The sequence below is a fragment of the Azolla caroliniana genome, unplaced genomic scaffold, assembly GCF_043228905.1.
Source record: "Azolla caroliniana isolate FFs.n. ecotype wild unplaced genomic scaffold, voAzoCaro1.0.p SCAF_8, whole genome shotgun sequence".
NCBI lineage: Eukaryota > Viridiplantae > Streptophyta > Polypodiopsida > Salviniales > Salviniaceae > Azolla > Azolla caroliniana.
The window spans coordinates 19,925,458-19,997,546 of NW_028230443.1; the positions used below are offsets into that span (position 1 = coordinate 19,925,458).

General features: G+C 45.0%; 1 protein-coding gene across 1 annotated transcript; it reads right to left on the reverse strand.

The window, feature by feature from the left end:
• Window positions 1-31,548: 31,548 nt before the first annotated feature.
• LOC147861280 (pathogenesis-related protein PR-1-like) lies at window positions 31,549-41,895 on the reverse strand. The gene is made up of 3 exons (XM_087323360.1): window positions 41,867-41,895; window positions 36,255-36,264; window positions 31,549-31,734 (listed from the first exon to the last, which is right to left on the reverse strand). The coding sequence occupies exons 1-3, from the start codon at window positions 41,893-41,895 to the stop codon at window positions 31,549-31,551; spliced, it is 225 nt and encodes a 74-aa protein (XP_087179486.1).
• Window positions 41,896-72,089: the final 30,194 nt, after the last annotated feature.

Genomic DNA, 72,089 nt, shown 5'->3' on the forward strand with positions numbered 1-72,089 from the left:
GTTGGTAAGCAAAAGCGGAAACCCGCCAGTAAGCAAATCGGAACCGGTAGCAGAGCTGGCGAGGCGGCGGCAATCGGCGACAGAACGGAACCGGCGACCGAACGAGGTTGTACGCAAACCGAACGGATAAAAGGATCATGTGGCTAATTAAAGTGAAGTGAAGGGAACTAAAGTAAAGGTCATGTGGATCGTCGCATGCAACTAAAAGAAAAAGCTATGCAACTAAAAGTAGAGGCCATGCAACAAAAAGTGGACATGCAATGATCAACGGAGAACTCCATATATATATATATATATATATTTCCTACACGGATTCTCTCTCCATTATTATTCTTTTCCTTCTCAGTTCCCTTATCTTATCGAAGCCATAACACTCATAAACCCTAAATTTCCTTACGGAAATCATAAACCCTAATTTTCCTTACGGAAGCCATAAACCCTTAATTTCTCTACGGAAGCCATAAACCCTAAATTTCCTTACGGAAGTCACAAACCCTAATTTTCCCTACGGAAGCCATAAACCCTAAATTTCCTTACGGAAGTCACAAACCCTAATTTTCCCTACGAAAGCCATATCTCTCAAAACCCCTAATTTTCCTTTTCTATTAATCTTAGTTTACCTAAAACTTCTAAATCCCAATCTTGGGACATATTGTAATTTCTTTCCCTTTATTAATGAAATTTGTGAATCTTTCTCATTTTCCATTAATTGTTTAATATAAGCATACGAATTTGATATCTTCCGGTCGGAGGCCCCGGGGTCTTGCCTCAAAGTTCACGTGTTCTCGTCGTATTTTCGCGACATCGGTCTCCTTCTCTCGTGAGTTCCTCTTAGTACTAATCCTCCGATTACATTCCTCCTCTATCTCTAGTACTAATTCCCTCTCTATCTTTAGTACTATTCCTGGTAGGTAACATTCTTTGCAGGGGGGGATGACACTTTGGTTGTCACAATAGAGTTAGAATTCATTTTGCCAAATTCCTAGCTCACCGATAAAATCCTTCATCCAGATTATCTCCTTGTCGGCTTCTACAACTGTCATATACTCAGCTTCCATGGTCGACAATGCCACAACCTTCTGCAGCCTCGACTGCCACGAGACAACTCTCCCTCCACAAGGCATACCATACCCAGACATAGACCGACTGGTATCTACATTAGCCGACATGTCTGAGTTGTTAAAACCTTCTAACATGGGGTTACTTGAGCCGAATCGGAGACACATGCTCGAGGTGCCTCTTACATACCGAAGTATCCACTTAATTGCTGCCCATTGTTGTCTTCCTAGATTGCTCATGAAGCGGTTGATGACTCCGACTACGTATCCAATGTCCGGCCTGGTACATACCATCACGTACATTAGGCTTCCGACTGTTGAGGCATAAGGCACCTTCATCATCTTAGCTTTCTCTATCTTCATCTTTGGACATTGTGTTGCAGATAGTTTGTTGTTCGTCGGGAGTGTCGAACTGACTAGCTTCGTGCTTTCCATGCCGAATCTTTGGAGCACCTTTGTCACATACTTTTCCTGTGCCAACCACAAGAAATTCTTTGACTGATCCCGGACAATGTGCATCCTCAGGATTTGCCTTGTCGGGCCCATATCCTTCATTGAGAATGCCATGCTCAAAGGGCTTCTTAGGAATTTGAATCTTGAAACCCGGGCCAGTCTTCAGGGAATTTCTCCGATAAATGACAAACCATAAAGAATGGTTCTCCTCTCTCGAAAAGCCGAAGAAGCCGAGGGTGGTCGAAACTGGATACAACACCCCACATCCCATCAAGCACATCGGGGATGTCCTATTGAGACATGTTGGTCAGAAGGGAAACATGAGGACCATCTTGCATGCACCGACAATAACCAAGAACTTGGTGTCAGTCGGCCAAATCGTAGATCAAGGAATGCAGGTCCAATTCACTCACCACTGATGCTTCATCGAGGAGGAAGGTCAAATCATCACGCCAGGGCGCTCGGATGGAAGAATGTTCATCCTTGAAACCAATGATGTTGGCATCGCTATGTTCACCAAAGGTAAAAAGGTCGAGTTGGACATCGACCTGTGGCATAAGCGGATAAGCCAGATTAACTTCCGGAAGTTTCAAAACATGTTTCCCGACTGCCGAAGTTCAGTGGCCAGAAAGGCCAAAAATGGGAAGCTTGCGAGCTCGATAAGCAACATCAGCTTCCATTCCGCAACATGAAGAATCGGAGCCGGAATCAACTCGATCTTATCCATTCAAATGTGTGGACCGACACAAAATGTGAACATCGGCGGGGGTCGATATTTCGTCTCCTTCATCGACGATTTCAGCGGTCATACTTGGATCTACCTAATCAGAGAAGAAGAGCGAAGTCTTCTCGTGCTTCCGGGACATAAAGAATAATGTAGAACAAGAAACTGGAAGGAAGATAAGGTGTTTGAGATCGGATGGCAGAAAAGAGTACTTTTCCGGCTAGTTCATTAGTTATCTACAAACCAAGGGAATTTTCCGGGAGTTCTCTTGTAGGTACATGCCAGAGCTGAACGTTGTGGCCGAACATTGGAATCGAACGTTAGTAGAAGCGGCAAGGGAGATGCTGCAGGAGAAGAGCATACCCCGGATTTATTGGGCCCAAGAAATTTGGACATCCGTCTACATTCAAAATTGGATATTTGCCTTAGCGAGAAAGGTGTCGCTGCACGAATTGTACTTCGAGTGGAAGCCGAATTTGGTGCACCTATGGGTATTCGACAACATTGCATATGTGCAGTTGTTGTATGAGAAACGAAAGAAACTCGATGCAAAATCCGAGAAGTGCATCTTGGTTGGCTAGTCCGACAAGCAGAAGGGGTATAAGTGCTACAACCCCCGTTTGAGCAAAGTCCAAGTTAGCCCTAATGTTGTTTTCGACGAATCTACATCATGGTACTTCTCATCATCTGAACCCGAGCCGACTATTGTAGACGAAGCAACGAATTCTGGAACAGGGGGAAGCATAGCAGAATCAGAACAACCGGATATTCTAACTTCTCTTCGGATCAATGGTCCAAATCCGAACTGGTTGAGCTGAAGCGGCCAACCGGATGATGAGCCAGTGAGTAGTGAAGACTGGTTGAGCTGAAGCATAAGGAACCGAGGAGATGGTTCACATGCAAAGAGCAAGGGAAGAAGAAGATGTCAGAATACGGTACCGGCATAGATAAGTCGGATCGGAGCGGATCTGACTACGGAAGGAACAAAGATGGACCTTCGGAAATGAAGTCTACATCTACCTAGAGGGCCAACAATTCGGTGAACTAGGGATTGCGTTGATCCACTTGCCAAAAGCACCCCGTATTTTGATACGGATACAACGAGTATATGGCACATCATTATGCATACATGGTGAAGGTGGCAGTTGTGCGTGAGCTCGACAGCTATGGAGAAGCGACCAAGGATCCGAACTGGCAAAAGGCCATGGGGAAGACATGCACGCGCTCACGAAATATGAGACGTGGGACTTGGTGGACATACCAAAAGGAGTGAAGTTGATCGATTTCCGGTGGGTGTATAAAGTCAAATACAATGTTGACGGCTCCATCAATTGGTACAAGGCCCGGTTAGTGGCGACGGGCTATGCGTAGCAGCACGGAATTGATTATGACAAGACTTTCACGCCAGTCACGAAGATGATGATTGTCTGTGTCCTTCTTGTGGTGGCAATGGCGAAGGGGTGGCATCTACATCAAATGGATGTGAAAAATGCGTTCCTACAAGGTGATCTTGAGGAATAGGTGTATATGGTCTAGCCTCCCTGAACGGACGGAGTAAATGAACACATTGGTTGTTTGCCTACTAACGAATGCCCTTTACGGACTAAAGCAAGCCCAATGTGCCTGGAATGTGAAGATCATGCAACAATTGCGTCAGATTGGGTTTGCCGCGTCGAAATTGGACTTTTCACTCTTCCTCCAGTAGGGTCAGAATGGGCAATGAGCCTTTTCCTTTGTGTGGATGATCTTGTCATCGCCGGTGCCGGCCTAGAAGAAATCAACCGCGTCAAGTCTGAAATTGCGGCATCATTCAAAATCAAGGACCTCAAGGACCTTCATTATTTCCTCAGGATCCAAATGATCCGCACCCCAAAAGGCATACTAGTTAGCCAACGCCATTATGTATTGAGTGTGCTCTTCAAAATCAGTATGACGGAATGCAAGTCCGTCTCCAGTTCTCTAGAAAGGAATGTGAAGCTTCGCCCCTACTCCGGAATGACATGCGACCCGAAAAGTTTCCGACAGATACTAGGAAGCCTCATATATCTAACCATCACCCTGACGGACCTGAGCTATCCAGTCAGACTAATCAATCAATTCATGGCGCATCAGTCTTTGGAGCACCTTCAGTGCACTCACGGAATACTCTGGTATGTTAGCATCAACGCTTGTTGGCTATATCGATGCCGATTGGGCCGGAAACGTCGGTGATCCAAGGTCCACATCCGGATTCGCGTTTTCATTTGGAAGTGTCGCGATTTCCTGGAGCAATAAGAAGTAGCCGATAGTTGCATTGTCGGGTACCTAGGTCAAGTACCATGGGGCGGTTATCACTACGTGCGAAGCCATATGGCTCAAGAGACTCCTAAAGGATCTGAAGATGGAGGTGCGTGATCCGACAACGATTCATTGTGACAACCTCAGCACCATCTAGTTGGTGAAGAACCTCGTTTTCTATGCCCGGACCAAGAACATTGAGGCACCTTACCATTTTGTCTGTGAGCGTGTTCTCTCTGGGGAAGTTGAACTGGTAAAAGTTCCAATGGATCGGCAGGTGATTGATATATTCAACAAACCATTAGACTTAGACAAGTTGCGATAATTTTTGGGCATGCTTGGTATGTAGCGCCTCGATGTGCCGAAATTGAGGGGGAGGAATGAAAGGACAATTGAAAAAGAAGATGTCCGGAAAGCTGAATCAGATACCGATTTCAATTTCGGTCTAACTAAAGGAGTCAGAGTGTTCAGGTCGGCTGAAGAAGCTGAGCACGGATGGACATGTGGAAATAAAACAAACAACCAGAGATTTGTCAAATGCAGGGGGGGGCGACCACAAAGGGAAGCCAGAGCCAAAGCTAGTAAAAAAAAGGGGAGGTAAAGCCAAGAAGGCCGAGAAGACTAAGACACAGACGTGGTCCGAAGTCGTGACGGGTCTAAAGATCGAGGATGAGTTGGAGACAACCAACTCAGACAAGAGCAAGAACGAATCGGAGGCTCCTGATCTAGAAGAAGTGTTTGATTCAAAGGAGCCAAATCAAGTTAAGGCCAAACAGACTAGAAGGCAACGGAAGTCAACATCGACACCAAGGAGCCCACGAATCAAGAAGCACTAGAGCCGCAATAGCGAGGGATCTCACAATGGCCAAGGGAGCAGACAAACTGGTTGAGAAGGTCGAGGTGCACGGAACTGGATGGGTCGTGGGAAGAGGAACTAGACCAGACGAGGAGCGCGAGCTAGGAGGCAAGATGGCTAGAGGGGCTAGAAGGAAGGGCCGGTGGACACACATAGCGATCTGACCTCATGTTGAGCTTGAGGGTGAGTGTTGAGGAGACAAGCCGAACTGGATCCAGATCGGCTGAATAAGCCAGAGTCCGGAATGAACAACTGGTATTTGGAACCAGGAGCCGGATCAGGGAGCCGGTTTGTAATCCGGATTAGTATGAACTGGTACGTCATTAGAGGTCTACAAATCTAGCCTAGTACATGGGATTATGGGAGTCTGTGCCAGTCGCATGAATGAGCATTGAAGTACATGTCGGTACTTTTGTCAGTCCTTTTAAAGAATTGTATAAGAGTGCTCAATGAGCACATTGTATGTATAGAGTGTTATTTTTTTAATTGCAACTATTGTTTTGCTCTCTCTGTCTCTCCCATGTACTCTCTCTTGTGTCTAAGTTTTCCATTAAAACTGTGCATATTCTCTGTTGCTATCCAGGTGAACCGGTTTGTCAAAGCTTCCGCATATTAACTTTGACACTCCAAATACACAACATATACATGTCATCATAACAATACTAAACAGGCACAATAGCCCAATTGGAAGAAGTTGAGTCTCAAATGAACACTGCAAAAAACAAGAACAATAACAACAACAAACAGATAGAAGAACAATAAACATATTGAACAAGAACATGCTCAAACAAAACAATAACAACAACAACAGATAGAAGAACAATAAACATACTGAACAAGAACATGCTCAAACAAAACAATAACAACAACAACAGATAGAAGAACAATAAACATACTGAACAAGAACATGCTTAAACAAAACAACAACAAGAGCATCAAATTATCATAGGACCCCCTTTCCATATGTGAACCTGTACAAGATTCAAGCATATGCATGTACCAGACTCTCAAATATATAGAGGAGAAAAACATGAAATACAACAATACCAAAAAGGACAAGAACAGACAGACAAGAACAAGAACAAGAACAAGAACATTTAAGTTCATCCACAAGAACAGAGAGAGCATCATATCATGAGAGCACCCTCTTTCCATATGTGAACATGTACAATATTGAAGAAAATGCAGAACATGCAACAAAGCCTAAAGCAAGAGGATACCCAGATGTCATAGTGGTTGCAGAGGGGACACAACGAGCATAGGTTGCAACCAAGGAAACACAACAAGTGGAGGTGGTTGTAGAGGGAACATAGGGAGCACACGGAACACAACCAACAAAGGTTGCTGCCGGGAGGACACGGTGAGCAGAGAATGCTTGGAGGTTGTAGAGGGGTCATGGCAAGGAGAGTGAACAGAGCAAGGTTGTTAGGTACGTTAGATACGGTACAAATACCATATGTATATAACGTATTAATACGCGTATAGTACCTCCCAATTTAAAAATAGTTTAAATACGTTTTTTAATATGTTAAATACTTATAAAATACGTATAGTACGTTAAATACTTCTAGAATTTGAAAATTATTTACCTTTCTAAAACATATTTGTAATATTGTAAAAAGTATCAACGTTTACACAATTTTGTGATGTACATTATAGTTCACATCCTAAGATACTTATAATATGGATGTCGACATTCACTTCACAAGACACACGAACACACAAGAGAAAGATCTACACACAAGGCACATAGGTGAAAGGAATCTTTACTTCTTTACAAAATCAGAGCTTCTTTTATAAAATAAGAATCAAGTTATAATGGGTTCTATTGTAAGCAAGTTTGTTTATCAAGGAAAGGAGGGGAAGAGAGATGGAGAGAAGAAATTAGTGAAGCATAAAAGAGAGAAATCCTTGATTGTTGATGAGGTTCCCCAATGTCCAACGACTTCATTGCCTCCTCTTGATGTTGAAGCCTCACACTCTTCTTGGTTGAGATCCCTCTTCTTTCGCCTTTCAATTCCGTAGAGCTTCCACATCTTCTTCTCCTCCCTCCCTGCTTTGTGCTAGTAATCCATTCTTATTTATAGGTTTGCCTTTGTCTTATTCTTGCTTTCTTTTTCGAATAAAAGCTTGACTGTATGTGAGGTGTGTTTTATTTTTATCATGTTTTTTTTCTGTAATCTCAAATTTCACATGCAAGATATTTTTAGAATTCTCTCCTTGTCCGAGAGAAGAAGAATGATCGGTTGTGCAAATGTGGAGATGCAAGGAAGGAGACAAGGGGAAGGCGGGCCCTAGGAGATTGGAGGAATTGGTGTAGAGGTTGGAATCTGGCAACATGGGTGACCGTCGCGACAATTGTTAGTCATTCAAGCCTCTCAAGCCTTGAATGTACTAAGATGAGAGGAATTTGGTAGTACTCACAACGTGGATCAGGGAAACCAAATTGTTTCTTGTTAGAAACCATGTAGAACCCGTTTTGTGGGTAATGGTCTTGACAAGTTTCTTGGATGGGCCAACACAACACTAGTACATGTTCAAAGAAACCACAAGCTCAAATGGAAGAGGAGTCGCTCGTGGGGAGCCATCTCGAATGAGCTAGACATGCAATATAGGACATGTACCACAAGAACATCAACATGTAACCAATGGTGAGAAGAGGTTGTTTCGAGTGTGGAGGACCACACCTAGGGTTCAAATGCCCTAAGAGGAAACAATTTCCAATGAGAGTGGCCACTTCCTAACTCAACCTTCGAAAATTAGAGGAGAGGGTGGTGCCTGAAATGGTTGTCGTAGTAGCACATTATGAGGATGAAGGAGAAGAAACCATCATGCGTGTAGGTGCTATCACAACATGACACTTGTCTCACAATCAAACTCAATAATACAACCAAGTACCAATTTGTCCGTCATCTTTGTGTAGGGGTTCACAAATGTGCGCATTAGTAGTCGACGTCTTGATAGAAGCACGGAATGGACGGGCCGAACACCCTTTTTAGCAGTCGACATGGATGGTTTCGAGGCAAGTTTGGGCCTGAATGGATCGACAAATCTATTATTAACTAGTTTGGCAAAAAAAATGGACAAACTTTTGCTGGATAATGAGGACGAAAGAAAATATGATTGTGAGCATGCATAAGAAGCACAAGGGGGTTACGAATCACAACACAAAGACAAACACAACATCCATGGTAGCAAGGCTATGCATTGCAAAAGTGGCAAGTAGAGCTTTGAGGAAGGGTAGTCAATGTTTTCATTGTAAGGCCCTCCTCACAAAGCTACGAACGATAGCAACTAAGGTACAATTGGGTGAAGATGGCTTCGAGAAAAAAATCAAACAGTTCAATGACGTGTTAACAGGGGAATTACCAAAAGCGTTGTCACCACAAAGAGCAATCGACCATAAAATTCAGATTGTGTCAGGGAGCAGACCACCTGTCAAAGGACCATATCACATGAGTGTTGCTAAATTAGAAGAACTCAAATGTCAACTCCAAGAGTTGGAAGCATGTGGGTTTATCCAAGCATGTAGCCAAGAAAGACGAAACACTATGTATGTTTATGGATTACAAATCACTCAATAAGATTACAATAAAAAGTAAGTATATGTTACCCTTGAAGTCTGACTTACTAGATTAGTGACAAGGAACCCAATATTTCTCTCACATTGATTTACGATCTAGATATCATCACATCCGAATAGCCACAGAAGACATTGAGAAAATTGTGTTGAGAACTAGATACGGAAGTTTTGAGTGGCTCGTGATGAGTGTTGGCTTAACCTAAGCACTAGGAACCTTTTGTAGACTTGGGAATGCAATATCAAGATTATTTGGATAAATTTGTTATCATTTATATTGATGATCTACTGATGTTTACTATGTCTTTGGAAGAGCACAAGCAACATGTTGTCCAAGTTATAAAGAAATTACAGTAACACCATTTGTATGCCAAGCTCCAAAAATGCGAATTTGTTGTGGGAGGTCTAGAATTTCTAGGATTTCAAGAAAGAAGGGACAGGTCGAAGATGGATCCCGCGAAGGTGGAAACAGTTCAGCAATAGCCAAGACCCACCAAAGTCATCCAGGTACCACAATTCAATGGTTTTGTACAATACGTCACGAAATTAATTAAAAAATTTAGTGCATTAAAGTTTGTTTGATAGTACATTAAATTTTATCATAGGATTTTAAATTTCTAACCCACAAAATTCTCACATGGACTCTTTAATGCCATTTTGTCTCTTAACACTTAGCGGTCCAAAAGAATTAGTTATCTTGTGAAGTATAATATCTACGGTTTCCAACTAATTAGGTGTCTTTTATAAATTAGGTACATTTCAATGATGTTTCGTAAGTCTTTGGAAGAGCACAAGTAGCATGTCACCCAGGTTCTACAAAGATTACGGGAGAAGTGGTTGTACGCCAAGCCTGAGAAATGCGAATTTGTTGTGGGCGAGTTAGAGTTTCTCGGATTCTAAGTAGGAAGGGAGGGGTTGAGGATTGATCTCACTAAGGTGGAAACAATTCAAAAATAGCGACAACCCATCAAAGTCATCATCGTACAACAATTCATTTGTTTTGTACAATACGTTAGGAAGTCTATTAAAAAATTTAGTGCAATTGCAACTTCACTCACAAATCTTCTGAGAGGCTCACAAATTGCGTTTAACTGATCGGAAATAGAATGTTCAACACACTTTTGACCACTTGAAGGAAGCAATGTGTTCTAAGCTAGTGCTAAAATCACCGGATTTAACCAGGCCTTTCGAAATTCATACTAATGCATTGAATTATGCTTATGGGGCAGTCCTTATGCAGGATGGTCACCCAATTGTGTGAGAGTCAAAAACGTTTTCAGAAATAGAAAGCAGGTGACCTAGCGATGTGAAAGAAATGCTCATGATAGTGTATGCACGACGGAAGTGGAGACATTATGTGCAAGATAAATTCACAGAGGTAGTAACAGATAAAATATCCCTACAATACTCTCAATCATGACCAAGACTATTAGCAAAATAGATGCGGTCGCAAGACATGTTGGCTGAGTTTGATATCGAAATTGTGCATAAGAAGGGGAAGTTGCAGACCCTACTAGATGCATTGAGTAGGTTGTAACAAATTCATCACATTTTCATCATCACGGTTCAAAGATGGCTCGAAGAGATTCAACAAGCTCAAGAAAGTGATGCAGTAGTAAGACAACTAATAGATGAAGTGGGAAGTGGATAGATGGCTCATAGATTATACATGTTGCATGACAGGCAATTATGGAGTGAAGATAAGGTGGTGATCCCTAATAATATACAATTGAAGGCCAAAATATTGTTTGACGTGCATGATTGCCACATGGATGGGCATCGAGGACAAAAATGAACATTAAGGGTCGTTAAAATGTACTCTGTGTGGACTAAAATTTGAGATGGAAATGATTGAGTATGTACGCTCATGCAAAGTTTGTCAAGCAGTGAAGGCAAGATTATGCAAATCATTCGGTCTACTGCAACAAATGTGGATTCCGTTTTGCCCATGCTATGTAATTAGTATGGACTTTATTATTGATTAGCCTCCCTCCAAATGATACAATACTTTGATGGTGGTTGTGGATTTCTTCTCAAAGCAAGCTTATTTCACACCTTCAAAGCTACCTCTGACAATCAATCACGTAGTTCAATTGTTTTTCAAGTTGTAAAGAATCGATGGTGATTCTTGTGTAGCGGAAGAGATGTGTGTTATGTGTATGTGTGAGAGGAAAGAGGAGAGCAGAGAAACACAAGATGGATAAGAGACAAAATGAAGTACTCAAGAAGAATGAGATTTATATTAACAAGGAGAATATGATAAATGAAAATGTAGCATTACAAGGAGTCACAACCGACTTAGTATGAAGCATGAGGAGGGTGCTTTATATAGAGTCACCTTCTCTCTTCATTAACTTTACAACAACCACTCTCTCTCTTGGGGAATGTGAAGACTCATAGTCATGGAGAATATGTAACTCATTAGTTATGTGTCATAGAGTATGATTCTATGACACATAGTTAATGTGTAAAGAGTAGTGGTGTGACTCTTGACCTTTGAGTAATCATAGATTCTCAAAAGGTGTGTTCACATGTTGTGCTATGTTGAGCTTGATTCTCCACACGCCCCCTCAAGCTCAACTTGGGTTGGTTCCTTTCTATTGATGTCCGCTTTGGTTGGTATCCGGTTCGGACGATCTCCGGTGTCCGGTTCGGATGATCTCCGGTGTCCGGTTTGGCTCGTACCCGGTTCAGACGGTATCTGATTCTCGCTTGTACTCCCCCTCAAGGTTGGCAAGTCAAGGATCGTCAATCCAAGGTCTGACATGAATCGCCGAAGCTTGTCGGCTCCTAACGCTTTGGTGAAGATGTCGGCCGTCTAAAAATTTGTGTTGATGTGTTGAAGGTCGACATTTCCGGCCTGTACGCGCTCTCGAATGAAGTGATAGTGCACTTCAATGCTTTGTGCACGCGTGGAACGCCGGGTTCCAAGCCAAATATATACTGCTCATATTGTCGCAGTAAATGGGAGTTGGATCCTTGATGGGGATGCCCAGATCCTTCAAAATCCTCTTGAGTCATACAGCTTCACATGCAGCTACGACTGCGCTCTTGTATTCGGCCTCTGTACTCAAAAGTGCCTGTTACCCATAGGAGTTGTACGGGGCGGTATAAGGGTAAAACACATTAAAGGGGTTGTTCGGTATGTGTAATGTATATGAGTGTGAAGATGAGTATGTGTGATCACATGCACAATTATGTGCACGTGACAAGAGTGTAACGGTCTCTTTTGTAACAGTCATTATTTACCGTTACATTTTGTATTATATAAACCCGAACGGTTGGCCCTCGTTTGAGAGGAAGTCTCACTCTCCCTCACGCTCCCCTTCCATCACTAATCTCTCTGTGTCACAGCCAATCTGAGATGAAAATGTTGATTTACAGCTTCAACTCTCTACACGTTTGTGTGTTTGCTTGTGCTTGTGCTGTGTGTGTGTTGTGTCTCTCTCGTTCCCCTCAAGCTCATCGGTTGGTTTCTATCTATGCTATGAAAACCCTAAGTCCTCATAGAAGTGGAAGAAGAAGAAAAACGTGGGCATGGAGACCATTAGGTATGCGGCTTCTTCAAGAATGGCAATACGAAGTTGTGGAAATGGGAGACCAAGATGGCTTCCATGGTAGCTCCTATGCGTCAAGAGCTCTGCAGCTCAGCTCAACTTCTAGATCATGAAATTCATGTCTCTACAAATATTTAAAAGAACATAAACGAGCATCAACGGGCTCAGCTTCCGACAATCAATCCCTTGAGTCAAGGGTGTCAGGAACTAAACGCTCCCCTATATGCAACGCTCGGCCACAACCGAGCTTAGATTGATGCACAGAAAACGGGAAATGAAAGCACAATACAAAGAAGAGAACAGTGCACAGGAGGTTTACGTGGAAAACCCCAAACTAGGGAAAAAACCACGGCAGCCCACAGGCTGCAAACTATCACTATGTAAGAATGTACAACAGTGAGTTCACGGAGTCAACGACCTCGTGCTCACAATCTTCGCCACAGGCGGCGGTTACAACTGAGGCAGCGACCTCTTTCTCTCTCTCTCTCTCTGTACACTGTTACGCGCTCTAATCTCATGCAAAACAAGAATGACTACAACAACATTACAAAAGTTTGCCCTAAGTCATATTTATACTAATATGACTTTTCGGCTATTTACAAATATAGCCTCGATGGACTCTCAGAAACATATTTACGAATATGTCTCTTCATCCGGTGAGCACTCCTCACCGGGTCTTCACCATCCGGCTCTCCGTAGCCGGGTACTCCTCATCCGGTTCTCACCGGGTCTGCACCATCCGGCTCTCCGTAGCCGGGTACTCCCCATCTGGTTCTCACCGGGTCTGTACCATCCGGCTCTCCGTAGCCGGGTACTCCTCATCCGGTTCTCACTGGGTCTGCACCATTCGGCTCTCCGTAGCCGGGTACTTCTCATCCGGTTCTCACCGGGTCTGCACCATCCGGCTCTTCGTAGCCGGGTACTTCTCATCCAGTTTAGGCCTCGGCCGAGTTTGCTCATCAGCACTAATCTTCTCCCTTCCCATCCGGAGGGACCTGTCTCCCAACAAACTCCCCCTTCACTCCGGCATGGGGAGTCTTACTAGTCCGATCCGCTTCCTACATGCATCCAGCTTGTCGGGTATCAGCACTTTGGTCATCATATCTGACCTGTTCTCGGTTGTGTGGATCTTTGTCAGCGCGAACTCCTGGTCATCTACTCTTTCCCGGATCCAGTGATACCTTCGCTGGATATGCTTCGTCCGGGAATGGTAGGCCGCATTCTTAGCAAGGTGGATGGCACTTTGACTGTCGCAATAGAGCCGGTATTCATCTTGCCAGATTCCGAGCTCTCCGATGAAGTCCTTCATCCATAATATTTCCTTGCCGGCTTCCACAGCCACCATGTACTCCGCCTCCGTGGTTGACAATGCAACCGTCTTTTGCAGCCTCGACTACCACGATACAGCTCCCCCCGCATATGTCATTACATACCCGAATGTAGAACGGCTGGTATCCACATCAGCCGACATGTCCGAATCGGTGAAACCGTCAAGTTGAGGTTTTCCGGAGCCGAATCAAAGACACATATTTGAAGTGCCCTTCAAGTACCGGAGTATCCATTTGACCGCGTTCCAGTGCTCCTTGCCGGGATTGCTCATAAACCGGCTTACCACTCCGACTGCGTATCCTATATCCGGTCGGGTACAGACCATTGCGTACATTAAGCTCCCGACAGCAGAGGCATATGGAATCTTCATCATATCCGCCTTCTCTGCTTTCGTCTTCGGGCTCTGCTTAACGGATAACCTGCAATTTGCCGGAAAGGTCGATCCGACGGGTTTCGCATCTGACATGTTGAACCGGTGAATCACCTTTGTCACGTACTTCTCCTGTGACAACCATAATTGCATTCCCAACATCTGTCTTGCCGGACCCAAGTCTTTCATTGAGAAGGTTCGGTTGAGAGCCTTCTTCAACATCCGTATTTTGACTTGGTCCCGTCCGACGATCAACATGTCATCCACGTACAAGAGGAGTATCAGGAAGTCGCCTCCTTCGAACTTCTTCACAAACACGCAGTGATCGGCCTGCGTCTTGTGGTACCCTTGATCGGCCATGAAGGAGTCGAACTTCCGGTACCATTGCCGGGGGGCCTGCTTCAAGCCGTAGAAGCTGTTCTTCAACCAGCAAACTAGGTGCTCCTTCCCTTTCTCCACGAATCCTTCCAGTTGCTGCATGTAGATCTCCTCTTCGAGGTCGCCGTGAAGGAATGTTGTCTTCACGTCCAGCTGCTCTACCTCGAGGTTCATGCTTGCTGCTATACTCAGCACCGTCCGGATGGAGGTCATCTTTACTACCGGGGCAAATATCTCGTCAAAGTCCACGCCCTTTTTCTGTTGGAACCCCTTCACCACGATCCTAGCTTTGTATCCCGGGGGGTTGCCGGCATCTCCTGGTTTCAACTTGTACACCCACTTGTTTCGGAGTGCCCGCTTTCCTTTCGGCAACTCCACCAATTCGTACGTATGGTTCTCATGTAGGGAGTCCATCTCATCCTGCATGGCACTTAACCATTTGCGGTTGTGGGTGTCATCCTTTGCTTCTTCGAAGCTTTCTAGCTCCCCCTCATCGGTCAGTAGAACATGCTCTGCATTCGGAAATCTCCGGGGCGCCCTTCTCTCTCTGAGAGGATATCTCCGTCTTCGGGCTTCGGTAACCGGCTCCTCCATTTGCTCTTCATCCGAATCCGATTCGGGGTCTTGGCTGGTTCCGGTTTCAGCTTCCTCCACTTCTTCTTCAGCCTGTTCAGTATCCTCACCGTAACCGGCCGGTCCCTCGAGTGCTAACCGGTCTCTTGCCGGTTGGGTCTGCTCATTGTAGAGTCGATCCTTACCGGTCGACTCGGAGTTCGTTATGTTCTTCTCTGACTCCCAATCGGCGAGGGTCTTGTCCTCCATGAAGATAATATCTCGACTCCGGAATACCTTCTTGTCGACCAGGTCCCACACTCGGTAGCCGAACTCATTGTCACCGTAACCGAGGAATATGCATGGCCGGGTCTTTGGATCTAACTTTCCTCTCCGGTCCTTAGCTACATGCACGTACGCGAGACACCCGAACACCTTCAGATGCTGGTAGGATACTTCCTTACCGGTCCATACTCTCTGTGGCTTGTCTCCGTCCAAGGGTACTGAGGGTGATCTATTTATCACATATGTCGCCGTCGACAATGCCTCAGCCCAAAATTTCTTGGGTAGTTTTGCATGCGCTAGCATACTCTGGACCCTCTCCATTATGGTCCGATTCATCCTCTCAGCCAGTCCGTTTAGTTCCGGCGTCTTCGGCACGGTAAATTCGAGCCAGATTCCCTTCGAGCGGCAGTACTCCTCGAACTGCCCCCGGTATTCTCCTCCATTATCTGCTTGAACCGCCTTCAGCTTCCGGCCGGTTTCGCTTTCCACTCTCGCGTGGAGCTTTTTGAAGATAGATAGCACCTGATCCTTCGTCTTCAACGGTGTGGCCCATAGCTTCCGGCTGTGGTCATCTATGAACGTCACGAAGTACTGCGCTCCAGCATGTGACTTCGTGTCTACTTGACACACATCTGTATGCACCAACTGCAGTGGTGCATTACGTCTCATCGGTGGCCTTGGTCGGAAGGAGGTTCGGTTTTGATTACCGGCCAGACAATCAGTGCACTTCTCCAAGTGCACGTTCTTCACTGGAATGAGGTTGTCGTTTGCAAGCCTCTTCATCCCCTTCTTGCTCATATGACACAGCCTCTTGTGTCACACCTCACCGGCAGTGTCGGATGCCACGTTCACTTCCTCCGGACATAACCGGGCATTCATCAGGTACAGAGTGTTGACCTTTCGGGCCCGAGCCACAATCAAGCTCCCCTTGCTGAACTTCATAACACCGTTCCGGATGCTACTCATGTAGCCTTCATCATCTAGCCGACCGGCTGATATCAGGTTCAGACGAACCTCTGGAACGTGTTGGACATCCTTCAGCAGCAACTTGCATTCGGTTGGTGTTGTCAGCCACACGTCTCCTATGCCGACAATTCGGCATGTACCTTCATTCCCCATCCGGACACAGCCATGATCATCGGCTGAGTAGGATGAGAAACATTTCCAGTCAGGGGTAAGGTGGAACGACGCTCCGGAGTCTACCACCCAGGTCATCTCGTCGCCGACAAGGTTTATCTTACTCTCCTCGGTGATGAGCATCAACTCCTCTTCACTTGCCGCGATTGCCATCGTTCCCTTCCGGTCCGGTCCCCTACAGTCTTTACCGTTCCGGTCCGGTGTTCGCTTTGAATCGGTTCTGTCGGTTTCCTTGTCTTTATGGAAATGCCGACAGTTCTTCTGGAAGTTTCCCCGCTTGCTGCAATAGAAGCAAGTAGGCCTCCCCCTTGACTTTGACCGTGTCCCCGACTTTTCCTGGTTCTGGGGGCTACGGTTCCTTTGTCTTCCGCGTTCCGATTCGGTAAGGAGCGCTTTGGAGTCGGAGCTCGTATCCTTATCTTTCCGACGCGCCTCCTCATCTAGCAGGCTCGACTTCACTCTTGCTAGGGATAACCGTTTCCCTTCCGGCCCGGCGTTGCCCAAAGTGACAACCAACATCTCCCAGCTATCCGGGAGGGAACCGAGCAGGAGTAGCGCTAGTAACTCATCGGCGAGAGGTACTTCCAGTGATGTTGCCTGGTGGAGCAGCCCTTGGAAGGCATTCATGTGCTCCGCCATGCTGGAGCCATCTTGGTATCGGAGCCTTACTAGCATCCGGAATACTGAAACCTGATTAACAACATTTTTGTTCTAGAACATAATGCCAATCTTCTCCCAGAGCTCATGAGTCTTGCTCTCTTCATTGAAGTTGTTGTATAGGCTCATGTCGATGAAGCACCGTATGTATGCCGTTGTATTCATGTGCATCACCTCCCATATTGCGGCGTCGATTTTGTCCGGTCTCTTGTCCCCGAACTTAACCACGAGCATGTCCCTCATCTTCGACTTCCACACTGAATAGTTGGAGCCGGTGAGCTTGAACATGGCGCCAAACGATTCGTCCATTTTCTGTGTCGTTTTGCTCTGATACCACTTGTCAGGAACTAAACGCTCCCCTATACGCAACGCTCGGCCACAACCGAGCTTAGATTCATGCACAGAAAACGGGAAATGAAAGCACGACACAAAGAAGAGAAGAGTACACAGGAGGTTTACGTGGAAAACCCCAAACTAGGGAAAAAACCACGGCAGCCCACAGGTTGCAAACTATCACTATGTAAGAATGTACAACAGTGAGTTCACGGAGGCAACGACCTCGTGCTCACAATCTTCGCCAAAGGCGGCGGTTACAACTGAGGCAACGACCTCTTTCTCTCTCTCTCTCTCTGTACACTGTTACGCGCTCTAATCTCGTGCAAAACAAGAATGACTACAACAACATTACAAAAGTTTGCCCTAAGTCATATTTATACTAATATGACTTTTTGGCTATTTACAAATATAGCCTCGATGGACTCTCAGAAGCATATTTACGAATATGTCTCTTCATCCGGTGAGCACTCCTCACCGGGTCTTCACCATCCGGCTCTCCGTAGCCGGGTACTCCTCATCCGGTTCTCACCGGGTCTGCACCATTCGACTCTCCATAGCCGGGTATTCCTCATCCGGTTCTCACCGGGTCTGTACCATCCAGCTCTCCGTAGCCGGGTACTTCTCATCCGGCTCTCACCGGGTCTGCACTATCCGGCTCTCCGTAGCCGGGTACTTCTCATCCGGTTCTCACCGGGTCGGCACCATCCAGCTCTCCGTAGCCGGGTACTTCTCATCCGGTTTCGGCCTCGGCTGAGTTTGCTCATCAGCACTAATCTTCTCCCTTCCCATCCGGAGGGACCTGTCTCCCAACAAAGGGTTGAGTGAAGAAGATGGAGAAAAGGAAGATATGGAAGACGACAAACAATCATTAGCAGCCAACTTCTGACGATGACTACCAGACACAAAGGCGGGCTCGGACAGAGACAACCAACGTCGGACAGCCGGCCAAACAACCGGCGGACAGCGTCTGGTCGGCAAATAGGCAACGGCCAGACAGAAGGTCCGATAGCCAGCCGAACAAAGAGACGGCGGCCAGACAGACGGCAATGACCCAAAGACACGCCTAGAGACATTCAGCCGCCGAATAGACAAACGAACATGGCCAGAACGCAAAGACTGCCGGACACAGTCGACCGACGGACAACTTTGGCAGACAGTACAAGTAGAGCCGGCCAGTCAAGCAGACAACACCGGCCGACGTCCGACAGAGTCGACCGGAGAAAATGGTGACAAACGTCAAACATAGGGTCCCACAGGTGGCTGCCGAACAGAGCCGGCGGACGACGACAATGACAGCCCATGGAGAGACGGCTATGGACAGCCTATGAACCAGGATGGCCACAGACAGACAACATGCAGGAGACGAAGATGATCATTACCACAACCACCACAGAAGATAGAGGAGAGGGTATGACAGAAGCAGAGAAGAAAAGAGGAGGAAGAAGAAGAAGACAAAGATGCACATAGAAAGCAAGAAGAAAGAAGAAAAGCCAAAAGAGGAAAAGCAAAAGAGCCAAAGAGATGGTCGGGTACACGAGAGACTCGGCTGAGCACAAAGGCGCGGAGATGGCCGATGCTGCTAGACACGCGCGACCAAGAGCATGGTAGAGACGCGTGGCCGAAATCATGACCAACAAACGTGGCCAAAATGCACAGCCGAGACGTGTGGTCGAAGCGAAGCACGGTCAAGATGCGTGGCCGAAACGCACGGACCAGAATATGGCTGAGATGCACGGCCGAGAAGTACAACCAAGACGCGTGGCCGAGAGCACCGCCGAGATGCATGGCCGAGAAGCATGATCGAGACTCGCACTTGAGAGTACGGCCCAGATACATGCCCAAGAGTACGGCCGAGTGACAACCGTGAAGACAGCCAAGCAAAAGACGAAGAGCAAAGAAGAAAGAGAAGAGGCGTATGAAGAGAACATTTCAAAAATTGGAGGGCAAAATGCAAAATTTCAAAATTTCAAGGGCCGAAAATAAAATTTGAAAAAGAAAGAAAGAAAAAAAGCTTGAGGGTAAAAATTTTAGAGACCAAGGGTACAAAATACAAAACTCAATTCACATGAAGAAATTGAAAAATACACATACATGTAACAAAATCATGAAAGACCCGTGCCGCAATGGATGAGCCAATTGGTGTGTGATCCAATTGAGCGACATGTTGACCGAACGAGAAGGTTCAAGTCAAGCAATGCTCCAATCGAAGTTATCGATTGTAGAGGTATGATCCGGTCGATGGATTTCCGACTGTTGAGACGACCGATTGAGTTCCGGTCGAGAAGAGTTTCCATGGCGAGTGGGTTCACCGTGCAATGCACTGTCCCACATGCGTGCCATGTGTTACCCGTAGGAGTTGTACGGGGTGGTATAAGGGTAAAACACGTTAGAGGGGTTGTTCGGTATGTGTAATGTATATGAGTGTGAAGATGAGTATGTGTGAGCACATGCACAATTATGTGCATGTGACAAGAGTGTAACGGTCTCTTTTGTAACGGTCATTATTTACCGTTACATTTTGTATTATATAAACCCCTTATGGGGCATGTAATGAATAGGCATTTTTCCCTCTTATTTTGGTGTCTTTGTGTATTTGTGTTTCTCTCTAGCTCTCTCATTATCGTAACCCCCTTGGGAGGGGGATGAAGCTATTCTAGGTTTCACCCCCCACCCCGACAACAGTGCGATGGTAGGTTGCTTCTTACTACTCCAAGATATTGCTCCGCTACCGAGTGAGAAGACAAACTTTGTAGCTTGCCTAGTCTACGTCTGTGTACCCTTCAAGTCATATTGGTGTGGCCAATGCGTAGAGAACGTTGTAATCCATTGTGTCGCTCACGTATCGTAATACTCGTTTAGTGCAATCCAAGTGAATGTCGCATGGTTTTTGCATGAATTGGCTAAGGAGTCCGACTGTATACCTAAGGTCGGGTCGAGTGATCGTGAGATAGATGAGGCTCCCGATCAATTAACGATATTGGGTCGGCTCACACTCTTCTGTACCGGAGTCGACATCCAATTTAAGGTTTCGATCGAGAGGGGTTGCCACAGATTTACACTGATTCATCCCAAACTTGTATAACAAGTTGAGGATGTAGTACCATTGGGAGAACATAATGCCGGCCGGAGTCTGAATTACCTCGATGCCTAGGAAGTAATGAAGCTCCTTCATGTCCGTCATCTCGAATTTGTTGGATAGGAGAGACTTCACCTTGTTGATGTCGACTAGACTTTCACCTCCAATGACTAGATCATCCACGTATAGGATCATGATAATTAGGCTTCTAGAGTCGTATCTTACGTAGAGGGAGTTGTCGGATTTTGACATTCGAAAGCCAATTTGATGAAGATATTGTGTAATCTTCGAATGCCAAGCACGCGGTGCTTGCTTGAGGCCGTAGAGAGGCTTCTTGAGTTGGCATACGGCTTTTGGATGAATGCGCGATTCAAAACTGGGTGGTTGTACCATGTACATCCCCTCGTCTAATTCTACTTGAAGAAAGGCATTCGTGACGTCCATTTGGTGGAGGTGCCACCCTTTTGCCGCTGCGAGTGCAATTATGGTCCGCACCGTCGTCATCTTTGCCACCGGGGCAAAGGTTTCTTCATATTCTACTCCATGTGTTTGTGTGTATCCTTTCGCTACAAGTCGAGCTTTGTAATGGTTTACGGAGCTGTCGGCATTATACTTCACCTTGTAGATCCATCTACATCCGATCGCCTTCCTATGCGGTGAGTGGGAGAGAAGATCCAATGTGTCGTTCTTGCATAGTGCACACATCTCCTCGTTCATTGCTTCGATCCATCGCGGGTCCTTTGTGGCTTCGGAAAAGGTTTCTGGCTCCTATACTGTTGCGACCTTCATCATAAAGGTGTAATGGCACGCCATATACTCATCGTAGCCAAAGTGGATTACGGTGTTCTTTTCACGGCTGGATCAACGTAGCTTCTCGTTTGCGGATTCTAAGGCTTTCTTCACTCCATTTGTCCGGATGTCAAGGCCTTTGAACTCACTATCGAGGGAGTGAGTCGATTCATTGCCATTGAAATGAGTGTCTTCATAGTCCGGCATTTTCGCCTTCCCTTTGTCCATCTTCGGACTCGATCGAGATGTGCTTTGATCGCTCAGGGGCTCTTGTGGCCCACTAAGCCTTGTCGTAATTGGGCTTTCTTCAAACATGCGCGTGAGTCGATCTTCGGCTTCTATCTCTATTTCGGTGGAATCCGGCTTGAGCGAAATCGAAGTCGAAGTTGTCTCTGGTGCGTATCAAGATGCGGACTCGTCGAAAACGATGTCTCAACTTATTCGAGATTTTTGAGTTGAGGGGTTGGAGCACTTGTACCCCTTTTGCTCCAGTGAGTATCCTACGAGGATACATTTTTCCGACTTTGGGTCAAGCTTTTGACGCTTCTTGTCGAGGATGTGCACGTACGCAATGGAGCCGAATATCCGAAACATGCGATAGGTCAGGCTTCTTTCAGAAAAACTTCTCGTGCGGAGTAAGTTCGTGCACACCCGATGTCGTACACCGATTCATGAGATAGACGGTCGTGTTAGCTGCTTCTGCCCAATACAATTTCGGCATGTGCTTTTCGTTAAGCATAGCCCGTGCCACTTCGAGGATGTGCCAATTCTTGCGTTCGGCCACTCCGTTTTGTTGCGGCGTATGTCGACACGAAATGCCAAAAATTCGTCTGAGAAGTACTCCTTGCCTCCATCCGACCAAAGACATCGTACATGTTGGCCTGTGGCTTTCTCGACTTCATTTTCTTAAATTTTTGGAAGTGTCCGAACACTTCGCTCTTTTGTCGCATGGGGTAGATCCAGGTGTGCCTGGGGAAGTCGTCGATGAAGGCCTCGTAGTATCAGCATCCGCCGAATGTAGCCGTTTGAGTTGGACCCCATACATCGGAATAAATTATGTCAAGTACGCTTTTGCTCACGTTCCACTCCTTCAGAAACGGGAGCCGATGTTTTTTGCCGAATTGGAAAGTGGCCCACACGCCTTCAATCTCTTTCTCCGTGATGTTGGGAGCCCGATGACGACTCCTTTCGATTGCATTGTCTTAAGCTTTTGGAGGTTTATATGGCCAATCCGCTTGTGTCATAACTCTATGTTGGATTCAATTTTCATGCCCTTTGCGAACATGGCCGATTTCATCTCGTGTGAGTCGAGAATAAACATTCGGCCCTCTTTTTCGATGAAGCAACTGCCTTGATTAAATCATACTTGCATTCCTTGCTCTACAATTTGGCCGATGGAGACCAAATTCTTCGTGATAGTTGGTACATGCAAGAAATTTTTAATATAAGTTTGCTTACCTTCTTCTCCGAACGAAACATTGCCGATGTGTCGAATCGGGTGCGTAGCGTCGTCTCCGGTTTCGACATAGCCAGGTCGGTCCGGCTCTCAAAGTTCTCGGAACCATTCTTGATGCGACGTCATATGGTTCGAGGCACCAGAATCGACGAGCTATACGTCTTCCAGACCGGAGGCACTAGTAGAAGTAGAGGCCGACATAGAATTTTCTCTCTGTCTCATCACGAACATTCAGCCACGATCCTCATAGTCGGAGTTGATGACGTAGTTGGTGAGTTGTCGGCTAGGGGACGCCGACTCGCGTATCTTCTTACGACATTCTTCTTCGTGGTGACCGATTTTTCTACAATATCCACATTAGACTAACCTTTGTCGGTTCGGACTGGAATGGAAGCTCCCCCTTCTTCTGAAGGTTCCTTGATGGATTCCATCTTGATGCTGAAATTGCGAGTTGTTTTCATAAGTCGGGCCTTGTCCGCCTCGTCCTTGGCTGAATCAGCCTCTTCTTGCACGGCCGCGTCCTCTTCCTCCGTCCGAATGCGTGTAGAGCATGTGGCCTTCCGAGGCGTTGCTCCTTGTTTGATTTCTTCGACCAACAACATAGATTGAAGATTGAAGGAGGGTGGATTCTCCCGTGCTGGTACGGCCGTCCGCATTGCGCCGAATCGTGGTGCAAGGCTATCGAGACATATTTGCACCATCTCGTCATCCTCCACATTTACGGTTATCGAGCCAAGCAAATCACAGGGCTCCTTGATCTTCAAGATGTAGCTCCTGACGGACATATCCCTTTGTTGGATATTATTCAACTCTTGGCGGAGTTGAAGCTTTCTCACGGTATTGTTGGCGGTGAAAATCTTTCGTAGATTCTCCTACGCTTCCTTCGGGGTCTTGGCTTCTCGAATGTACCTAAGCATGTGGTCGTGAACACATGTCACCAAGCAATACATCACTCGGCTTGCCGCTTGCTCCCACGTTGCATAGTCGGCGTCTTCCGGGTTGGGCCAAATTTCTTGTGCTCCTTTGATGTAGCTCCAATAGACTTGGTCGATAAGGTATTGGTGCACCTTGTACTCCCAAGATGCAAAGTTGTTGCGATCCAACTTCTCGCAAGGGAGAGCGCTCCCCATTTGAGTATTCATTGTCGATGTAGATTTCTTCCTTCTTTTCTTTTCCTTCTCTCTCGAACACGAGCTATGTAATCACACTACGATAGCGATGGGCCGGTTCTTCTTGAATGTCGATGTAGAACACAACACATGATCACGATGAGACGACTAGGCTAGATCGAGCTACCAAATCGCTCCGATACCATGTAAAGAATCGATGGTGAGTCTTGTTTAGCGAAAGAGATGTGTGTTATGTGTATGTGTGAGAGGAAAGAGGAGAGCAGAGAAACACAAGATGGATAAGAAACAAAATGAAGTACTCAAGAAGAAGGAGATTTATATTAACAAGGAGAATATGATAAATGAAAATGTAGCATTACAAGGAGTCACAACCGACTTAGTATGAAGTATGAGGAGGGTGCTTTATATAGAGTCACCCTCGCTCTTCATTAACTTTACAACAACCACTCTCTCTCTTGGGGAATGTGAAGACTCATAGTCATGGGGAATATGTAACTCATTAGTTATGTGTCATAGAATATGATTCTATGACACATAGTTAATGTGTAGAGAGTAGTGGTGTGACTCTTGACCTTTGAGTAATCATAGATTCTCAAAAGGTGTGTTCACATGTTGTGCTCTCTTGAGCTTGATTCTCAACACAAGTAAATTTTTAAGTATCATGGATTACTGGAAATCACCGTGTCTAACAAGGATCCTAGGTTCACGAGGGGATTTTGGCAAGAGTTGTTCCTAATTTTGGGGATGCAACTCCGTATATAAATATCAACACATCTTCAAACCAATGGATAGACTGAGAGGTTTAATCCCGGTATCAAATATTATATGCGTTGTTACGTCAAAGTGGATCAATCAGATTGGGTGGAGCATGTCGACATGCTTGATTTCTGCTACAACGCAACTATCCAGTCAACAATGGACTTCCTTCCATTCAAGCTATCAATGGTTAAAGTTCTGACGTCAATTGCCTTGTTACATAGTACTAACAAAACACAAGCAGAAGAGCTCGATATAGCTAAGTTTTTAGAAGAATGGAAGGAGAGAATGCTAGCAGCATAAGTGCAAATTTTGACTAAGACAAAGTCTTAGATGATTAATCGGGTCAAAAAGAAATGTGAAAATGTGGAGTTTTTCTTAGGAGATTTAGTATTAGTCAATGCAGTTAAATGGCCATTATTGTTAAATATAATCAATGATCAGCCCCAAGTTGTAAATCTGTCCCCATATGTGCTTTTACAGTGCACATTTTGTGATAGCACCCCAAATGAGAAGCGGCTAGTTTGCAACTCGACCATATGGATCGATAAGGTGTTAATCTAGGAAACCGTAGATGCGTAGGACACAATGGATTTAGGAAAGAGCAAAATAGGTAATAGGATTGGCTAATGAAGTCAACTAGAATATTTTGTGGGCAAGTTACGATGTGTCATTGACTTCAAGATAAGTACTATCTAGGACTAGCCTGTATCTCGGGAGTTGGGTCATATTAAATGACAAGTCAGTTGACAGAAAATGAATATCTCCACTACTATCAACTGACTTGCACATTTAACGTTATACTCAGACCAAACCTAGAATATATTCCACTTTCTTACACAGTGGTTGGATTGATCATTAGTCCCCACTAATTTTGTAGTGAGCTGGTCCAGATCCCATGTAAGCTCTAAGGTGTGAGCACATGGGTGAACTAACATTGTGAGCTACTCTCATATGTGATAGAAGTTTTGTTTTCATATATCCATCTATGTGGTTGTAACTCTCTATACCTATCTAATCGATTCTCAATATTTCTAATAGTTATCTCAAGGTCTCACACCTAACTTCAACCATAGGTAATACGGTCCATACAAGATAACAAAACATATTGTTACGATCTCGGTCCCTCCAGATGGGATGATGAAGACCCGGTGAGAACCAGATGATGCAGACCCGGTGAGAACCGGATAATGAGTACCCGGCAAGGAAGACCCGATGAGAACCGGATGTTGCAGGCCCGGTGAGAACCTCTCACCAGATAAAGGGACATATATGTAAATATGTTCCAGAGAGTCCACTGGGGCTATATTTGTCAATAGGCCGAAAGTCATATTAGTATAAATATGACCTAGGGCAAACTCTTGGTGGTAGTCGTTATTTTGTTGTATAGAGTTATTGGTGTAACTGTTGTACAGAGCATAATAGAGGGAAAGAGAGAGAGAGAGAGAGAGAGAGTGGGACAGAGTGTGTCTCTATTGTAATTGGCGCCAAGCGAAGATTGTGAGTACGAGGTCATTGCCTTTGTGTTCCCATGTTGTATTCTCCTTACATAGTGATAGTTCGGAGTCTGTGGGCTCCCGTGGTTTTTCCAGTTTAGGGTTTTCCACGTTAACATCCTATGCATTCTCTTCTGTTTGTGTACTTACTTCCATTTCTCCATTTTTTACTGGGTTTGATTATCATTAAGTGATCTAAGTCTCGGTTGTGCCCGAAGATTATTCCACATATTCTCTACAATCTGGTATCAGAGCGAAATGACACAGGAAATGGAAGATTCATTTGGCGGCATGTTCAAGCTCACCGGCTCCAACTACTCAATGTGGAAGTTGAAGATGAGGGACATGCTCGTGGTCAAAGACCTCTGCTTGCCGGTTCAGTTCGGGGACAAGAGACTGGACAAGATCGACACCATGGTGTGGGAGGTGATGCACATGAAGACAACGGCGTACATCCGGTGCTTCATCGACATGAGCCTATACAACAACTTCAATGAAGAGAGTAAGGCTCATGAGCTCTAGGAGAAGATCGACATTATGTTTTAGAACAAAAATGTTGTTAATCGGGTCTCAGTATTTCGGAAGCTAGTGAGGCTCCGATACCAAGACGGCTCCAATATGGCAGAGCACATGAATGCCTTCCAAGGGCTCATACACCAGGAAACCTCGTTGGAAGTACCTCTCTCTGATGAGGCACTAGCACTACTCCTGCTCGGTTCCCTCCCGGATAGCTGGGCAACGCTGGGCCGGAAGGGAAACAGTTATCCCTAGAAAGAGTCAAGTCGAGCTTGCCAGATGAGGAGGCGCGTCGGAAAGACAAGGATACGGGCTCCGACTTCAAAGCGCTCCTTTCCGAATCAGAACACGGAAGACAAAGGAACCGGAGTCCCCAAAACCAAGAAAAGTCGGGGACACGATCAAAGTCAAGGGGAAGGCCCACTTGCTTCTACTTTGGGAAGCCGGGGCATTTCCAGAAGAATTGTTGGCATTTCCGGAAAGACAAGGAAACCGACAATACCGATTCGAAGTGGTCACCGGATAGGAATGACAAAGACCAGAGAGGACCGAACCGGAAGGGAACGACGACAATAGCGGAAACTGAAGAGGAGTTGATGCTCCTCACCGAGGAGAGTGAGTTGAACCTTGCCAACGATGAGACAATGTGGGTTGTCGATTCCGGAGCATCGTTCCACCTTACCCCGGACCGGAAATGCTTTTCATCCTACACATCCGGTGAGCACGGTTGTGTCCAGATGGGGAATGAAGGTACATGCAGATTTGTTGGCATAGGAGATGTGGCGTTGATAGCACCAACCGGATGCAAGTTGTTGTTGAAGAATGTCTGACACGTTTCAGAGGTTCGATTGAACCTAATATTAGGCGGTTGGCTGGATGACAAAGGCTACACGGGTAACATCTGGAACGGAGTCATGAAATTCAGCAAAGGGAGCCTGATAGTGGCTCGGGCCCGGAAAGTCAACAGGATGTATGCTAGCACATGCAAAATTACCCAAGACGTTTTGGGCTAAGGCATTATCGACAACGATGTATGTGATAAACATATCACCCTCGATGCCCTTGGACAGAGACACGCCGCACGGAGTGTGGACCGGTAAGGAAGTGTCTTACCGGCATCTGAAGGTGTTCGGGTGTCTCGCTTATGTGCATCTTGCAAAGGACCGGAGAGCAAAGTTGGATCCAAAGTCCCGGCCTTGCATATTCCTCGAATACGGCGATGATGAGTTCGGCCACCGAGTGTGGGATCTGGTCGACAAGAAGGTTTTCCGGAGTCGAGATATTATCTTCATGGAGGACAAGACCCTTGCCAACTGGGAGTCAAAGAAGAAGGTAATGAACTCTGAGTCGACCGGTAAGAATCGATTTGATGATGTGTAGACCCAACCGGCAAAGAGCCAGTTAACACTCGAAGAACCGGCCGGTTACGGGGAGTACACCGAACCGGCAGAAGAAGGAGAGGAAGCAGGAACCGGAACCGACCAAGATCCCGAATCGGATTCGGATGAAGAACAAACAGAGGAGCCGGTTGCCGAAAGCCAAGGACGCAAATATCCTCTCAGAGAGAGAAGGCCCCCCCGGAGATTTCCGGATGTAGAGCGCGTGTTGCTAACCGATGAGGGGGAGCTGGAAAGCTTCGAAGAAGCAAAGGACACCCACCGCCGCAAGTGGTTGAGTGCCATGCAGGACGAGATGGATTCCCTGCATGAGAACCACACATACGAATTGGTAGAGTTGCCGAAAGGAAAGAGGGCACTCCGGAACAAGTGGTGTACAAGTTGAAACCGGGAGATGCCGGCAACCCCCCAAGGTACAAAGCCAGGATCGTGGTGAAGGGGTTCCAACAGAAGAAGGGAGTGGACTTCGACAAGATATTTGCCCCGGTAGTAAACATAACTTCCATCCAAATAGTGATGAGCATAGCGCCAAGCATGGATCTCGAGGTAGAGCAATTAGACGTGAAGATGACGTTTCTTCACGGTGACCTTGAAGAGGAGATCTACATGCAGCAACCGGAGGGATTTGTGAAGAAAGGGGAGAAGCTGGATCCCCGACAATGGTACCGGAAGTTTGACTCCTTCATGACTGATCAAGGGTACCACAAGACGCAAGCCGACCACTATGTTTGTGATACTCCTCCTGTATGTGGACGTGAATGGTACCGGAATTTTGAAGGTGGAGACTTCCTGATACTCCTCCTGTACGTGGACGACATGTTGATCATCGGATGAGACCAAGTCAAGATACAGACACTGAAGAAGGCTCTGAACTGGACATTCTCAATGAAAGACTTGGGTCCGGCAAGACAGATACTAGATATGCATATCATCAGGGACAGGTCAAAGAAGCAATTGTGGTTGTCACAGGAGAAATACATGACAAAGGTGTTTTAGCAGTTCAACATGTCAGATGCTAAACCAGTCGGATCGACACTCCCGGCAAACTGCAGGTTATCCGGTAAGAAAAGCATGAAGACGAAGGCAAAGAAGGTAGATATGATGAAGATACCATATGCCTCTGCCGTCGGGAGCTTAATGTATGCAATGGTGTGTACCTGACCTGATATCGGATACGTAGTCGAAGTGGTTAGCCAGTTCATGAGCAATCCCGGCAAGGACCACTGGAATGCGGTAAAATGGATACTCCGATACTTGAAAGGCACCTCAAGTATGTGTCTCTGATTCGGCTCCGGTAAACCCCAACTTCATAGTTTCACCGATTCGGATATGTCGGCTGATGCGAATACCAACCGATCAACATCCGGATACGTCATGACATATGCAAGGGGAGCTGTTTCATGGCAATCGAGGCTATAGAAGACGGTTGCGTTGTCAACCACGGAAGTGGAGTACAAGGCAGTTGTGGAAGCTGGCAAGGAAATACTATGGATGAAGGACTTCATTGGAGAGTTAGGGAACTGGCAAGAGGAATACCGGCTCTACTGCGACATCCAGCGGAGGTACCACTGGATTCAGGAGCGAGTGGAAGATCAAGAGTTCGTGCTTACGAAGATCCACGCGGAGGAGAATGGGTCAGATATGCTGACCAAGGTGCTAACGCCCGACAAGCTGGACGCATGCCGGAAGCAGATCGGACTGACGAGGCATCCCATGTCGAAATGAAGGGGGAGTTTGTTAGGATATCGGTCCCTCGGGATGGGATGATGAAGGCTCGGTGAGAACCGGATAATGAGTACCTGGCAAGGAAGACCCGGTGAGAACCAAATGTTGCAGACCCAGTGAGAACCTCTCACCGGATGAAGGGACATATATGTAAATATGTTCCAGAGAGCCCACTGGGGCTATATTTGTAAATAGCCTGAAAGTCATATTAGTATAAATATGACCTAGGGCAAACTCTTGGTGATAGTCATTATTTTGTTGTATAGAGCTATTGTTGTAACTATTGTACAGAGCATAGCAGAGGGAAAGAGAGAGAGAGAGAGAGAGAGAGAGAGAGAGAGAGAGATTGAGTCTCTGTTGTAACTGCCGCCAAGTGAAGATTGTGAGTACGAGGTCGTTGCCTCTATGTTCCCCTGTTGTATTCTCCTTACATAGTGATAGTTTAGAGTCTCTGGGCTCCTGTGGTTTTTCCCGTTTAGGGTTTTCCACGTTAACATCCTGTGCATTCTCTTCTGTTTGTGTACTTACTTCCATTTCTCCATCTCCTACAAATTGTTGCCTCTTGTAACCTCCAAAATCCATAACGTTTTTCATGTTAGCCTACTAAAGCATTTTCATACAGATGAAATTCGGGGTTGTGAGGCAAGCAATAACATGCCATGTGAACCAGAGGCCATATTAAATACACAAGTTTTTCAAGGGAGAAGATGCTACTTGATCAAGTGGTAGGGGCGATCATTGGTGGAAGCTTTGTGGATTACTGAGGAGGCACTACAGCAAGCACGTTTCGAGTGGTTAATGGAGCCACGAAACCGTCCAAGTTCTTAAGGAAAACCATAGTTAGCACGAGGACTAAATGTTGCCACCATGCATAAGTTTCGTGGTCGAAACTCTCACTCCTTATGGGGGAGTGTTACATTTGTTAGGTCTACCTAGAATAAAGTAATTGTTATGATTGTTACGACTACTTAAAATAAAGAACCTTGGAAGTACAAACGATTCAATTGTGAATGTTTGGCATTCCCATGATTCCTATTTAATAGGATGCTACTTTTCCTCGAACGGCAAGCTCCAGTTATTGGAGTTAGTAATACTTATTGAACTACTATAATTATTAGTTTTATTATGCAATGTTTTTCTATGAATTTGTGTTGGCGGTGGTAACAGGAGGTTTTGGCACTCACAAGTTCTTGCATCCATTTAAGTTTCTGTGAGAGAACATTACATTTTATAATAGGATTTTATTAAGAATACTGTAGAAAATAAATAATCAGTTTATCCAGGTTTTAATCAAATTTCTAGCCCACAAAATTCTCACATGGACTCTTAAAGGCCATATATTTTCTTTTAACGCTTAACAGTCTCAAAAGAATTAGTTATCTCATGAAGTATAATATCTACAGTTTCCAACTAATTATGAGTCTTTTATAAACCGGTGACACTTCAAAGACGAGATGAATAACTAGGTAAGCATTAGCATTAGCAAAGTACTTCCAAAATAACATGGGAAAGTGAAAAAAGCTAGTTTGTCTTATTAATGATAGGTATGATTTGGGAGCAATTAGAAAGAACATGGAGGAGGGTAAACTATAACTTAGCTTAGATGAATTAGGAACACATGTAGTCGTAGGTGGAAATGTATGAAAAGAAATGAAAATTTAGTATGGACGTTGACCGATATAGTTTCTAGGGGGGTCGTAGTTGCATATGATGTATGTTGCAAAGGGGTTGGAGGTGCATTTAGGAGCGACACGTCCAACACACCTTGTCTTGGCCCACACCACTTGTGTATAGTGGCCACATTGTTGGCCACATGCACAAGTGTTGGTCTTGTAGCTGTAGTATCAATTCTCAAATATCCAATCCGTCAAGGTGCTAGGGCATGGGTGGTAGTCCAATACCAATACACGTTCTCTCCATAAGGACCTTTGGAATAAAGTAATGCACCAGCACAACCAACTTGTGGTTTATCTTGGCTTATGGCATATTTGTTGGCATAGTCTTCCAATGTTTCACTCCAAACTAGAAGTGGAATGCCCAATTTTTGCCTCTCCACATTATGAGCATTTAGAAATTGATTTTGTTGTGTTTGCGCTATGCAACCAGGAAAACAACTGATCAACACTAGTACAAGAGTAAAAGTGCATAATTAATATGTTGATTTGTCATTATACATGGTGGTTGCTGAATATTGGACAAAAGGTAATATTTGTATTATCGAATATTAACTTCCCCTTGTTGTGTGTGTTTGTGGTTGTACTAGCACACACGCACGCACGCACTGACTGATAGATAATAATGTCAATGATAGATATATGCCTCTCAAAGTCAAGGCTATCGTCCATCCTCCATGTGATACTAATTCAATATTGTAGCCTAAATTATACGTCATTGTCAAATATAATAAAATGCATGTCCAATGTATTAAAATATAGGTTGGAAAAGATTCACATCTAAGCATATTCGATAATATTATAAGCAGAGGGACCATGTCTTCCAATTGGTGATTAATATTAAACTTGAGTCGGTGGTGTCTTATGTTTATAATATTCAATGATATTGGACCGTAATGATCACAATTGTAGTCTCTTCCAAACAAAACTAGGCTCTACATATCTAGAAAATAATTAGACAATAAATATGTATAGGTTCAATGAGGGTAATGTGAATCCTATTGGACCTTACTTCTTTCAAGTTAGACCAACCCTCTAAGCTTAGAAAATGGACCCCTCAATCCTAGGGTGTAAATCGTTTCTGTTTGTTTACTTGCATGGCAATCATGGTTTCAGGGGGTGCCCTCCCAATCAATGGCGCATCACTCTTTTGGAAGAGAACGTTCTCAACACGTTGTTGTTCTCGATCATTTTTAATTGCATGAAAATCTCTTTTGCCAACAAAATGTTCATAGAATTGAAATTGTCAATTAGGGATTATTATTAATTCTCCTAGGAATAGGAAACCAATAGAACATAGTCAATACATCCTATTTCTCCACCATTTATCAAGTGCTTGAAAATCTCTTTTGGTGAAAACAATTCAATTAGGGATTGTTATTAATTTAGAGATAGTATGATGATAACGTGGTAACATGGTTCAACAAGCAATAATGCACATTTTGTACCTCGAATCTCTTTCAAAGAGAGAGAAACTTTACACATTATTAATTATGCAAAAGAGTTTTGCATGAGTTTAAGAAGAGTGACAAGAATTTTATTTTTCCGACGGTTTTTAACTTAACCTATGCTCGAGATGTAGAGCATGGGTTCTCCATGTTTAGGGTGTGTTTGTTTACTCATAGGGTAGTCATGGTTTGAGGGATACCTTCCCTCAATGTCAACCACAAATGCTTCGTTATTCTCAGAATTACTCTCTTAATGACAAGAGCCTTTAATATGTATGATAAATCTCTATCATTTCTAAATTACTTCTAGATATATTTTGGTAACAAAGATACAATAGACTTGAAAGTAGAGCCTAAGTATTGAAACTACCCGCATGTTAATAATCATTGATATATAATAAGCTTATGATGTCGAAACACGCTCTTCACGCCATTGTCAACTTCGTGGGAAATTTGGAAATAATTTTGAAAAGATAATTGCATCTAATTGGCTTAGTGCCTTTGTCCTTGGCATTGGCGTTGGGGCTCTGCCTTAGGGTGTGAGTCCATTTTTAATTTCTTATATATAGGCTTCTAAGTTAGTCCAAGATTGAAATGTTCTATACACGAAATGTTTTATTATGTCGAGTAGGATGATTCTTAGAGCAATTTTGGATATGTCCTGCAAATTGAACGGTGCCTTTGTAGATTTGTGAAGTTGGAGATCTATAGATTTTAGTAAACCGGTAATCCCACTTTCACATGGTTAAAAACACATTCATTCCATTTATGATTAACTAGAACTCGAAGCTTAATGTATTTAAATCTTTCTATTAATGGCCCAAGGTGGAACTACCAACCCCGACAATGGTTGTTTCCTACTCACCTCCCACCCTCTCTCCATTGGAGGACACAGGATCGGGCTCGTGATTCCCCGATTGTGTGCATGCACTGGTTTATATATAAGCCACCTTGATAGTCTTTTTGTAAAAATTTGTCCTTACTAACCGAAAAGTAGCTCCTTTATTGGAAACAAAAGAACTTTCTATTATTTCAAGGGGTTAATAATTGAACTACATACATGGAATATCCTTAATTGATAGTCCCCACATGCATGGTTAGAGGTACAATAAAAAAACGTGCGAAAGCTTGTACAACACCGACATAGCCGACTGCACTGGACAACAGTACACAATTAGGTATTCGCAGAGGATGGAGAATACAAAGAAAGAGAGATTGAGTTAGTAGACAACAAAACTTCTATTACAAAACTCTCAATACATACAATGTGATCATAGAGCACTCTTTATATACAAGTACTGACACAATACCTAATGCTCACTTATGAACACTAACACAAAACAACTAATATATTCTTATTACAAAAATTGGGATATAGCTCTATTGAACCTTACGAACCTATCGGCTTGTCCACTTCCAGCCTATTTGGCTTACCAACTTTTTCCCGATCCTTCGGACTAATCCAGCTTTCGGCCTGTTCAACCAATCCTTTAGTCGATCTGCCTTCATGTTGAGCTCAACACTCTCTCAAGCTCAACTTGGGGTCCCTCCCATTCTTCACTCTAGCTCCTCCTAACAGCATGCCTCCTAGCCTACACTCATCTACCCATCGATTGTCTTGTTTGATCTAGGCCTTCGTTGGCCTTCTTCCCGCCATTATGGCTTCGGTGCCCCTCGACCCGTTGGCTTTGACTACCCTCTGTCATGATGACATTCACTCTAGCTCCTCCTAACAACATGCATCCTAGCCTACACTCCTCTACCCATCGATTGTCTTGTTTGATCTAGGCCTTCGTTGGCCTTCTTCCCTCCCATTCTTCACTCTAGCTCCTCCTAACTGTCGAATACAAGTGTATAATGGACGTATTCACACTATCCCTTTGGGCCATTTGTGTAATTAGCATAAATGGTAGTTGCCCTAAGTCGGTCACTATATATATTGACCTTGTAACCTTTTTGTAAGGTTGGGTATTGTATTATTGCTTTGTGGAATAAGAAGTCTTTTGTGTCTCTCTCTCTCTCTCTGTGCAACGACTAGAAACTGTCATACGCAGGTATTCAGCACTAATCGAATGCTTCTTGATCTTCTGCATAGACGACCTCGTCTGCAACATCTAGTATCAGAGCCTGCACAGTAGTCGGTCCTTCAATCCGCTGTCGGCCGTCGTCTCAGCCTGCACAGCATTCGGTTTCCTGTGTCATTCGAAGAAGAGAGAAGAAGAAGAGAAACGAGGCTTGCATCTCATCGCGTTAGATCATCTTCGCTTGGAGTAAGCCAGCAGGTTGTACTCTGTCCCTTGTGATCGTAACCGCTCGAGGTGAAATCCCCTTGTGCAACATTGACACGATCGTGCTCCATTCGGTTAAACGGCATCCGAAGAGGTCATCAAACGCCGCTCGCCGCTCATTGTAACCACTCGGTGCAGATCGGTCTCAAGACAACAACCCAAATTCGTGCTTCATCTGGCTGATCGACATTCGGGAGGATCAGTTGGATCCGTCTCTCTCGTTGCTGCAGTCAACTGAAGCAGAATCGGTCCAGATAATCGGTTTTAATAATCGGTATTCGGCATATATATCTGAAGCGAACCGGGCTCACTCCGACTCGGCAACATTCGGGAAGACCAATCGGTTCTGTCCCTCAAGCTACCGGAGTCAATTCGAGCAAGTTCCGAAGCCGAACCGACTCGGGTTCAAATCCGACTAGAACGATATCGGGTGAGCCAACCGGCTGCACTCCAACAAGGTTCGTAGTCAACTTTGAACCGAGCTTCGTCAACCGAAACCGAATTTGATGGCATCAACATCCGGCTCGTCAGAAATGAGTCTACGAAAGTTCGATGGATCGAACTTCAACTTCTGGAAGGAGCAAATGCAGGACTATCTCATAGTCAAGGGGCAAATCGATCCCATCGAAAATGAAGAACCTCCAGAAGGATACAAACCAATTGAGTGGCAGAAGCTGGACAGAATCGTCCGCGCCACGATTCGGATGCACCTATCGGAATCGGTATACTTTACGGTGCAATCGTGTACGACAACATTCGAACTGTGGAAAACACTGTCGGACACCTACGAAAAGAAGGTCGCTGCAACGAAGATGTTTCTGATCCGGCGCCTCTACAACTTGCGGATGAAAGAATCCGATTCGGTTCAAGCACATCTCAACGAGTACGAAAGCATAAGCTCCCAAATCTCATCACAGGGGACGGCAATCGAGGATGAACTCAGAGCAATGATACTCATGAGCAGCCTTCCCTCATCATGGGAAACTTTCGTCACAACCGTGTGCAACGCGTCAACCACGGCTGTTAAATACTCCGAAGTCACGAGCGCAATCCTGACCGAAGCAGCTCGGAGAAAGTCTTTCGCCAAAGACTCAACAGACGACGCTTATGTAGTACAAGGTTCGACAGACCGATCGAACATACGAGGAAGAGATTCCTCACGACCGCCGAACAATCAGCGAAGACGGAGCCAGTCACGGGATAACCGAATCTGCAATTACTGCAAGAAACCCGGACACATCAAAGCCGACTGCCGCGCACTCAAGAACAAGAACGACAAGTCTCAGAGATCAGACAAGAAGAGTGGCCGGCATGAGGAGATCAATTACGTCAGCTTCTCAGCTGATGTGCTACCAGACGACCCGAATATACTATCAATCGAAAATCCAGTCGGATCAGAAGTTCTACTCACGACTGAAGAATCGAGCACATGGCTCTTAGATTCGGGCGCGTCATTTCACGTGACTCCTCATCGATCCCAATTTCGGCAATATACGATCCGTCACTCCGACTCAGTTCGAGTCGGCAACTCACAACACTGTGACATCATCGGAATCGGCACAGTAGAGCTCAACCTTGCAGGCGGCTCTACACTTGTACTCCACAATGTCCGACATGTACCCGAGCTCTCAAGGCCATTGATCTCAGTCGGACAACTAGATGAAGACGGCATTCGTGCCGGTTTTTCTTCGGGAGGGTGGACACTCCACAGGGGGAACCTCCTGCTTGCTAGAGGACCCAAGATACACTCCCTGTATCCGTTACATGTTACGCTCAGAGAGGGTAACCTGTTTTTGGTGGATATTCCTGTGTCATCACTATGGCACAGAAGATTAGGACACCTCAGCAAGGCCGGCATCACGCACCTATCTAGAGCCGGATACATCCCCAAACTCTCCTTCTCCGACCATCAATTCTGCGAGCATTGCCAGTATGGCAAACAAGTAGCCGCATCACACCCGACATCAGCACCAAGAGAAACGAGACCTCTCGATTTAGTCCACTCGGACGTCTGTGGCCCAATGCCGCATCAGTCTCTTGGCGGTGCCTCTTACTTCGTCACTTTTATTGACGATTCGACTCGAAAGGTGTGGGCTTATCCAATTCGCACCAAAGATCGGGTCTTCTCGATCTTCTCAGATTGGCTCGCTATGGTAGAAAATCAAACCGACCGAAAGCTGAAATGCTTTCGGACAGACAATGGGGGAGAGTTCAAATCCGAAGAATTCGTCAAATTCTGCCGACAACGCGGCATCCGACGTGAATTTACGGCACCACACAGTCCGGAGCAAAACGGGATTGCCGAACGCATGAATCGGACAATCCAAGAACGGATAGTTTCCATGCTCCAACACTCCGGACTGTCGGATGGCTTCTGGGCAGAGGCTCTACTCACGGCAGTACACATAATCAATATGTCACCCAGTAGACCTCTAGGACTTCAAATTCCTCAGGAACTATGGATCGGCAGTAAGCCGAATTACGACAAGCTGAGGATCTTCGGATGCGAGGCGTACGCCCTTATTCCGAAAGATGATCGCCGAAAACTTGCACCTCGGTCCAGGAAATGCATTTTCCTTGGATATGGATCCGACGGCGAAATGGGATACCGACTCTGGGATCCCGAACGCAGACAAATCGTCCGAAGTTCGGACGTTGTGTTCAACGAGTCGGCTATGAATCCATCAGTCAAAACACCGATCGAAGTCCGAAGGGTCACATTTTCAGATGTACCGACCCTTCAAGAAGGCCCCGCTCTTAACACACGGTCAGCTTCACGGGTAGCTGAACCTTACACTACCGACTCGGACAACTCTGACTCGGCACAGCCGAATGATTCGGTTTCGGACCATCCGACCTCGATACCCGATGCGACCAGTCCAATCATACCTCGACGATCCGAGAGACTGTCGCAACCTCCGGAGAGGTATTCTCTTGGAATTTTCTTCACCGACGCCGGCGAACCGACGTCTTACGAAGAAGCATCGACATCTGTCGATTCCGCCACCTGGCATCTGGCGATGGAGTCGGAAATGCACTCCATTCGGGCAAACAAGACTTGGGATCTGGTCGAATTACCTAGGAACCGACGTGCTCTTCCTTGCAAGTGGGTTTATCGACTAAAAGAGACGTCTGATTCGACCACCCCAAAGTACAAGGCCAGATTAGTTGCGAAGGGCTTCCGACAAGAATATGGCGTCGACTTCGACGAGATTTTTTCACCAGTGGTGAAAATGACAACCCTTCGTTTTCTGCTCGGCGTAGTGGCAGCCGACAACTTGGAGCTGATTCAGCTAGATGTCAAAACAGCCTTCCTCCATGGTGATCTTGACGAGGAAATTTATATGGAGCAGCCAAAAGGCTTCGTGGCAACTGGCCAAGAACATCTAGTCTGCCGACTCAGGAAGAGTCTATACGGCCTCAAACAGGCACCGCGACAATGGTACAAGAAGTTCGACGACTTCATCCAATCGATCGGCTTCTCAAAAAGCGATGAGGACCATTGTCTTTTTACCAACACAGCTCAAGATGGATCACCCATCTTCCTCATCATCTACGTGAACGACATGCTAATTTCTGGACGCCACGCGGGCGAACTTGCCGATCTCATTCGGCAACTGCGGTTGAAGTTTGCCATGAAGGACCTCGGTCCGGCACGACACATCCTTGGCATGAAGATTAGTCGGCATCGCGATAAACGACATCTTTTTTTGTCTCAGACCGACTATATCGGACGTGTCTTGGAACGCTTCAACATGCAATCAGCCAAATCTGCTTCAACCCCGCTCCCCATGAATCTTCGGCTCTCTCAGCGAGACTGCCCGACATCCGGTCCGGAGGGGGAAGATATGAAGTCGGTACCGTATGCACCGGCAGTCGGCTCCCTTATGTACCTGATGGTCGCGACATGGCCTGATATCTCTCATGCCGTAGGAGTCGTTAGCAGATTTATGCACAATCCTGGCCGATCGCATTGGAACGCAGTCAAGCATGTGTTCAGATATCTGGCTGGCACAAAAGACCACGGCATTCTTTTCGGTCCGAACCGAACCTCAGGCGTAGTCGGTTACACCAACTCGGATTTCGCCGGCTGTATAGACAGTCGGAAATCAACAACCGGATACTGCTTCAAATTCGGCAATGGAGCAATCTCGTGGAAGTCGAAACTTCAGGAGTGCACAGCGACCTCAACGACCGAAGCAGAATATGTAGCTGCGTCCGACGCAGCAAAAGAAGCTTTGTGGCTCGGTCGGCTGGCGCACACGCTTCGACAAGTCGACCATGACTCGGCTCCAGTTGTCTACAGCGACAGTCAAGGTGTTGTTGCCTTGTCGAAAAATCCGGTTCACCACAACGCCTCCAAACATATCGACGTTCGATATCACTTCGTTCGGGACTGCGTCATTTCAGGGAAAATCGGTCTAGAGAAAATATCCACAACCGACAATGTCGCAGATGGAATGACCAAGTGTCTTTCGGCAGACCGCTTTCGGTTTCTTCGGCATCAGATGGGCGTAACGACAAACCAGTCCGGTTAGAGCCGGACACAGAGCAGGATGGTTCCCGACAACCGACATCATTTCCTTAATGATCGGCTTCAACTGTTCCGACCCGACCAGTTCGGTCTTCTGCCTTCGGACCTTGCCGACTCGAACAAAGCTGATATGTCCGAGAACCTAAGTCTATACCTGTAATCTTAGATAACCCATGTATACGCCCATTACGGGGGAGTGTCGAATACAAGTGTATAATGGACGTATTCACACTATCCCTTTGGGCCATTTGTGTAATTAGCATAAATGGTAGTTGCCCTAAGTCGGTCACTATATATATTGACCTTGTAACCTTTTTGTAAGGTTGGGTGTTGTATTATTGCTTTGTGGAATAAGAAGTCTTTTGTGTCTCTCTCTCTCTCTCTGTGCAACGACTAGAAACTGTCATACGCAGGTATTCAGCACTAATCGAATGCTTCTTGATCTTCCGCATAGACGACCTCGTCTGCAACAGTAACAACATGCCTCCTAGCCTACACTCCTCTACCCACCGATTGTCTTGTTTGATCTAGGCCTTCGTTGGCCTTCTTCCCGCCGTTATGGCTTCTGTGCCCCTCGACCCGTTGGCTTTGACTACCCTCTGTCATGATGACATTCACATTATGCTTTGAAAGCATTTGAACCCACGTCCTTGCTATACATATGTCAAATCCTTAACCATTGTAATAATATGTTTATATGTATAGTTTTTAAAATATATCATCTAATATCATAACAATATTCCATATTACTCTAGAATAACCTAGAATATTCTAGAGTGTTCTATATACTAGAAGCTTCTAGAATACTCTAGAAACCTTCTAGATTATTCTATATTCTAGAACGTTCTAGAATATTCTAGAGTGTTCTATATTATTGTATAAGGACTTATCAATAGTGTAAAAACAAATAGCATGCGGAAGCAATACAGAACAGAAAACAGAGAACAGAGAACAGGTTGAATGGAGAACTTAACAGTACGCGGGAGAGACAGAGAGATAGAGAGAGAGAACAAGAATCTCTATTCAAAAATTATATCAACGATCTGTACATCGTAAGTGTTCAGCGAACACTTTTATACAAGTCCATACGAACTGACAGAAATACAGTGTACTTCAATGCTCACTTGAGCGTCTGACACTAACTACGAGAGTATTAACTCCCTAGTAGTCTAGTTGCTACTAGGCTTCCGGTTACTGATGGATCCGGCTAACTGGCTCCCCATCTCACCGGCTCTTTTGCTCACCGGGTGCTCATCGGCTCACCAATCCGTCTCGCTCACCGGCTCAGGCTTATTCAGCTGATCCGGCTCCAATTGAGCCTGCCGCTCAACACTCCCCCTCAAGCTCAACTTGAGGTCCAGTCGTAGTGTCAACATCTGTGGCAACCGGTCCTTCTGCCCGGCTCCTTCTGGCGTCACTCCGTCTTGCTCGCACTCCTCGTCCGGTCCGGTTCTGTTTGTCGGGACCCTTCTTGTTCTGCGCACCCCGACCTCCTTGGTCGGCTTGTCTGCTCAACAGGCCCAATTCAGCTCCCTTGCTGATGTGACTTTAGCGCATGCACTATGTACAGAATCACACACATTTAAAACAAGTATATCTACTTTGTTGTACATTATGATTTATAGTGCTTATAACTTTATGGGTCGAAGCATGCTACGGTGTACCAACTTTTGGCCAAAAATTTAGTACTAAATCGAAGAAGAAAATAAACATTAAAAATTGTAAATAAATTTCAAAAAACAAAAAACAAATTCATTACGTCACACTCAAATGCACAAAGATATTATACGTCACACTCGAAATGTCCCTAGCCATATTTAATACATTAATTGTTGCCCCAGTCTCCTAGGTAGAGTTGTACGAAAGCACACCTGGAGAAGGTATCCATTGTGATAGTTGGTCAGTCTCAATATCTCTCTCTCTCTCTCTCTCTGGTATGGGTAGTCGAACGTGTCAATTGGTATGTCTCTCTCTCTCACTCACTCACTCACTCACTCTCTCTCTCTCTCCTGTCTCGAAGTTGTCAGACAGACAGTGGCAGAAAGTTAAAGAAAGACGACATATCTATCACAAGTCTATCTCTCTCTTTCTCTCTCTCACTCCACCTTCGAAGCTCTGTTTCTTTCTTTCTTTCTGTTTCTCTCTCTCACTCCACCTTCGATTCTCTGTTTCCCCGCGTAGTTGTTCTTGTGTTCCCCTCTGTGCCAGGTTCGATCTCTGAACTCTGTATACACAGAGATTTTTGTTTCCCCTGCTCGTTGTATGTGTTGTTGATTTTCCTTCCTTGTGTATGCTCGTTTGTCTCCTCTGCAGCAGCCTCGTCAACAACCTCTTGCATATAGGTGATTTTGAAGGCTTGGTGTGCTCCCAAGGTGTCGAAATCAACACGGTGTGGTACCTCTGCAAGTTGTACGACCTCTAGGTATTCTCTTTGTTGCATGCCCAACTGGTATGTTTTCTTTTTCTAAATGTTTCCTGTCTGTCTGTTTTTTATTTGCATGTGTATGGCCATTTTTAGGGTTTGATTATTCATAGTCTATGTGTTGCATGCCCAACTGGTATGTTTTTGTTTTCTCTGTGTTTCTGTGTTTCTTTTAAAAATGTATGACAATATTTTGATCGAGGTGGTTGTGTGTTAGACATGTTTGTACATGCAACATAAATGGAGTTGGCTATGATGAGTTGCTATGTTTTCGTTTTGTTCTTGTTTCCTGTCCATCTGTTTTATTTTGTGTGAGTTTGACATGGATGAGTGTTTTTCCGACTATTTTGGGTTTTTGTGTGTTTGACATGGCTTGTACATGCGATGTGATGGAGTTGGCTATGATGATTTACAATGTTTTCGTTTTCTTTGACTTTTGTATCCGTCTGTTTTTATTGTCTGTGTATTTGACATGGATGAGTTTTTTTCCGACTATTTAGGGTTATTGTGTGTTTGACATGGTTTGTACATGCAATGTGATGATTTGCTATGTGTTGATCGTAATTGCTTGAGTTTTCTTCTAGTACATGCATATTCATTCCCTGATAATTGTGTTGACTAGGACAATGACGAGAAGGACACCCATAAAGAAGACATTGATGAAAGAGAAAGTGAAGACACCAGTGAAGGAAGGAAGAAGGACACCCATGAAAGAAAGCAAGAAGACACCCACAAGAGAAAGGGTGATGAATTCATCAACACAGAGAAAGAAGATGTACCACTCCATCAGTCGAGACACACCTCTTGGATGGAATTATTTCCTTCGAGCACGACCTGACGTTTATCCAGAGCTGAGAGAGTGGTTGTTAAAAACCTGGGGGTCAGCACATCCCGACACAAGGCGAGGATTCCACATAAGTGGTTTGAAGAGGGAATACATGAATTTATTGAAGACGAGATACGAACATGTTTATGATACAAATCAAATCACTAACAATGAGGTGGGTACTGTTTTTGCACGTGCTTTTGCATGTGAAGTTCAAGGTGGCATTGACGTAAATTGGGAAGATTTTAATCGGCACCGGTCAGAACATTACAAAGGGTCCTCCAGTACCAACACTGGCTTGAAGTCATCTGGAACCTCTCATGTGGATATTCTAGCTATAACACCTATCCACCAAGTTCTAGAGGCAAAGGTACGGGCCACAATGACTGAAAAGCATGAACAAATGATGGCCGGTTGCATAGCTTCTATGAGCTCAAGAATACAAACACTACTTGCTGATTTGGAAGCAGTTAAATCAGCTGAGATACAGGCAGAAAAGAAATTTTCTTCAATAAAAACTACATATGAATGGATTGCATCGACAATCCAAAATTCGGAAAGTGAGGTGTTGAAAGAGGAGTTGAAGAAAGAGCTGAACAATATGGGCACTCAATTAGGTTCACAGATAAGAGACCTTGATACTTGCAGGAATGCACATGAAGAAATAGATAATAAGTTGTCAGCCTTAAAGTTGCATTCTGAGAACCTTGCATGCTTGATGCAGGATTTAAAACAAAATGGTTTTGATACTTTGTGTCCATCTGTAATTGAGCACCCAAGTGGTATAGAAAGTACCATTATTAGTATAGCTATATCACGGTATTGGCTTTAAAAGTTATTTATTTCTACTTCTCTGGTATAAATAAGCGAGCAGCTAATATATTATAACTTGTGTTTGCAATCTTCCAGGTGTATATTTTGTGGCCTCGGATTCAAGTTGGAGGCTATGGATGTTGTGATTACACCATGCTTGCACACATATCATGTGTTATGTGCTAAGTATCATTTTGAGAAAGAGAATACATGTATGGACTGTAAAACTACAATTGTGGCTGAGTGGTACTATGCTTGGGGTTTAAAAGTACACCCATACGGTATGTGGCTCTACTATTCTATTGTTTGTATTATATGATGTCAATTAACATTTGGACTAGAACTAGTGTATGCCACAATTCATACTTCAAATTTAGTGTAATCTCTAACAACTATTATGTGGAACCCTAATTATGTGGGTTAGTATTGGCAGTACTCTTAATATATAATTGGTATGTGTAGTTGAAGGGATATTTTCCAGAATTAGTAGTACTAAAAGGGAACCAGGTACAACATCGTCCAATCTATATTGCAACTTGCCTAGTATTAGTTTAGTAAACACTATACTTATAGTACACTGTTGACTGTTAGTATTGTTTGTGTAACTTGGGAATTAGTACTAGTAATGTAATTTGGGAACAAGGTGTATAGTAAATTGCTGAATAATAGTACAATTATTGTAATTTGGAAATGAGGTGTGTCAAACACATATCACGTTTAGTACTAATATTGTTCAAGATTAATACTGTTGGTGTAATTAGTACAAGTTATGTAACTAGGTGTGTAGAACACATATCATGTTTAGTATTGCTTGTGTGCAAAATACCAATCTACATTTGTTGGATTAGTACTTAGTAAGTACTACATGGTTCATGATTAGTACTAGTTCTGTACTTTGTGAACTAAGTTACTAGTACATTGCTCATGATTAATACTAGTTTTGTAATTTGGGAACTGAGTAGTACTTTGTTCCTTATTAGTACTAGTTTTGTACCTTATTAGTACTAGATCAGTAATCTAGAAAATAAGTGAGTAGTACATTTTGTAGGATTAGTACTAATTGTGTAATTTGACTAAGTCAGTGGTACATTGTTGGTATAGTACATTGTTCAGGATTAGTACTAATTGTGTAATTTGACTAAGTCAGTGGTACATTGTTCGGGATTAGTACTCCTTGTGTAATTTGCTAACTAAGTGAGTAGTATATTGTGCATGATTAGTACTACTTGTGTAAATTGGGAACTAAGTGAGCATTACATTGTTCGGGATTAGTACTCCTTGTGTAATTTGGTAACTAAGTGAGTAGTATATTGTGCATGATTAGTACTACTTGTGTAAATTGGGAACTAAGTGAGCAGTACATTGTTCGGGATTAGTACTCCTTGTGTAATTTGGTAACTAAGTGAGTAGTATATTGTGCATGATTAGTACTACTTGTGTAAATTGGGAACTAAGTGAGCATTACATTGTTCGAGATTAGTACTCCTTGTGTAATTTGGTAACTAAGTGAGTAGTATATTGTGCATGATTAGTACTACTTGTAAATTGGGAACTAAGTGAGCAGTACATTGTTCGGGATTAGTACTAGTTCAGTGATTTAGGAAATAAGTGAGTAGTACATTGTTCAAGATTAGTACTACTTATTAATTTGACTAAGTCAGTGGTACATTTTTCAGGATTAGTACTTGTGTAATTTGGTAACTAAGTGAGTAGTATATTGTGCATGATTAGTACTACTTGTGTATATTGTGCATGATTAGTACTAATCGTGTAAATTGGGAAGTAAGTGAGCAGTACAGTGTTCCTTATTAGTACTAGTTCAATAATTTAGGAACTATGTGAGTAGTACATTGTTCATGATTGGTACATTGTGTAAAATGGGAAGCAGCTCTTGTGACCTACATTATATATTTTAGATGATGGTACTAACATTCAAGGTTTTTTTGTTTCTTGCAATGAATGTTGTAGTGTCAAGCAACTCCACGCCAGGGAAGGTAATGGAACAACCAGCCCTTGTGCCTAAACCCTCAATATCTGTTGCACATTCCAAGGTTCAGGGACCATCATTACCAATAACCTATGATTTTTATGATGAGGATGAATGTATGAGAAGGGCCATTGGAGCAGTGGAACATATGCTTCTACAAACAAATTTCCCAAGCTCCGGTCAACATCAAGAAATAGAGCCCAATAAGAAGAGAAATGCAGTTTCTTTACAAATAGAGCCCAGTAAGAAGAGAAATGCTGCAAGAATGTTGTATGGAAACGGCAAGAAAGGCAAAGTTGAATGCAATGGTGAGTCATATAAGTTCTCACCTGTCTGGAGCATTGTCAACCTAATCCATTGTCTAATACCATGTACTTGTGTTACTAGCTGATGATGAAATGATATTTGGTGACGGAGATACGAGTCCAAAACCTGATCATGAAGACGAATTTATCACACTCCCAGGTACACGTCAAAAGCTAGACTTTGAAAACAATGATTTAGCTCATAACAACCCTATTTTTGTTGTTATTATAGATCATAACAACATTGTTGAGCACCTAGATGTTGTGGAGAAGATGACCGAGCCCACCACTTGCAATGGGGTATCTACGGCTGTACAATATGACGATGTAATATTAGGTAAAAATGTGGCCCTAAACCCTATGTTCATTGTTTGCAAACTTTTGAGTATGTGAGTTGATACCAATATTCTTTGGAATCCCATTAATTAGGTTTACAAGAGCAGTCTGATTCCCAAGTGCAATCAAATGAATCGGGAACTTCATGGAGCACAAGTGCAGAGTCAGATTCCCATCAGAGTCAGAATCAAATTAACCTTTGCAAGGAGGCAGACTCTGGAAGCACATCTTCCACACATGAGGATTGTGAGAAAAACGAAGCATTCATATGTGAAGAGCAATTGGCATGTACAAACAACACTATGTCTAAAGAAGCCTATGAGTGTGGAAAGAATATGGCAAGTACTGAAGAGAAGATTGAAGCCCATGAAGAGTGTGGAAAGAATATGGCAAGTACTGAAGAGAAGATTGAGGCCCATGAAGAGTGTGGAAAGAATATGGCAAGTACTGAAGAGAAGACTGATTGTACTGATAATGTGCTAGTACTGTCTAAAGATTCCCATGAGGATCATGGAAAGAACATTGCTAGTAATGAAGAGGATCGTGGAAAGAACATCGCTTTCCCTGAAGATAAGCCTGATTGTACAGAATCCCATGAGGAGTGTAGAGCGAACAACGTTACTAATGAAGGTGGGCCTGATTGTACTCAGAGCGAAAAACGTTGTCTTAAGAATGAGGTGACATCCACCGTACAAGAGGAGTTGACCATGACTACTGCCACGGTCCACATACAGGAGTCTAATAAGAACGAGTGTATAGGCATCGGTGATGATGATAGGGCAATAAAGATCGCTAGGAGTACAAGCATTCAGGAGATGAGTGATAATTTGCCTATCGACAGCACCTTTGTGGATTTGTGTACAAGCATTGCAGTTGCAGAAAACATAGTTGCTCTCTCAAGCTTGCCACCAGTACAAGGTGCCCGCGCATCCACGCCTGTCTCTGATGCCTCTGATGATGAAGTGCCACTTAGTCAGCTCATACCTAAAGGCTTTAAGATAAAGAAGAATGTAAAATTAGAAAAATCTGGCACCAACAAGCGCATTACAAGATCGTCCAAGTTACCCTCTAGTGCCTGATTGTCTTTCGATTGTACTTGAACTTTAGTTGTTAGTGATGTCTGAAATTGAACTATTTGGATACCAAAATATTGTTTCAATTGCCAATGTAAAAAATCCAGTTCATGAATCTGAAATAGTTATACCAGTGTGAAATCAAGTTCATGTTTAAGGATTGCTTCTGTATTTTGCTCGTCAACATATATAAAAAACAATGGGAATATACTTTTTGATCTAAGTATTCTTATTTTACAACGTTTTGTTTCTTTTTTGAGATCATCTCCTAATCCTCGCAAAGTCTTTCAATCTATTATAGATAAAATGCTTGAAAGTCTTCTTAGCCAGAATGTGTGCAAATTGGAGGGTAACCAGAATGTGTGCAAATTGTTGAAGCAATGTGGGCCATATTTTGATGATATGATCCCAAAGGATGAACCATCCACTAACAATAGTAAGGAAACACTTACCTTTTTGAGCTATCACAAATTATTGTTTCAGAAGTTGGATTATTTTGTTAAGGAAAGGAAGGTCTGTAATTTAAAATCCATAGCCTGGATATTCAGGACTTATATACAAGAAGTTAAAACTCAGATGGCTTCACAGGACATATCATGAAACAAAAAAGGATTCTGAGAGAATAATTTTCATTGTTGTCTTCACAGAATTCATCGCCCCCTTTGAAGAATGAACTTACAGTAGAAAATCTTACAATATTAAAGTCTTTAATGAATTCAACTAACAATCTTCTCTTGGTAGCAAAAGAAGAGCAGATTTATGTGCCAACAGAGGACACACCAACTCTTATACAATATTTTTACTCATTTTAACATGGCTCTGCAAAACTCCTATGCTCAAATAACATCAAGAAACATGAGCAATATCGGCAATGAAGAAATCCAAGTCCTATTGACAACAGCTAATATATTATGAAAGATAAGTACAAGTGGTTGAGAGGCATAAACACTTTGGAAGAAAGACGAAATATATCAATTCATTTGTCAATCATCAAAATTAATAGTGAACTCCAAGTGGATGTTTTTCAGTTTTCTGGTACAATGTATTGATAGGGTGACTTTCAAGCATTAAATAGAGAGACCTCCCCTAATATGTGCTCATGAACCTCTTGGGGGACCTTGTAGACAGTGTTGTATCCCTTAACCTTGTGCTTTGCTTGAGTCATATTGAATTTGATCGCAAGAATGGCATCAGCGTAGATTATTGCGATGGGTGCTTCTTTTAGTAATGCATATGTGTTCTTGCACTGCGGCAACTTTGCATAATAGTTTCCATACACGATAGACTCACCAACGTTGAAATTGTTGCCCCAACCATCCCTCACCACTTCTTTCAATAATGTCTTTCCTTGCTTGCACACCACAATGTAGTAGTCTTCTAAATCTTCATTCTGAGGATATTTGAGCACTGCAAAATGATCTCCAACTTCCAATAAAACTGCCAAGTCTTGATTTTGGTTGTAGTATACAATATCGTTTGAATGCACATCCTCTTCAATATCATCTTGTCGTTCAAGCTCAAGCTTCTGTAGCTTCCAGGGCTCCAAGATTGATAGGTTGATGCATTTATCCCAAGCTTCATCTAGACACATGGAACAAAAGCATGATAAACTACGGAGTAACAATTGGGTTGTGTCCTTGCGGCTAAACCCTAACACACAATGGGTGCTGCGTGTGCCTTTCACGGTTTTACAACCATATGATTTAGTTATATATCGACCTCATCAGCGCGAACTTCAACAAACAATCTGTTCTTACCATCATTTGACATCTTCCATGTTAGCCACTGCACAACATCATGTGCATTTTGTAACTTAGCGCCATTATTATCCAACTACTCACTTGTAAGGGCACGTTTGATCACAGCCCCCGCGCCATCATGCTCTCCTTTTCCATGTCCAGACCCGAAGTAATTCCATTGCATGCGAATATTGAATAAGGAGAAATACCTGCTTTGGTATCTCAGGTTTCCAACAAAATTAGTACTATGTTGTCAATTGAGAGTACTACACTTCCATTAATACTGATTTAGTACAAATACAAAACAAAGCATAGCACAATGTATCCATTGAGAACACTCTACACTTATTAAAAGATAAATAGTACTATGTTGTCGACCAACAGTACCTGGCATCCATTTAATACTAACTTAGTATGGATATAGCACAAAGTATAGTACAATGAGTTCATGGAAAGCACTCTACATGTATTAACAAATAAATAGTACAAAATGTTCAATATCGGATAGTACAATACAATGTGTCCATGGAGAACACAACCCTCCTTAGAAGATCATTAGTACTACAAGACATGTACTTTACATCCCCCAATAAACACTGATTTAGTATAGATACAACACATAGTACAATACAGTGTGTTCATGGAGAACGCTGAACATTGATTAATAGATAATCAGTACCACACAGTGTGTTTAAAAGATGAGTACAAGATGAGTACAATACTATGAGTACAACATGAGTAAATACTGATTTAGTACAATTCTCTTAAGGACGGACAATACTATGAGTACAAGATGAGTACTTTACATCATCCTATAAACACAACATAGTACAGATACAACACACAACATAGTACAATGTGTCTATGGAGAACCCTTCACATGGATTAAAACATAATTAGTACAATTCTCTTAAGGACGGACAATAATATAAGTACAAGATGAGTACTTTACATCATTTTGTAAACACAACATAGTATAGAACCAACACACAACATAGTACAATGTGTCTATGGAGAACACTTCACATGGATAAAAAGATAATTAGTACAATTCTCTTAAGGACGGACAATACTATGAGTACAAGATGAGTACTTTACATCCTTCTGTAAACACAACATAGTACAATGTGTCTATGGAGAACACTTCACGTGGATTAAAAGTTACTTAGTACAACATAATACAAACAAAATTAGTATGCATGCATCCATTCACAAGTGCAAGATTCGAATAGTTACAAACATAATTAGTATGCATCCATGTGAATAGTATTGTTTGTTAATAGTTACAAACATAATTAGTATGCATCCACTAACACAAGAATTACTTCCTTACACATTGCATGATAAGTACTAAACATATGGATTAAAAATTACCTGGCGATAAAGTAGAACGATCGTGCTGCCTTAAACTGTGAGGCAGCACCATCAGACCAAACCCAATGACGGTTAAAGGTTAACCCTAGAGAAAATAAATCTGCATGGTGAAGCTTAAAACAATGTTGAACAAATAGTGTATCATGCTTTTTATCATCTGAAATGTAAAATATTGATTTCTTATGTAACTCATCGTCTTGCCTCCAAATAGCAAATATGTACAAGTATTGTACATTGATCATTGTACCAATGCATTGATTGAACCTCATTTTGAACTTTAAATGTATAGTTTTCTGCAAAATCAATAACGGATACGATGACACCCGTTGGTAAGTTATTAATACATTCCTTGAACTGTGAATTTTGCCAATAACTCCGAAAGTTATGTGGAATAAACTCCCCAAGTTGTTTATTAAATTCTGAGACAAGGGTAGCAACACATGTCTCCTTATATACTTCCTTGATACGCTTAGTTACAACTCCCTTGCCAATATTTTCAGTCACATACTCCAAATATTTCCATTTCACGATATGACTATTTCCCATATCAAGCTCCTGCCTACAAAATAATGGTAGCGGACAAACCTTACATGTTCTTAATAGACATGTACGACGATGCCACTCACATGATGGTTCTTTTTCACAAACACAAGACCTCCATAGCTCAGAAACGGATGCATAAGTCATGTTTCGTGCATTACACCTATTATCCTCCCCATTTGGTCTACAAATCTCACAAGTGCAGACACATAATTTCCCGTGTATACCCTTAGAATCAGTACGCATTGCATTCACTGCTAGCCTTAACATGTCCATCTTCACATGGTACACACAACAACATGTATTCCTCTCATTTAATTTACTAACATAAAATGGTTTCAAACCTTGGAACTTGCGGAATCCAACAGTCAAGCTTGGATGTTGGTCTTTAAAGTTCATGTACAATTCAGCCTACATCAACCAATATATATAACAAACATTAATATACACTTGGTCAAAACACAAAGTTATGGAATGTGAATTGATATAAAAAAATGGAATACCTCTGTCATCTCCAAGAAGTGTCTAGGGTGAATCTGGTACTTACCCTGACTTATTCGTTGTCTACACACGTCCTTCTTATTTGGTGAGACACGCGTATTTTTGGCCCAAAATGAATCCACTTTCTCAATAATCTATTGAGATAAGGCATCACATCGTCGTCTACGTCCCGACCCCAGCCACTTGAATTTGCTTGAGTGTATATTTCGGCGATGTTTCCTCAAGTTCCTTCTTTGAATACCCAGGGCTAAGGCAACTTTAGTATCACTATATTTTTTTTCTCTCGCACCGTTCACAACCATGTGTAGGGCTGCCCTCTTTGCAGCAAGTTTGTCTAAGCTCTCTACACCTTTCACTAAGTCTAGGGATGACTTCATAGACTCCACAATCTCTTCTGAAACACATTGGTCCCTAAATTTTATTCTCTCCATGTCTTCATTCAAACTTTGATGGTGTAACACTCTACAAATAATATCCCTACGATCCTCTTCACTAAATCTCTTCGTTATTTCTACCAAATAAACTATGTGAAGAACCAGTCGTCTCTTGTTCCTTTCAGATATGCATGAGTTACTTGACAACTCACTCTCGTTAGGAACCCCCATTCGGTCACTAGATTTATCCACAAAAATTAAGTGTCTTGCGAAAGTAGTTAATGTTATATAGACTCAACCAAGAAAACACAATCAAATGTTTTTAAATGTGGCCTGCAAAGTGAGAAATATTTTGTTTCAAACATTAGAATTACATATCAAATATGACAAATGTCAATTCTAAAAATTTAGTACTGAAATATGAAGAAATGAAACATTTTAGTACTGAAAATAAAAAAATGGATGGAAGGAACCTCCAATGGTGGAGGGAGCGTTGGATATGCCGCCTCGATTTGGTAGAAGGAACCTCCAATGCCGCCTCGATTTGGTGGAAAAAGCCCCAAATCACCACGACATCAACTGCAATCAGTGGAAGTAAGAAAGTCGTTGTCGAAGAAGTGACTATTGGCTGCTACCTAAACCCTCAAAACAGTCTTTGTACCTCAACCTAAACCTAACAAAAACAGAAACCCTAAAAAAATCAGAAATCCTCAACTCAAACTCTCCAACCAGACATGGATGTCTGAGATTTAGATTGAAGGAGAATCAGAAACGTGACATGGATGTTTGTCATGAAAAGCTCAGAGGGATAGAGGAAGAGCAGTATGAGGGGAAGCGCCAAAATCGACGTGAGGGGAAAATAGCCCCCAAAATGGAAGAACATCTCCTCACGTGTTCCCCCCACTCCTTCTACAATAAATGACACTTGTACTACAGTCACCCCACTCTCCAAAATCGATTTCCTTTTTCTCTAATTTTTTTTCTGGATTATTCAGTACTAACAGTATTGAAAGTACTGACAAATTTTGTGGCCAAAAACAGTACTTTTCTGGTACACCGTAGCGTGCTTTGACCCTTATATGCAAGAATTATACATCTATGTATCGAAATATTTTAAAACCCACTTACAAGCACTTTTGTTTTTACACCACTCGTATAAAGGTGAGTGGTTTTCCCTACCACATGGTAAGCACACCACTCAAAAGTAATCCCCTTAAAATTGATTGACCTCCACACAATTGGAGTTAGACTGTAGACTAAAGCAATTGACAAAAGGGCAACTTTGTATTTCCATGGTGCCAAGAGGGCTCAAGAGAGAATTGTTTATTGTTGCAGTTGATCATTATATATGGAGGGGCTTGGGCTTCTAACTAGCCTAAGCTATGTGGCTAACTATGGGAAATTTTATGTGGAGGCTAAATGTTATTGAAAAATTATTATGTTAGCTCAATATCATGTAATTGTTTTAGTGTTTGTTACCAATATGGAACATTGTCTATCTTCAGTCCTTCGAGATAGACCTCAAGGGGATTGTGTGGCAAGGTATGACACCACACGAGGCGTGAGCCGTTATCTGTCAGTTATGTAATAATGTGTATCTATGGGTGAAGGTTCACGACTACGATCGAGAACTTGAGTGCGCTACTACGCTGACTCTTACCCTACGCTGACACTTACGAATAGCACAAAGATTACACAAGACAGCACGGGTTGCACAGACACAAAGAATCAAAGAAGATAAGATTCTATTAGAAAAAAAAACCTCACGCTCCAAAATTACACGCTACCTCTTACAGAGGATTTCTGCCCTTTATATACACAGGGCGTTCAGCCGGTCACGCTTCTCGCGTGAACCGTTACATCTATTTCCTTAACGGTTCTAATACATTTTTCATATTTCACGCATTTATGTCCGGCGGTTACAATTCTGGTGGACAACATCTGGCACGCCTGGGGAACAGTTTTGAGCTTCTTCCAAGGTTTTCGTGAGTTTTTTGATTTCTCACTTATTAACCCTAGCCGCTTCCTCACTTATCTTTGCCCATATCTGGGATTCTTTCACATGTAGTTCCTCTAGCCGGCCCATTTCATTGTTCATGTGGACTTCTACTTGATGCGTCACCTCGCGTTCTTGTACGAGCTGCTCATCGTACCACGCTTTCTTCTTTTCCAATAACTCTCGGAGTCTGGTGAGATTGTCGCTTCCGACTTTTGGGTTTCCTTCAGTAGCTTCTTGTTTTCTTCTTTCATGCTGGTGTGCGATGTCATGAAGATTTTCGGCAACAGTATGAGAATTGTGTGCAACGAACGAAATCGAGAAGGTGCAATGTGGACATGTGAAAGGGGTGAAGGCCACACGCATATGCTAGCATGTTGTAAATAGGATTGAAATGAGAATCGTAAAAGAAAAGCTAGATGAAAAGTTAAACATGTGCACATGTGATGTGCGCTCAATTGTAAATATAAAATTAAAACTAAAGCCTAGTAACATCTAAGTGCATACATAGGGTGGACGCTAGGCTTGAACCTTGCACCTCCAAGATAGGAGACAAATTAAGTTACCACTAAAGCCACTAATGAGTGCTTTAAAATTTGTATTTTTTTTTTTCATATTCAGTATTTTGTAGGAAGCAAACATATAGAAACCGTGGGCGCAAAACCATGGTTCTAGCTCGTGGGTTTAACCCATGGTTTTTGCATGGAGAGACCTATAAATGCCTATAGTTGGGCTTGTGTAAGAGGGAAGTGGTGTAAGTAAGAAAGAAACTTTTAATCAAAGATCTGAGTTCTCCTAATGGTGATTTTGTTGAGAACTTGACGTTCCTTATGTCCCACGCTCGGCGGCAACCGAGATTCTTTACATACACAGAAAAACAGGTAATTAAACGCGACACAAAAGAGGAGAAATGATACACAGGAGGTATACGTGGAAAACCCCAAAATAGGGGAAAAACCACGGCAGCCCACAAGCTGCAAACTGTCACTATGTAGGAATATACAACAGTGAGATCACTGAGGCAACGACCTCGTGCTCTCAGATCTTCGCCACAAGCGGCGGTTACAACAGAGGCAACGACCTCGTCTCTCTCTTTCTCTCTCTCTCTCTCTCTGCACAGTTACGTGCTCTGACTTCTTCTTGCACCAACAAGAAATAATAACCACACAAAAACAACAACACTACAAAATTGCCCTAAGTCATATTTATACTAATATGACTTTTCAGCTATTTACAAATGTAGCCTCGATGGGCTCCATCCGACTCTCCGTAGTCGGGTACTCCCCATCCGGCTCTCCGCAGTCGGGTACTCCTCATCCGGTTCATACCGGGCCTACACCATCCGACTCTCCGCAGTCGGGTACTCCTCATCCGGTTCATACCGGGCCTACACCATCCGACTCTCCGCAGTCGGGTACTCCCCATCCGGTTCATACCGGTTCGGCCTCGGCCTGTCGGCCTCGGCCGAGTTTGTTCGTCGGCACCGTTCTTCTACCTTCCCATCCGGAGGGACCTGTTTCCCAACAGATTTATCTTGTCTCGTAAAACTAAAGTCAAGGGTTCAATCTCAATCTCAATGTCTCTCTCTCTCTCTCTCTCTCTCTCTCTCTCTCTCTCTCTCTCTCTCTCTCTCTCTCTTCTCTCTCTCTCTCTCCTCATCTATCTATCTATCTTCAATACTTTCTCGCTTACATTGCTAAAAACATCGAATCCTTCTGGTCTAGGATCCCGGTGGTCCCGCTTCATTTCGCGAACACAGGAGGATTTCCTCGACGTCTTACTTGGTGAACCTGACATGAAAGAGGCGGTAGGAAGGATCCAGTCGAGGATCGACCGATACTTGCAAATGGCATCCTCAAGTAATCAAGTGGGAGAATTCGAAAGGATGATGCTAATCATCGAACTTACCCATTCATCAAAAGTAAAATAAAAATAAAAAAATATGATAAAAAATAGAGTTTTAAGCTAAATAGTTCTAGTAAAATAACAAAGATGTTCTATATAAACAACATGGTCTACAATGAAAATGATGTTATACTAGGCCTAATTTCATTTCCATCAAGTCTTTCGAAGAGAAGCGGGAGGTCAAAGGGTTTCGATGTGGATGTGGCCCGTGGTCCCAATGTAAAAATTACCCCAACCATAGCATCTAGTCGACGTAGCTCACGTTCCCTTATCTTCTTAATCTTTTGTAGTCCGTGTCGACTGGTTTTGAAGCCCAACATCCGAGGACGTTTGGTTGTTCTTTGCATTTTGGCTTCCTCAAGAGATAGGTTGAGCGACGTAATTGTATCCATATTTATCGTCTCCCCTTGTTCCTGAAAAATTATACTAGTTACAAGTTGATGAATAGTAAAAGGGTTATGGTTAACACTTTGTAATTTATTCTCCCTATGTTGTTTTAGCTCTAAGATATATCTAGCTAGTCACTAGACATCTGGGGTATCTAATAGTTTGGAGAGGGTCGTAACATGTCTTGGTATTACGCCCGGAGAGAGAGAGAGAGAGAGAGAGAGAGTGTGTGTGTGTGTGTGTGTGTGTGTGTGTGTGTGTGTGTGTGTGTGTGTGTGTTAAAGACAGAGAGAGAGAGAGAGAATTGAAAGGAAAGTATTATATTGCACTGTAAGATAGATTACAAAGAGTAGGGAGCAGAGAGCTATAGAATGACGTTGAACTAATTTGGTTTTGGGATGATTGATAGATCCCTATTTGTTGAGCGGCAAGCTCAATTGGAGCCAAATCGGTTGAATAAGCCTGACCCGATGAGTGACACGGATCGGTGAGCCGATGAGCACCAAGTGAGCAAAAGAGCCGGTGAGTTAGGGAGCCGGTTAGCCGGATCCATCAGTAACCGGAAGCCTGGTAGCAGCTAGACTACTAGGGAGTTAATACTCTCGTAGTTAGTGTCAGACGCTCGAGTGAGCATTGAAGTACACCGTACTTCTGTCAGTCCGTATGGACTTGTATAAAAGTGTTCGTTGAACACTTACGATCTACAGAGTGTTGATATAATTTTTGAATAGAGATTCTTGTTCTCTCTCTCTATCTCTCTGTCTCTCCTGTGTACTGTTAAGTTCTCCATTAAACCCTTTTCTCTGTTCTCTGTTCTTTGTTTTCTGTTATTTGTTTTTACATAGTATCAGACTTGTGTTTTTACGATGTGTTTAGTGAACACTTTTATACAAGTCCATACGGACTGACAGAAGTACGGTGTACTTCAATGCTCACTCGGGCGTCTGACACTAACTACGAGAGTATTAACTCCCTAGTAGTGTAGCTGCTACCAGGCTTCCGGTTACTGATGGATCCGGCTAACCGGCTCCCTAACTCACCGGCTCTTTTGCTCACTTGGTGCTCATCGGCTTATCGATCCGTCTCACTCACCGGCTCAGGCTTATTCAACCGATCTGGCTCCAATTGAGCTTGCCGCTTCCGCACGCTATTTGTTTTTACATGGTCTCAGAGTTGTGTTTTTACGATGTGTTTAGTGAACACTTTTATACAAGTCCATACGGACTGACAGAAGTACGGTGTACTTCAATGCTCACTCGGGCGTCTGACACTAACTACAAGAGTAATAACTCCCTAGTAGTCTAGCTACTACTAGGATTCCGGTTACTGATGGATCCGGCTCACCAGCTCGCCAGCTCACCGACTCTTTTGCTCACCGGGTGCTCACCGGCTCGATGATCCGTCTCGGTCACCGGCTCAGGCTTATTCAGCCGATCCGGCTCCAATTGAGCTTGCCGCTCAACAAGGCGGATCGGCCCCATGGGCATGGTTGACGAGGCGGGTCAGCACGCAATGGAGACGGCCGGCAAGGACAAGACTGACGGCACAGAGACCGCGTACACAACAGCTCCAGGACTTCCACAAGCAGGGGTAGTCAAGGTGGAGCCGGAGGTTGGCAAGACAAAGCCGCCACGGAATGCTGGTATTGTGGCAAAAAGGGCCACACAGAAATCAAGTGCTGGAAGAAGCGCGCCGATTCGGATAGATCTGGATCCGGAAAAACCGGTCAGGAGAACTAACAAAGCTCGCATTACACGCAAGGATCAAAAGGATCCGGAACCAGGAAGACCGGTAAGGGGCCATCCTTGGTGATGAAGCACAAGGCAAACTTGATGAACAAGACCACTTCCAAATCGGAGGAAGTGTGGTACGTTGATTCTGGTGCGTCAAATCACATGATGAGCCACAAAGAGTGGTTCTCTTTCTTGGAGAAACCGGAACAACCGGGAGTTGTCGAAACTGGAGACGACACTCCTCACCCAATTGTGCATGTCAGAGAAGTTCCCCTGAGCAACATCGGACAGAGGGGGAAGCTGATGAACGTATTACACATTTCGACTATCACGAAGAACCTGGTGTTGGTCGGACAGATCTTCGATCAGGGAATGCAGGTGCGGGTTACGCACCTTGGGTGTTTCATCGAGGAGGAGGGCCAGACTATCGCGCAAGGGTGCAGAGATGGGAGGATGTTCATCCTCGACACCAATGACGTCAGCACCACCTTGTTCGCCAAAGGACAGAAGGTCGAATCGGACATCGACCTGTGGCACAAGCGGATCGGCCATGTCAATTACCGATAGCTTCAAGACTTGCAAACGAAACAAGTTGTTTTCGGTTTGCCGAAGTTTAGTGGCCGGAAGGCCCAAGTATGTGATACCGGCCAACTTGGGAAGCAACAACGGCTTACATTCCCCGCCGAATGAAACCGTAGCCGTAACAAGCTCGACCTTATTCATTGGGATGTATGGGGACCGGCACAGAAAGTGAGTCTTGGCGGGAGTTGATACTTGAGCGGAAGAGCCAAGTCTTCGACTGTTTCCGGAACCTCCAAAGCATGGTGGAATGGGAATCAGAGAGGAAGATCAAGTGCCTGCGGTCAGATGGCGGAAAAGAATATTTTTCTGGCCAATTAAACAGTTATCTGCAGCAAACAAGAATCCGGAGAGAGTTCAGCTGCAGATACACACCTGAGCAAAACGGTGTGGCGGAAAGGAAGAATCGGTCGCTTGTCAACGTGGCAAGGGCAATGCTAGAAGAGAAGAGCATGCCCCATTTCTACTGGGCAGAGGTGGTCCGGATGACCGTCTACATCCAAAACCGGATCGGTGACAAGGTGTCCGCGCATGAGCTGTATTTCGGGCGCAAGCCAAATTTGAGACACCTTCGGATTTTCGGCAGCATAGCATATGTGCATGTGCCGGATGAGAAGCGGAAGAAGCTGGATGCAAAATCGGAGAAGTGCATCCTCGTCGGCTACTCACATGAGCAAAAGGGGTATAAGTGTTATAATCCCCAGACGAAGCAGGTCCGAGTTTGTTGCGATGTTGAGTTTGATGAGATGGCATCATGGTATGCCTTACCAGCTCCGACTTCTGACCCCGACCCGATACCGGAAGATGAGGCTAGTGAACCTGAACCGGAACAGTTAGAAGATGATGAATTTGGGACTCAAGAAGAGAATCCGGAATAGTTTCGGTCGAGTGGGCCGAACGAGAGACTGGGTCAATCCGACCAGTCAGAAGAAGAACCAGTGAGTAGTGAAGACTGTGCGGTGCTCTCCCTGCACAAGGAATCAAGGAGAGGGTTCACGTGCAAAGCGAAGGGGAAGAAGAAGATGCCGGATTATGAAACCGGTAATGATGAGTCGGATTAGAGCGGATCTAACTCCGGACAGGAAAATGAAGAATTTTCGACACTGAAGACAGAACCGGCCAAGAAGGGCCTCAAACCGGGTAATGGTGGGTTACGCCGGTCAACCCGCCAGAAGGAACCTGTTAAGCGGTACGGGTACAATGAGTACATGGCGCATCACTATGCGTACATGACCAAGGTGGCGGAAGTGCGTGAGCCGGAGAGCTACGCAGAAGCGGCAAAGGATGCACATTGGCATGCCGTTATGGAAGAAGAGATGCGGGCACTTCATGCCAACGATACATGGAACCTGGTTGACCCTCCCCGTTACAATAAACTGATCAGATGCAAGTGGGTGTACAAGGTAAAGTACAACGCCGACGGTTCAGTTAACCGATACAAGGCCCGGTTAGTGGCAAAGGGATACGCACAGACCCACGGAATCGACTACGACGAGACCTTCACTCAGGTAGGGAAGATGATGACGGTTTGTGTGGTGCTGGCGGTTGCAGCGGCAAGGGGCTGGCATCTTCACCAAATGGATGTGAAGAATGCATTTCTTCAAGGAGATCTTGAAGAAGAGGTCTTTATGATACAACCCCCCAGTTTCCAGACGGAGATGAACAAGTCGACGGTATGGCGGCTAAAGAAGTCACTTTATGGCCTGAAGCAAGCCCCCCAAGCTTGGAATGCGAAGATCACGCACCGGTTGCGTAAGATGGGGTTTGCGGCCTCCAAGTCTGACTCTTCGTTGTTCATCTGGCAAGGTCTGGACGGTCCGGTTTGCATCTTGTTGTACGTTGATGATCAGGTCATCACCGGACCCAGACTCGATGAAATCAGCCGAGTCAAGTCCCAGTTGTCGGATGCGTTTGAGATGAAGGACCTGCGGGACCTTGACTATTTCCTGTTGGGATTTCGGTCCCTCCGGATGGGATGTCCGGAGATGAATGACGGCAAGCCCGGTTGCGGTTACGGAACCGGATGATGAAGAGTACCCGGCATGAAGCCGGATAAAGAGTACCCGGATACGGAGCCGGATGATGAAGACCCCGGTTACGGAGCCGGATGATGAAGACCCCGGTTACGGAGCCGGATGCTGAAGACCCCGGTTACGGAGCCGGATGATGAAGACCCCGGTTACGGAGCCGGATGATGAAGACCCCGGTTACGGAGCCGGATGCTGAAGACCCCGGTTACGGAGCCGGATGACGAATGTACCCGGAGAGAGATCCGGATGCGGGGACATATTTGTGAATATGTTTGCCAAGAGCCCTTGAGGCTATATTTGTAAATAGCCCAAAAGTCATATGTGTATAAATATGACTTAGGGCAAACAGTCTTATGTTGTTGCTCATTTTCTGTTTTCCACGAAGAGGGAGCGAAGTGAGAGCAGCCGAGAGAGTGTGAGAGACGAAGAGGTCGTTGCCTCAGTGTATTACCGCCGCCTGTGGCGAAGACTGTGAGCTCAAGGTTGTTGCCTTGTAGCTTCATCATTGTACATCTCTGCATATAGTGATAGTTGGAGTTTGAGGACTCCCGTGGTTTTTCCCACTTAGGGTTTTCCACGTAAAATATCCTGTGCACTCTTCTCCCCATTATCTTCGTGTATTTGTAATTCCTGTTTTCTGAAAGTTAATCCTATTTCTCGGTTGTGGCCGAGCACTGCGTATAACAAATTGGTATCAGAGCGACGGTAACACAGAAAATGGAAGGCGGCGGTAGTGGGCCTCCTGGCATGATGGTGTTGAACTCACAGAACTACGCCGACTGGAAGATAAAGATGGAAGACCTTCTCATCGTCCGAGACCTATACAAACCGATCGACAATGCCGAGATACCCAAGGGGGTAATAGAGTCGGAGTGGAAGCTCCTGAACCGGAAAGCCGTAGCGACGATCCGGCAATATGTCGATGTAAGTGTCCTGCAACATGTGGCGAACGATACGAACGCCTATGAGATGTGGAAGAAGCTGTCGGGCCTCTATGAGAGGAAGAATGCGTTGAACCGGACCTCCCTGATGAGGAAGATAGTGAACCTCAAGTACCGGGACGGCGAGAGTATGGTGGAACACGTAAGCACGTTCATGGGATTCGTGAACCAGCTTGCGGCGATCAAATTCCCGTTGGAGGATGCAATGCAAGCCATCATCCTGATGTGTACATTGCCGGACAGCTGGGAGAACTTGGTGGTGACTCTCAGCACCTCCTGCACCGAAGATAACTTGTCCCTACAAACGGTAAAGACAAGTATTTTGAACGAAGAAGCGCGTCGGAGAGATAAAGAACCGGTTTCTGATCAGAAGATGCTGCTTACCGAATCGGATCGGGGAAGACAATGGAACCGGAGTCCGCAAAGACGGGAGAAGTCGGGGACCCGGTCGCAGTCAAGAGGAAGGCCAACATGCTTCCACTGTGGGAAGCCGGGGCACTTCCGGAAGAATTGTCGGCACTACCGAAAGGACAACGGAGCCGACGACACCGATTCGAAGAAGTCACCGGAGAGAAACGGTGCATACCGGGGAGCCACGGACCGGAGAGGTCCGGATCGGCGAGGGCAGGACCGGAAAGGAACGACGGCACTTGCGGCAAGTGAAGAAGAGATAATGCTTATTACCGAAGAGAAGGAGCTGAACCTTGCCGGTGTAGAGATGACCTGGGTGGTCGATTCCGGAGCGTCGTTCCACCTGACCCCGGAGAAGAAATACTTCTCATCCTACACAGCCGGTGAGCACGGCTGTGTCCGGATGGGAAATGAAGGCACATGCCGGATTGCCGGCATAGGAGACGTGTGGCTGTTGACATCAACCGGATGCAAGATGCTGTTGAAGGATGTGCGACACGTTCCGGAGGTCCGATTGAACCTGATCTCGGCCGGGAGGCTAGATGATGAAGGCTACACGGGTAGCATCCGGAACGGTGTCATGAAGTTCAGCAAGGGGAGCCTGATAGTGGCTCGGGCCCGGAAGGTCAACACCCTGTACCTGATGAATTCCCGGCTATGTCCGGAGGAGCTGAACGTGGCAGCCGACACTGCCGGTGAGCTGTGGCACAAGAGACTGTGCCACATGAGTGAGAAGGGGATGAAGAGGCTTGCAGAAGACAACCTCATTCCAGTGAAGCATGTGCATCTGGAGAAGTGCACCGATTGCCTGGCCGGTAAGCAGAACCGAACCTCCTTCCACTCAAGGCCACCGACGAGACGTAGCGCACCATTGGAGTTGGTGCACACTGATGTGTGTCAGGTAGAAACGAAGTCACATGGCGGAGCCCAGTACTTCGTGACTTTCATTGATGATCACAGCCGGAAGCTGTGGACGGCGCCGTTGAAGACAAAGGACCAAGTGTTGTCCGTCTTCAAAGAACTCCACGCGAGAGTGGAAAGAGAATCCGGCAAGAAGTTGAAAGCGATACGAGCGGATAACGGAGGGGAATACCGGGGGCAGTTCCAGGAGTACTGTCGCTCGAAGGGAATCCGGCTCGAGTTTACTGTGCCGAAGACGCCGGAACTAAACGGGCTGGCCGAGAGGATGAACCGGACCATAATGGAGAGGGTCCGGAGTATGCTGGAACATGCGAAATTACCCAAGGGGTTTTGGGCTGAGGCAATGTCGACGGCGACATACGTGATAAACAGATCACCCTCAGTACCTTTGGATGGAGACACGCCGCAGAAAGTGTGGACCGGTAAGGAAGTGTCCTACCGGCATCTGAAGGTGTTCGGGTGTCTCGCATACGTGCATGTGGCAAAGGACCGGAGAGGAAAGCTAGATCCAAAGACCCGGCCATGCATATTCCTCGGTTACGGCGACGACGAGTTCGGCTACCGAGTATGGGACCCGGTCGACAAGAAGATATTCAGGAGTCGAGACATCATCTTCATGGAGGACAAGACACTCGCCGACTGGGAGTCGGAGAAGAAGATGAAGAGCTCCAAGTCGATCGGTGAGGATCAACTCTACGAGGAGCAGTCCCGACCGGCAAGGGACCGGTTAACACTCGAGGAACCGGCCGAAGAAGATGAAAATGATACCGGAACCGGCCCCGATCCCGAAATGGATTCGGATGAAGAAGAATCGGAAGAACCGGTTACCGAAGCTCCGGAACGGAGATATCCTCTAAGAGAGAGAAGGGCCCCCCGGAGATTTCCGGAACCAGAGCACGTGCTGCTAACCGACGAAGGGGAGCCGGAGAGCTTTGAAGAAGCAAAGCATGACACCCAGAGCCGCAGGTGGTTGAGTGCCATGCAGGACGAGATGGATTCCCTGCATGAGAACCACACATATGAACTTGTGGAGTTGCCGAAAGGAAAGCGGGCACTTCGAAACAAGTGGGTGTTCAAGCTGAAACCGGGAGATGCCGGAAACCCCCCGAGATACAAAGCCAGGATCGTGGTGAAGGGGTTTCAGCAGAAGAAGGGCGTCGACTTCGACGAGATATTCGCCCCGGTAGTGAAGATGACCTCCATCCGGACGGTGCTGAGCATAGCGGCAAGCATGGACCTCGAGGTAGAACAGATGGACGTGAAGACAGCATTCCTTCACGGTGACCTCGAAGAAGAAATCTACATGCAGCAACCGGAAGGATTCGATAAGAAAGGGAAGGAGCACCTGGTATGCCGATTGAAGAAAAGCCTGTACGGATTGAAGCAGGCTCCCCGGCAATGGTACCGGAAGTTCGACTCCTTCATGACCGACGAAGGGTACCACAAAACGCAGTCCGATCACTGCGTGTTTGTGAAGAAGTTCGAAGGAGGAGACTCTCTAATACTCCTCCTATACGTGGACGACATGTTGATCGTCGGACGGGACCAGGTCAAGATACGGACGCTGAAGAAAGCGCTTCACCGAACCTTCTCAATGAAGGACCTGGGTCCGGCGAGGCAAATATTAGGGATGCACATCATCCGGGACCGGAAGAAGAAGCAGTTGTGGCTGTCACAGGAGAAGTACGTGACAAAGGTGCTTCACCGGTTCAACATGTCGGAAGCAAGACCGGTCGGGTCAACCCTCCCGGGAAACTGCAAGTTGTCCAGCAAGCAAAGCCCCAAGACAAAGGCTGAGAAGGAGGACATGATGAAAGTACCATATGCCTCTGCCGTCGGAAGCTTAATGTACGCAATGGTGTGTACAAGACCGGACATAGGATATGCAGTTGGAGTGGTGAGCCGGTACATGAGCAATCCCGGCAAAGAGCACTGGAACGCGGTCAAGTGGATACTCCGATACCTGAAGGGCACGGCAAACGTGTGCCTCCGATTCGGCTCCGGTAAGCCCGAACTCGAAGGCTTTACTGATTCTGATATGTCGGCTGATGCAGATACCAGCCGGTCCACATCAGGGTATGTGATGACGTATGCAGGGGGAGCTGTTTCGTGGCAGTCGAGGCTGCAGAAGACGGTTGCGTTGTCAACCACGGAGGCGGAGTACATGGCGGCTGTTGAAGCCGGCAAAGAAATAATATGGATGAAGGACTTCATTAGAGAGCTCGGTATCCAGCAGGAGGAGTACCGACTCTACTGCGACAGTCAGAGTGCCATCCACCTTGCGAAGAACGCGGCCTATCACTCCCGGACGAAGCACATCCAGCGAAGATATCACTGGATCCGGGAAAGGATAGAAGACAAGGAGTTCGCGCTGACGAAGGTCCACACGGACGAGAACGGGTCGGATATGCTGACCAAAGTGCTCACACCCGACAAGCTGGGAGCGTGCCGGAAGAGAGTCGGATTGGAGAGACATCCCATGCCGAAGTGAAGGGGGAGTTTGTTGGGATTTCGGTCCCTCCGGATGGGATGTCCGGAGATGAATGACGGCAAGCCCGGTTGCGGTTACGGAACCGGATGATGAAGAGTACCCGGCATGAAGCCGGATAAAGAGTACCCGGATACGGAGCCGGATGATGAAGACCCCGGTTACGGAGCCGGATGATGAAGACCCCGGTTACGGAGCCGGATGCTGAAGACCCCGGTTACGGAGCCGGATGATGAAGACCCCGGTTACGGAGCCGGATGATGAAGACCCCGGTTACGGAGCCGGATGCTGAAGACCCCGGTTACGGAGCCGGATGACGAATGTACCCGGAGAGAGATCCGGATGCGGGGACATATTTGTGAATATGTTTGCCAAGAGCCCTTGAGGCTATATTTGTAAATAGCCCAAAAGTCATATGTGTATAAATATGACTTAGGGCAAACAGTCTTATGTTGTTGCTCATTTTCTGTTTTCCACGAAGAGGGAGCGAAGTGAGAGCAGCCGAGAGAGTGTGAGAGACGAAGAGGTCGTTGCCTCAGTGTATTACCGCCGCCTGTGGCGAAGACTGTGAGCTCAAGGTTGTTGCCTTGTAGCTTCATCATTGTACATCTCTGCATATAGTGATAGTTGGAGTTTGAGGACTCCCGTGGTTTTTCCCACTTAGGGTTTTCCACGTAAAATATCCTGTGCACTCTTCTCCCCATTATCTTCGTGTATTTGTAATTCCTGTTTTCTGAAAGTTAATCCTATTTCTCGGTTGTGGCCGAGCACTGCGTATAACATTTCCTTGGGATCGAGGTGATCCGAACCCCCGACGGCATATTGCTCTCACAAAGGCACTATGTGTTGAATATGCTGTGCAAGTTCGGCATGACGAAATGCCGACCTATCTCTACTCCCTTGGACTGGAACTAGAAGCTCCGTCCTGACTCCAGACCCGCCTACGATGAGCAACGGTTCCGACAAATTGTTGGAAGCCTTATATATTTGATCATCATCCGGCCCGACATCAGCTATCCGGTCAGTGTGATTAGCCAATTCATGCAGAAGCCAACCGTAGAGCATCTTCAGTGCGCACACAGAATACTACGGTATGAGAGCGGCATGAAGGACTGGGGACTGTTATACCAGCGTAGTATAACCGAAGAGCTGGTCGGTTACACAGATGCCGACTGGGCTGGCGATGCATCAGATCGCCGATCAAACTCCAGTTATATGTTTTCCCTAAGCAGCGCAGCTATTGCGTGGAGCAATAAAAAACAGCCAACAATTGCTCTGTCGAGCACTAAGGCTGAGTATCGAGGTGCTACCATTGCCACCTGTGAAGCCATTTGGCTTCGGCGACTGTTGGAAGACCTACGGATCGAGGTACCGACCCTGATTCTGATCTACTGCGACAACATAAGCAGCATGCAGCAAGCCAAGAACCCCGTATTCCATGCTCGCACAAAGCACATCAAAGTGCACTATGACTTCATGCGTGAGCGTGTCCTGAGCGGTGAGGTCGAACTTCAGTATGTTCACACGGATCGGGAAGTTGCCGACATCTTCACCAAACCACTCGGATCAAACAAGTTACAGCACTTCACCGAAATGCTTGGTGTTCAGCATCTCGACGTGCCACACTTGAGGGGGAGAACGGGCAAAGACACCGGAACGGGCAAAGGCAAAGAGATTGTCGATCGCGCCGGTGAGGGAAGAACCGACGAAGGGAGAGCCAAGAAGAAGAAAGGAGCCGAGTTGACAAAGGAATTCGACACATCCGAACAAGTCGGAACAAGCGACAGCAGCGGCAAAGTCAAGAAGGACAAAGCCGACTGGAAGAAGAAGGCCAAGACCCGGACATGGTTTGATGTGGTGAAAGGCCATGAGCCAGACGACGAATCAGGAGCAACCGCTTCGGACAAGAGCTGGAACGAATCGGAGACAATCGATTCAGTTCAACAGACAGATTCGGAAGAGCTAGATCAACTCAAGGCCAATAGGACGAGAAGGCAGCGAAAGTCGACGCCAACACGAAGGAATCGGCGAACCGGCACGCGCCGAAGTCACAACAGCGAGGGAGCTGAATTGGGCCTGTTGAGCAGACAAGCCGACCGAGGAGGTTGAGGTGCGTAGAACAAGAGGGGTCGTGACAAACAGAACCGGACCGGACGAGGAGCGCGAGCAAGGCGGAGTGACGCTAGAAGGAGTCGGGCAGAAGGACCGGTTGCCACAGATGTTGACACTACGATCGGACCTCAAGTTGACCTCAAGGGGGAGTGTTGAGCGGCAAGCTCAATTGGAGCCGGATCAGCTGAATAAGCCTGAGCCGGTGAGCGAGACGGATTGGCGAGCCGGTGAGCACCCGGTGAGCAAAAGAGTTGGTGAGCTGGGGAGCCGGGGAGCCGGTTAGCTAGATCCATCAATAACCGGAAGCCTAGTAGCAGCTAGACTACTAGGGAGTTATTACTCTCGTAGTTAGTGTCAGACGCTCGAGTGAGCATTGAAGTACACCGTACTTCTATTAGTCTGTATGGACTTGGATAAAAGTGTTCACTAAACACATACGATGTACAGAGCATTGATATAATTTTTTAATAGAGATTCTTGTTCTCTCTCACTGTCTCTCTGTCTCTCCCATGTACTATTAAGTTCTCCATAAAACCTGTTCTCTATTCTCTGTTTTCTGTTTTCTATCGCGTCCGCACACTATTTGTTTTTACACGCCTCCGTGTACAGCATCCGGTTGTCAGTGGGTGCACTTGTTGACGCACCGACATGGTTCTCCTCTACAAGAAGCATCGACTGTAAGTCGAAAAATGACGGCATATTCTCCCTCGTACATACTGTTGTCCGGAAAGCTCGGAACTTAGACGCCAGGCCCCCAAGACAAACCTGTACCAACTCGTCTTCCTCTACCGTGACGTTGATAGAGGCAAGCGAGTCGCAGATCTCTTTGATTCGGGCCGTGTAATCAGCCACCGACATGTCCTTCTGTCCGACATTGCTCAACTCCTGTCAGAGTTGCAGCTTCCGGGATGTAGTGCTTGCGGTGAGCTGTTGTCTACGCGGTCTCTGTGCCGTCAGTCTTGTCCTTGTCGGCCGCCTCCATTACGTGCTGACCCGCCTCGTCAACCATGCCCATGGGGCCGATCCGCCTTGTTGAGCGGCAAGCTCAATTGGAGCCGGATCGGCTGAATAAGCCTGAGCCGGTGAGCGAGACGGATCATCGAGCCGGTGAGCACCCGGTGAGCAAAAGAGTCGGTGAGCTGGGGAGCCGGTTAGCCGGATCCATCAGTAACCGGAAGCCTAGTAGTAGCTACACTACTAGGGAGTTATTACTCTTGTAGTTAGTGTCAGACGCCCCAGTGAGCATTGAAGTACACCGTACTTCTGTCAGTCCGTATGGACTTGTATAAAAGTGTTCACTAAACACATCGTAAAAACACAACTCTGATACCATGTAAAAACAAATAGCGTGCGGAAGCAATAGAGAACAGAGAACAGCGAAAAGGGTTTAATGGAGAACTTAACAGTACATAGGAGAGACAGAGAGATAGAGAGAGAGAACAAGAATCTCTATTCAAAAATTATATCAACGCTCTGTAGATCGTAAGTGTTCAACGAACACTTTTATACAAGTCCATACGGACTGACAGAAGTACGGTGTACTTCAATGCTCACTCGAGCGTCTGACACTAACTACGAGAGTATTAACTCCCTAGTATTCTAGCTGCTACTAGGCTTCCGGTTACTGATGGATCCGGCTAACCGGCTCCCCAGCTCACCGGCTCTTTTGCTCACTTGGTGCTCATCGGCTCACCGATCCGTCTCACTCACCGGCTCAGGCTTATTCAGCCGATCCGGCTCCAATTGAGCTTGCCGCTCAACAAATAGGGATCTATCAATCATCCCAAAACCAAATTAGTTCAACGTCATTCTATAGCTCTCTGCTCCCTACTCTTTGTAATCTATCTTACAGTGCAATATAATACTTTCCTTTCACTTCTCTCTCTCTCTCTCGCTCATTAACACTCTCTCTCTGTCTTTAACACTCTCTCTCTCTCTCTCTCTCTCTCTCTCTCTCTCTCTCTCCAGGCGGAATACCAAGACATATTAGAACCCTCTCCAAACTATTAGATACCCCGGATGTAAAGTTACTAGGTAGGTATATCTTAGAGCTAAAACAACATAGGGAGAATAAATTACAAAGTGTTAACCATAACCCTTTTACTATTCATCAACATGTAACTAGTATAATTTTTCAGGAACAAGGGGAGACGATAAATGTGGATACAATTACGCCGCTCAACCTCTCTCTTGAGGAAGCCAAAATGCAAAGAACAACCAAACGTCCTCGGATGTTGGGCTTCAAAACAAGTCGACACGGACTACAAAAGATTAAGAAGATAAGGGAACGTGAGCTACGTCGACTAGACGCTATGGTTGGGGTACCTTTTACATTGGGACCACGGGCCACATCCACATCGAAACCCTTTGACCTCCCGCTTCTCTTCGAAAGACTTGATGGAAATGAAATTAGGCCTAGTATAACATCATTTTCATTGTAGACCATGTTTTTTATATAGAACATCTTTGTTATTTTACTAGAACTATTTAGCTTAAAACTCTATTTTTTATCGTTTTTTTTATTTTTATTTTACTTTTGATGAATGGGTAAGTTCGATGATTAGCATCATCCTTTCGAATTCTCCCGCTTGATTACTTGAGGATGCCATCTCCAAGTATCGGTCGATCCTCGACTGGATCCTTCCTACCGCCTCTTTCATGTCAGGTTCACCAAGTAAGATGTCAAGGAAATCCTCTTGTGTTCGCGAAATGAAGCGGGACCACCGGGATCCTAGACCAGAAGGATTCGATGTTTTTAGCAATGTAAGTGAGAAAGTATTGAAGATAGATAGATAGATGAAGAGAGAGAGAGAGAGAGAGAGATTGAGATTGAACCCTTTACTTTAGTTTTACGAGACAAGATAAATTACCATTAGGATAACTCAGATCTTTGATTAAAATTTTCTTTTTTACTTACATCACTTCCCTCTTACACAAGCCCAACTATAGGCATTTATCGGTCTCTCCATGCAAAAACCATGGGTTAAACCCACGAGCTAGAACCATGGTTTTGCGCCCACGGTTTCTATATGTTTGCTTCCTACAAAATACTGAATATGAAAAGAAAATATACAAATTTTAAAGCACTCAGTAGTGGCTTTAGTGGTAACTTAATTTGTCTCCTATCTTGGAGGTGCAAGGTTCAAGCCTAGCTTCCACCCTATGTATGCACTTAGATGTTACTAGGCTTTAGTTTTAATTTTATATTTACAATTGAGCGCACATCACACGTGCACATGTTTAACTTTACATCTAGCTTTTCTTTTACGATCCTCATTTCAATCCTATTTACAATATGCTAGCATATGCGTGTGGCCTTCACCCCTTTCACACGTCCACATTGCACCTTCTTGATTTCGTTCGTTGCACACAATTCTCATACTGTTGCCGAAAATCTTCACGACATCGCACACCAACACGAAACAAGAAAACAAGAAGCTACTAGAGGAAACCCAAAAGTCGGAAGCGGCGATCACCGGACTCCGAGAGTTATTGGAAAAGAAGAAAGTTGTGGTACGACGAGCAGCTCGTACAAGAACGCGAGGTCACGCATCAGGTAGAAGTCCACATGAACAATGAAATGGGCCGGCTAGAGGAACTACATGTGAAAGAATCCCATATATGGACAAAGATAAGTGAGGAAGCGGCTAGGGTTAATAAGTGAGAAATCAAAAAACTCACAAAAACCCTGGAAGAAGCGCAAAACTGTCCCACAGGCGTGCCAGGTGTTGTCCGCCAGAATTGTAACCGCCGGATATAAATGCGTAAAATATGAAAAATGTATTAGAATCGTTAAAGAGATGTAACGGTTCACGCGAGAAGCGTGACCGGCTGAACACCCTGTGTATATAAAGGGCAGAAATCCTCTGTAAGAGGTAGCGTGTAATTTTGGAGCGTGAGGTTTTTTTTTCTAATAGAATCTTATCTTCTTTGATTCTCTATGTCTATACAAGCCGTGCTGTCTTGTGTAATCTTTGTGCTATTCGTAAGTGTCAGCGTAGGGTAAGAGTCAGCGTAGTAGCGCACTCAAGTTCTCGATCGTAGTCGTGAACCTTCACCCATAGATACGCATTATTACATAACTGACGGATTACAGCTCACGCCTCGTGTGGTGTCATACCTTGCCACACAATCCCCTTGAGGTTTATCTCGAAGGACTGAAGATAGACAGTGTTCCATATTGGTAACAAACACTAAAACAATTACATGATATTGAGCTAACATAATAATTTTTCAATAACATTTAGCCTCCACATAAAATTTCCCATAGTTAGCCACATAGCTTAGGCTAGTTAGAAGCCCATGCCCCTCCATATATAATGATCAACTGCAACAATAAACAATTCTCTCTTGAGCCCTCTTGGCACCATGGAAATACAAAGTTGCCCTTTTGTCAATTGATTTAGTCTACAGTCTAACTCCAATTGTGTGGAGGTCAATCAATTTTAAGGGGATTACTTTTG

Excerpts from the sequence above, each read along its gene's own strand:
- LOC147861280 (XM_087323360.1), bottom strand. The coding sequence starts at position 41,895 with ATGTCGTCTTTCTTTAACTTTCTGCCACT.